Below are 61,359 nucleotides of genomic sequence, written 5' to 3'. Positions count from 1 at the left end.
GGCGGGGCCTCAGCGGCGGCGCGGCCCCAGGTGAGGCGGCGCCCGGGCCGGCCGGCAGCGCGCGAAGGCATGGAGTTAATTAATTAATTAATTATTTTGTCTATCTTTGAGCGCGCACGAGCGTGTAGTGTCGCTTTATTTATTTATTTACGAGCGTCCGTGAATCATTCGTTTATTTTACTTATTTGCTTATTTATTTTTTAGTTTATTTTCGAGTGCACCTGCGCTGTTCATTTATTTGCTTATTTGTTTCATTTGGAGCGTGCCAGGGGTGTGTTACTCAGTTTTGTGAGCAGCAAAACTCGTGACTCTTTAACCCCGTTGCGTTTCCCTTTCCTGTAAATTTAATCCGGTTTTATGTGTTTGTTTAAGACTTGAGCCGCTTCGTGGCTCGGAGCAGCACGTGCGGGGAGCTGCGCTCCGCTCACGCGGGCCGGACCGTCACGCTGTGCGGCTGGATCCAGTACCAGAGGTAAACGGAGCCCTGCCGGAATGGGAGCCCTCGCGTCAGCAGATCCGGTTCATCCCCCTGAGTCCGGTTCTGTGCACCTCGGGCACCTCTGGTGGTTCGCGGTGCCCTTGTCTCCCACCCTGTCCAGCTCTGAGGTGTCTGCATGAGATGCAATGGATACTCATGGCAGATCAATACTTAACATCTTGGGGTCTTATACAAACCTTAACTGATTCTCATCCCCCCCTGTAAAGCACTTAAACGTTGCTCCCCCCATTCTGTGAGGAGGAAACAACTGCTGTCGTGTTTACAGCAGTTTTGAGCAGCTGTGGGCAATTAATTTCTTGCATACCAGTCTCTTCCATACCATACTCCCATGACTTAAAGATATTCCTTGTTTTTTTTTTTTTCTTTCACCTAATGCATATTGAAAGCAACCGTATAACGTTTAAAAAGAGAGCGCAAAAGAAAGAAGCAGTACGTAGAGGGTGAAATATTAATCCCATGCCTTGCTATATGTGACGCGATGTAATCCCTCCAGACAGTTTTTATATTTCTATAAATCCAGAGTAAAGAGCGTCTCTGCGTATATCATGAGTGATACTCAGTTAATTGTGTTGATCCTGGCTGCGTGCTTATAAACTGGAAGTGGGTCCTGTGGTTTTGATGAAAATAATTTGCATCAAAAGCAGTTTCCTGTATTTTGCAGGCTAGGGAATCTGTTCTTTATCCACCAGGCTTCTATACAGTGATTTCTACAGATTTTTATTAACTGATCTGAGCCTTTCATCATGGAACAGCTGTGGGTGGAGTTACAGGGAGCAGATTTGTGGTTATCACCATGAGATCATTGCATAATGCAGAGAATATCTGGAAATTTCACAGGATCAGATTCCTTGTTTGCATGTTCAGATTCAAATGCCGCCTCTCTGGATTATTTGCACAATGTTGATACTTGGCTCAATAAAATCTGAAACATTGTTCAGATTAGATTTAAATTGGGAAAAATAAAAATYGTGCATATGCTGCTTTGGAAATGCTTGGAGGTATTAGTCCAAGATATAGAAATTAGCCTGTTGTTGTGCACTTGGTCTTAAAAAACAGAAAATGTCTGGATCCTCACAAAGACTTTTTTTTTTCTTTTGTTTTTCCTCGTGGATCAGGCAGGGCCTCTTYCTGGTTTTGAGGGATTTCCAGGGACTGACCCAGATCATCATTCCCCAGGATGAGGTAGGTGCTACCAAAAGATGAGTGCCAATTTTTAAATTTTCTTTTCTGCTGTGGTAGGTTGTGTCCAGGAGGCATCGAGTGCACAATGAGGAACATAGTTGGACTGAGGGCTCTGAGTCACAAGCAGACTTATCCTGCATGGTGATGAGAGCCCTGATGTGACATTGCATTAGAAATATGAATACTGTTCCCTTGGGTCTTTGAAGAATGATCGCTGATTCAGGGAGGCTGTTAGGATGAGAGGCCCTTGAGCGTGATGGAGCTTGATGCTGCGTTCTTTGGATTTCTCTGAGATTTTAACATCTCCTTTCAGGCACATTCCCATGTGAAGAAGCTSTTGTCCAGTGCTCCAGTGGAATCTGTCGTGCGAGTGACTGGGATTGTGTCCCTTCGACCCCCGGGGCAGGAGAACCCTGTGAGTATTTGGGGCTAGCTGTGAGTTTTTTGGCTGAGTGAGGCTTTGCTCGCGGAAAAGAGCACGGTGTGARGGATTACGTGGCTTGCGTGGGCAGCACAGCCCTGTTCCGAGGTGTGCGAAAGCCCGTCCTCAAATGGTGCGAGGCAGAAATACCTGCTGTGGCCTGTAACCTGGGAGAAGCTCAAGCACGTTACAGGCAAGTGGGCATTCTTGCCCAGACCAGATCTTGCTGTTCTCAAGGTATAGAAAGCAGAGGTTGAATATTTGCCTTTTTTCAAGTKTTGTATTTCTCAACTCTCTCTGTCACCAGCCAAATTGCGCATATCTGATCACTAGCAGAACTGGAAAGAGAATCCTGGATTTATGGCTATCTTTTTTTTCCACTCTGACTACTGTGAATAGCCACCAAGGATACTAACTTCCAGGCTCGCTTATTTCTTTTAATGTGTTATTTTTGTATTGGAAGTAATGTGCATTTTTGTATTTGTATTGAATTGGATGTACTTTCTCCTAGTAAGTAGAAATAATTATGTAGCACTGAATGAACTTCACTATAGCATAGTGTGAAGTGGGGGAAACTCTCTGTTGTCGTTCGGTATTTAAGAAAATGATGTCTCTTTTTCAGATTTGGTGCCATAAAGGTATTGTCCTTCCTAAAATGTTGCCTTTTTTTCACTTTTAATAAAAGTTGCTCATATACTAGCATTTATACTGTGCAGTTTCATTGAAACTAATGAAACTCTTCTGCCCAAATGCTTGTGCGTTAACAGGCTCTGGGCCTGACTTCTGTGCGCAGCATGTCTTGCAAAGCAAGGGCAAAGTAAAAGCTATTTTATTTCATGTAGTGATGGGAATGGTATTAGAAATGAATACTCCACCTACAGTGCAATGACTTGCCTTCTGTGGGAACAAAAGAAAAAGCTAGGGGAGATCTGTCCTTAAAAGAAGTTCTCCGAGTGGTGCTGTATTAGAGGGCAAGGAGGATAATCACATGGATTCTCTTTTTTTTCCTGCAAATATTGAAAGGCTTTGTGCCCAATAGCTTTCCCTAAGCCTTGAATCTAATTTATTTCACCTTTTTTTTTTTTTTTTCCCTCTGCAGAAAATGCCAACAGGGGACATTGAAGTGAAGGTGGAGACTGCAGAGCTCCTAAACTCCTGCAAGAAGCTACCTTTTGAAATCAAGGATTTTGTCAAGGTTACTGCATTTTTCTCACTTAGCAAAGCAGTGACTTTACAATAAGTTTTGAATTTGCCTAGAAGGGGCAGCAAACCATGTGAGAGAGCTTCAGCTGGTTCTCCTCACTTCTGCCTCAGGGCAAGAGTGGTATTTTACCACAGGATGTGCTGCTTGTTGGCTCTCAGGGTGTATTTCTAGTTAGAGTGAAGTAGAAACCAAGGCTTGAATGATTCCAGTACGCAGGGTTTTAAAGTATCACTGTAAGAACCAATAGTAAAGAAAAGAGTGGAAGAAATGTAGAATATGCTAGCGTTTCTGAGAGGGGGGAAAAACAYGTCACTGCACTTTTTTTAAAGCAAGGGAACTTAATCACGTCTGACAGAAGATCTTCAATTAAAAATACTACTGATATATAGATGTTGCAGTCGGGGCACTGGGTCTTGTGCCTTCCCAGCACCTGGTTACCCCTGTGCACAATAAGGGTGCGTCAGCATTTGGTCATTCCTTTGGATCTAAGCATGATGTTACTCCTTGTTCCTCTTGAGGAGGAATCCTGTGCTCTGTTCAGTGGACTGAGAACAAGGAGAGCTGAAATCTAGAGCTATTTTGAGGCAATCCTAGCCAGAGAATTGTTTTCTTCAAAGACTTGTCTTTTGCCCTTCTTTAAAATAATTGCACCAATATGATCTGAGCGGCTGTTGCTTCTTCATAGTGATGGGTGGGTCATGGGAAAAGCTTTAAAAAAAAAAAAAAAAAAAAAAACTTTTTTAGGTTCCTGCTTTCCTCCTGCAGCTTTAGGAGCAGCCTCATTAGTCTTGCAATTAGAATTTTGTCTCTTCATCCTAATTGCTTCTTATCTGCAGAAGTCAGAGGCCTTGCGCATGCAGTATCGCTACTTGGACTTGCGCAGCTTTCAGCTGCAGTACAACCTGAGGCTGAGATCACAGATAGTGATGAAGATGCGAGAATACCTCTGTTACCTCCATGGTAAGGCAAGCCCCTGAACCAGGGTGCAGCARACAACATTTTAGTCCTCCTTTCTTCTGTTTCCCATTCCTGGGAGAGGTTGCCAACCAACCTGCTACTCCAGACTGGTCCCAGTTAGTAAGAATGTGCTTGCTTGCTTTGGCAACTTGAGAGGGGTGTTAGCAGGCCTGAAGGACAAGTGTGGTGGGATCCCAGAGCATTCCACAGGCCAGTTGTTTTAAATGAGAAATATAATAGAAGCAGAGGCTTTTTGCAGATACTTTCCCCCTTCTGGTCACCCAGCTCAAAGCATCTTAAGGYATTATTCATAGGGTTTGTCTAATCTTAAAATGAAGGAGTGTGTTTTTTTGTTTTGTTTCGTGTTTTTTCCTCCTCTCCTCCCCCTTCTAACCTGCCGTGTAGTTTAAAACAATGAATCAAGTTTCCCAGCCTATATGGAATGTACCATTATCAACAATTCTGGCATGTCTTTGGGTGAGCTTAGACCCCTTTAAGTCTGTCACTGCACAAAATAGGCTTAGAAACGGGTAAGTTCCTTGGAGAACTCTCATGTGCCTCAGTTTGAAGAGGAGAAGTTAAATTACTTCTTGATCTGACTAACCCCACTGCAGCCTCCTCTTGTGATACTTGTTCTCCGCTCTCGTCTTACCCTGTCTGAAGCATGTGTTTGTTYCTCAGGATTTGTGGATGTAGAAACTCCAACGCTCTTTAAGAGAACTCCAGGGGTACGTATGCTGTCAGAAATAAATGCATTTTAGACACCTGAAATTATACAGGCCCTTAATTATTGAACTGTCTTTGTTTGCCACAATGTTTTCATTGCTGCGTTCCCACTAATTAAGAGCTCACTTGCAATTGCTGACGTGATATATTGATGCTTTTGATAGTAGAGAGGGTGAATGGGAAAAAGTGGCATCTTCTGTCTCAACTTTGAAWACAAAAGAATAAAGTTTCTGTTTGTAAAGTGCAGGGTGAGTGTGAGAGAGACATTTGGAGAGCCAGGCCAAGATTTTCCTTAAAACACAGTTTCCTTAGGATTTCTTTCCTAGAGTGCCTCCAGCCTAGAGTGGAGGGAAAGACTGCATTGTGACCTCATGTTATCAAACGCAGAAGAATCTGGGAGGGAAAATGTCACAAAATGCTCCATTTGGAGCAGTCCTATCAGTTGCCATGCAAGGTGATTGTAGGAAATGGCTCTTTTAGTTCATGTGTTCACTGAACTTCTTGCTTTAAAATACATTTCTTCATGAACTTGACGCTTTTGTCTTTCTGAGGGAGAAAAGGCAGGCCAAGAGAAAGAGTTGAATATTCTGAAAGAGCTGGGGGTAAGGGGAAAACAGCCTAAAATCCAGTCAGTTTCCTGAAGTAGCAGATCTTCTGTCCTAGGTCTACTCAAGTCACCAGTACTGTAAGAAGAGGTGTCGTTTTACTAACTGCTGATAGTCATCAGATCATCTGTTTAATTTCAAGGTTTTTTTCTCCTCTTTGTGATGCCAGGGGGCAAAAGAATTCCTTGTGCCCTCGAGGGAACCAGGGAAGTTCTACTCTCTGCCACAGAGTCCTCAGCAGTTCAAGCAGCTCCTCATGGTTGGAGGTCTGGACAGGTAAGGATTTCTGGGAATTGCCCAAGAACTTCTCAGATGTTTTCTGAATTTAAAACAGGTTCCTTAAACACTTTGCAGCCAAGTCAGGTTCTTTAGCATAATAATATGCTAAAAAATGCTTCCTGTTAAGGGGAATTGTATGCCTTTTTTTGATGGTTGAAATTTTGATTTTTTGTTTTAAATGAAAAACTAATCTTAGCCGGAGACGTAGGAAGAAGACATAATACAGAGCTTCTAATTGGGCTTATTTCCCCCAATAAAATTGAAGCTGACCAGAGTTTATGCAGTGAACTGCAGTCTGGGTCCCCACTATGTGTGATTTCTGTGTGGTCCTTACTAAAGTCCAGGGCTAGAGCAGTTGTTGAAAAAGAAGGTTGTTCATTGCGCAGCTCAYCTGCTAGGCAAGAGTATCCTTGGTGGATATGGCTGGAGAGGGATACAGTTGCTTCCGCTGTAGTTTTCCTGCTTTTTTGAGGGCATGGGAACAGTCAGGGCTGTGACCACTCGCGTGTTCATGCTTCCCTGCTGCCCTTAATYAGTTTTACAGTTTAATTTAGGCTACTTCAAATTCCTATCTAAATAAAAGTAYTATTGCAGGTACTTCCAGGTTGCTCGCTGCTATCGAGATGAGGGTTCCAGGCCTGACAGACAACCTGAATTCACTCAGGTAACCAGCTTACACCATCCTTGCTCCCAATAACCTGGAGTTTTCTCTTATGAGTGATCAGGTTTGTTTAGCTGTGATGCTGCTTGGGGGAGCAAATGATTCTGCTGAGTGTTTCACAGTGTAGCCCTGTGGTTTCTTCTCACAGCATAGCCATAGGCTCCGTTTGGCTCACTGCAATCCCAGGTGCCCGGCAGTAGCTGTGGGGACTGTGTTGAGCACTGGCTGTGCCAGATGATGTGAATCTGTGCCTGTCCYGCTGAGCTGGGCTTCCCATTCCTCAGTGTTGAGTTCCCAGACAGAGCGAGCTCAGCCTGTTCAAGGTTTTTCCCGCTGTCCTTGTCATCGTTGCCTCATTGAGGGTTCTGAGGAGGTTGCCAACATCACGAGGCTGCGGGGAGATAACAAACAAACCCTCAGTATAAAAGTCATGCTCTTATTTGGTGTAGTGTTATTTCCTTTTATGTTTCCTTTATAAGCAAGTTCCTGCAAGCAGCTGCACAGAAGCAAAAGCTCTTAACTAATGTGGAATGCCCTCTTTTTATATTTTAAGCTAGATGTAGAGATGTCATTTGTGGATCAAGATGGGATCCAGAGACTAATAGAGGGCCTCCTGCAATATTGCTGGCCTGAGGAGAAAGGCCCCATTACCACTCCCTTCCCCTCCATGACATATGAGGAGGCACTGGCCGACTATGGGACTGATAAACCAGACACTCGCTTTGGCATGAAGGTGAGGGATTAAACAGTGCAAATTGGCAGCTTTTCCCCTTTTTTTTTTTTTTTTCTGTTGCTATTTCTGAATATTCTCTAAGTCATGTCCGTGTGCTGTTGTCAGCTGGGGTTCTTACTGCTACAACGTACCCAGCCTGTTTTCCCATCACTGCTGCTTTGTGCAGGTGTTCTTAGAAAACAGAGGGTTTGATGTAGGGCTGTTGGAAAATGGATCTTAGAACACTTTCTTTTTAAAGGTAATTTAGTGTTAGGAAGCGAATCATTGTTACTGTGCTAGGAAAAGAAGGCCCCACAGCCTTATATATACTATATATGGTATATATGCGTTTTTATACATTTATTTATACATTTTTGCCCCCAGACATGCTGCTCCAAGGGAACATACTTTGAGCAGGTTCTCTGAGCTAACCAGTGCTCTGTGTTAGTGTGCACATACATGTAGAAGTATGACATAGAAATACTGAYAGAAGTATTAAGAGGAGCAGTGCTGAAGAGCATCTTAAATCTCCCTAGGAATTAATTTGGGAGTTTTCTTTTTATGTATATGACTCCCTCGGTTATGTCTTCACATTTCTCTTGTTTCTTCCAGCTTCTCTTGCATTTTTTTTGTCTCTGTATCATTTGGGCTTCTAAGGGTTATTCCAACTTGGCCCCATTCCTTATTTCTGTGCATCCTTTGATTTCTTTGAGCAAGGTAATACTGTCCCAAGCAGTGGCGCTGAAGGAGTTGCAAGACGCAGATGCAGGATTGTGTGTTGTGTTCCTGTCACTACTGTGGTTTTCTTTTCCGCCGCTCAGATAATGGATGTCAGTGATTTCTCACGAAGTTTGGGCATTCCTTTTGTGCAGAATGCACTCGGCTATCTGCATGGCACTGTCAAAACCATTTGTATCCCTCAGGGAATGGTAAGTGATATTTTTACTTTTGGTTATGATTTATGTGGAAAAAAATTAAAATACCAATTTATGATTCTTGATATGGAAGTGTCCGTTGCTGTCAATTGTGATTGAGCTCAGGTTTGGCTGAGGTGCATTAGGAGAGGGGAATGGGGAAGATTGGGTGGTGGAAAGAATATTTTTGTCCTCTAAAAGGCCAGCAAGAGGACAGAGCTGCAAGGTCCTTGGAACACAGGGAGGCCTCTCTGGCTTCAGCTTGCTTTAGTCGGAGCTGGCTTCTGTCTTGCATCTGAAAAATAAATTGTGCCCCRTGGCAAGAGATTAGCAAAGTGCCCAGTGTGGCACAGCTTGTTTCTGGACTAGTGAGAGGGAGATGAGCTGCTTGTGTGCCAGTCATCTGCTTTTGTCATTTTTGTGGACACGACTTGGGTCTTGTAATGAGAATGTCAGAGAGCAAATGCAAGGCTGAGAGCCGTGATAGATCCAGAAGCTTATTTGGCAACATYCATGTATTCTGGCAGGGAAGCAGATGTGATTCTGGCTCAAGACACCTTTGCAGCATGTGTAGTGTGGAGCAAAGATTCCACTGAGCCCTCTGCTTTATTCCACAGCCCTCTGAGTCCAGCCTGGGGTAGGACTTGTCTGGCTGTGGTTTCTCTCCGATTGCTGCAATTTGGCAAAGCGCACGTTTGGGCTTGCCACGAGAGGGCACTAAGCTGTGCTTTTGAGCAAAGCAAAAGGGAGCTGTAGATACTGTAGTCACGATCTTGGTGCAGGACCTCAAACCTACTGCAATTCTGTGCATGTGAGGGCCAGCTCAGGTATTTTCTTTTCTCTTGAAAGCCTCAAGGCCTCCCTGAGCCTTTCCCTGCACCTCTCCAGTGTATTTGTCCTGCTCTGTAACCTGCACGTGGGAGACAGCTARTTGGCATGATCTAACTCTGCTGACCAGCTATGTTGGATCTGTGAGCAAGGGAAAAACAGTCTGTATTTGATGTGCTGCCTCCCAAAAGGGCCTCTTGCTGAAAGCCTTTAGAGAAGACACTTGGCTGCAGTCTAGTGCTGCAGCCCTTTCTGTTCTGTAGCCCTCTTGGGTTGGAAACAGAGCTTTAGGGGGTTGGAAACAGCTGAGTCAGTAGAATGGAATCGTAGCCTGGCTTTTCACAGACTTTGCTGATGTTTAACGTCTCTTCTCTTGCTCTTTCCCCAGAGATATCTTAAAAATAAAGATATTGAATCATTAAAGGAGACTGCAAGATCCCAATTTAACCAGGTGAGACAGGAACACTGCGGAAGCATTGGAAAGGGAAGGACAGGCTATGTAAAGTGTTATGCAATTGCAGGCAGAGGAAGACAGAAGGAGCAGTTTTTAATGATGCTCCTCTGTTGAGCACCAGTGCCTGAGCTTGCACTGCTTCAAAACAAGAGAGGGCAGCACTGAACTGTGTTGCTTGTCTTTACTGGTTTCCTGCTTTAGGAAATTGTGGACGTTGTCTGCAAGCCTGATGGAAGCTTGAAGTCTCTACTTACAAGGTTTATTGGCCAGGAGCAGCAGTCAGAGCTCATCCAAGTGCTGAAGATGCAGGTGGACGACGTGGTCCTGCTGGCAGCTGGAGAACACAAGCAAGTGGTAGGATCTGCTTCTGGGGGACTGAGAGCTGAATGTTGCTCATGGGGACTTTGATGTTATCTCTGCTTACTAATTCTTTTAAGTATTAAGAAAGGTCGGTAGAAATTCCACATTACTCTGGATCTGTATAGRCATAAAGTGTAGATGTTGCTTCTACCTCTCTTGGTCAAATTGTGGAAAGAAATAATAGGTGAAACAAAGGCTGAGTTGTAAAACATGATCACATCAGCGCCTCATTTTCTCTCATTTCATTTATTTAAACCCCACTAACAAAGATCAGAAAGCAAAGTCAACTAGACAGCTTTCTCTCCTACAAGCAGAAGCTCTTATCTTAGCAGTGAGATCAATGTAAGAGATCTGTTAAGATGAAAATTTGAGGGGGATTTTCTAGCTCCCTGCTTGGTCTTTCTTTGTGGGGCTTTAATCATCTGTCCAAACTCTGGACCTCCTGCTGTCTCGGTGGGAAGGCACTACATCTAATGTTATCCTGATGCTGATGCTGTCCTGATGCTGATGAAGAGTCTCCTTCCCTGGCCTGTTTGACTTGCTGGCATTTCTGGCATTAAAATAGACCCTTCTTGTTCTCTTCCCTTCTCTTTGCAGTGTTCTGCTTTAGGAAGCTTGAGGTTGGAGAGCGCCAACCTCCTGGAGGCAGCTGGCCTGGTGCTCCGTGATCCAACGGCTTTTCACTTTCTCTGGGTGGTGGATTTCCCACTTTTCCTCCCCAAGGAAGAGAATCCCACTGAATTGGAATCTGCTCATCATCCTTTCACTGCCCCCCATCCTTCAGACATGGGCCTCCTCTATTCTGATCCCGCGAAGGTAACGGAACCTCCTGCCTGGTCCTGAATTCAGCCTGGGTGCAATTTTCTCTTCAGATTGTAAAGCCCAAGCTATAATGGGCTATGGAGGATGTCCCCCCCTGATTTCTTACGTATTTGTGCCTTGGTGAATATTTCAGAGCTGCGGCTCTGCTGGGGCGGGATGTTCTCAATTCTGGACGTTGTCAGGGTTTGGATGCTACAGGACACGAGGATAGTAAYGTTTGGGGAGATTTAGTGAAATTTGTCACCCCTAGTGGAATACAGTAAAAAGTTTTCTCATCTTCAGTGCTTTAAATTTCTTAACAAATTTCTTTGAATTCAAAAGGCCTCATTAAGAAACCTGCGTTGTTGTGTGCCAGGTTCCAAAACTTCTTTGCTTTCTGCGTGCAGATTGGAGTTAAGTGTAGCCGTGTCTTGCCCYGTGTTTTGCTAAGGTGCCCCCTCCTTTCTTTCCTCAGGTCCGTAGCCAGCACTATGACCTTGTGCTGAATGGAAATGAAATTGGAGGTGGCTCCATCCGGATTCATAATGCGGAACTACAGCGCTTTGTGCTCGAGAAGGTGCTGAAGGTAACAGCCTAGAAAAATTCATACACTTGCAGATGTAAAAGACATATTAAATAGTCATTTAAAGTCCTGTAAGAAACATAGGTGTTCTGCTCAGATAAAGAAACGTAGCCATGAGAGATGGATGGCTTCACTGTATCTTCATTTTACAGTGCTAGCAGGAGAAGCGATGTTTTTCCGATGACACTTTTTATGTGACTTTGCAGGAGGATTCTGAAGTGCTTTCCCACCTGCTTGAGGCTTTGGAGTTTGGAGCTCCTCCTCATGGAGGAATTGCCTTAGGTAGGTGCTGCGTAGCTCTGCAGAATGCAGCTGTCTYCTGGCTTTCTTTTGATGTAACAGACCTCAGCAAAAACCTTGTGTTCGGTAGCAAGAACCTTGTCCCCTCCTGACAGAGGATTGTTCTGGKGTGCTCTTTGTCCTGACCAACCTGGTTAGACTAAACTGGAGCTGAACTGGCAGGAACAACTCCTGCCAGGGAAAGACTGTTTTTTCTGATGGGTTAGCCCCCTTATCGGGCTCCATGTGGGCCTGAGGAATACCTGGGCCAACACCATGGGGAGRTAGACCTCATAGTCAACGGGACAGGGAAAAGACAGCAGTGTTGGTTTAGGCTGTTGTGGCATCCTCTGAAGTCACAGCAYTACATTAATATTGTATTTTTCTCTTGGAATCTTGCAAATTTCTGTTTTGCTTTGTTTTTTAAAGGTAGTCTTTTAACTTACAATCATTCTGGGTCATCTAGTCATGCGGCGGCTCTTGTGTTTCCTAATTTTCTCCTCATTGTTGTAACTCTTTTTAGCCAAGAACTTCTTTTGACCAGTTCAACACAGCCCTGGAGATGCTCCTTCCGTTTGCTTGCCCTCCGCATCGTTCTTGTCTCTGGGAAGGAATTGTCTGTCTTTGGTGTTTCACCAGTTTTCTTGTAACAGTGAAAAGCTATTATTTTGCTAGGCATTGCTGCTCCTTAGGAAGTCTGTTTCTCTACTTACTGTTCGAGATGAGCTTTTCCCCTCAACTGCTTCTCTTTCAATGTTCAAGCCCAGTAATACCATTTACTTTCATCTTCCAATTTGGGGAATGGAAGGGAGTAATATAAGGCTTTTACTCGAGTGTTTTACGGATTTGTTGTCTGCTTCCAGGACTTGATAGGCTGATCTCTCTCATCATTGGTGCTCCAAGTATCCGAGACGTCATYGCTTTTCCCAAATCCTTCAGAGGACGGGACCTGATGGGCAATGCTCCAGACTACGTCACTCCAGAAGAGCTAGAGCCGTATCACATCCAGGTTTCCTGGCCTGCTGCAGAAGCGGAGGCGAAGAAAAACTGACCTAAAGCAAGTGGTGTGAGGTGGTTTGTGTAACTAGTGATGGGTTTGGCTGCTGAATTCTAGGATTTAGTTCAGAAGACACCAGCTGATATTGGAGAGTACAACCTCACTACACCATGGAAACTTCCAAATTGAATGAGATATGAAGCCCTAATGGGAATTCACCTAATCTCTAGGTAATGGGAAGAAGTAACGAAACAAAGTAAAACCACCTCATTTTAGCATAGGCTATTGAGAGAATTTGCTTTCGGCTCCTATATTGGAGCGGAAGTGGAATTTTTGTTATTTTTTACCTACCCTTTGTAAAATATCCTCCTATCTATAGGAGGTGGTGTCAGCTTCTCTGGGAAAGAAGRTACTTTCTTCTGATAATCATCAGATCCCCCTAAGGTGAGGAGAGTTTGAACACATCAGTGCTGTGCCAGGCCAAGAGCTTAACAACCCATCGGTGCAGACAGTAACTTTTTTTCTTGCTGGAAGGGTACAAGATTATCTTAAACTTGTTGCAGGGAATCGGTATTTTCAAGTGTGATCCCTAATCCAATGTGGGGGAGGGAGCATGCAAAGCACTTGTTCATGTAATGCTCGTCGAACAGGGGGTGACCTGTCTTTGGGGCCTGTGGTCCCGTTTTCAGAACGCTAGTTCTGAAGTTKGTATGCTTGTAAATAAAACTCCTTTGGCAACATGATTTTGACTGAGGTTGGTTTGGGCTCTACTCTTTCTACCAGTTCTTTGTGACCCTGACCGGTCAAGGAAGTGACAAGAAGTGAGTGGCAGCGTAGCAGGATTGGTCATTTTGTGTGAATTCTGCCTTCTCCAGCAAATAGCAGCTACAGCAGAGAGTGATGCAGCAGCAAGTCCCTTGCAAACAACAGTCTGCTCTGTCCYGCAGAGGTGCAGTGCGGAGCGGATGGTGGGCTTTAATAAAAAGTGCTGCCCATTCCCATCTGTTCTGAACCTGTGTTGCTTGTAGGTGAGCAGAGAACTGAAAGGGACAGAGGAAGGCAAAGCAGGTGAGGAGGAGCGAAGCAGGACATCACCTGAATAAGCTAGGAAGATGAAACGAGGACAGAGAAGGCGTGAGCCACTGTGTGGTAGGAAGGACAAGGGCAACAGGAGGCCTTAGAAAACGTTTTCAAACACAGGTTGAAATTACCATCCATAGGYAACTGTAGCACCTTGCTGTATCTCCTCTTTAGGTACGAAGACACCTCATCTCATGATCAGTCACAGAACATGGCTAAATTCTGTTTAACAACAGCAAAGGCAGAACTGGAAAATACCCTCTAGATCTGTGGGGTTTTTTTATATATTTATTTCTAGTCAAGCACTGTTACCTCTGTGAATTCTATATTCTTTTTTTCCTTTTATGAGATACTATAATTTTACTGTTAACTCACCTTTATGGCTTTTTTCTCTTTTCCCCTGAGTAAAAGGTGTCAGTAGGGGAGTGAGTGTCAGTTTTCAGTGACAAGCKAAGTTTGCTGCCTCTCCTTCCAGCACTCAAAGGTGAACACGAGGTTCTGTGTGGAAATAGCTGAAATGCCAGCTACTGTGACCAGTGCTGCCTCAGGAAGTCTAGTGATGTGACCTAGATGCCTAAGCAGGTCCACACCAAAAAATGCTTTAGAAAAATGAAAATAAATTTTAGAAAATTTAGTTTCTTAGAAATTAAAATATTTAGAAAATTTTAGAAAATTATTTTCAGTTTTCTAAAGCAACTAAATTTTAGATGAGACGCTGTCTGGTATCTAGCACTGAAGCTGTATTGATGCTGATGTACTAGAGCCACTTCTAGAGTGTGAGTGATTAAGGGTAGTTTGCAAAAAATGATCTGGTAACAGGCAAAACACTCTTGGATATTATCTACATAAGTTTTGTAAAACAAGTATTTTTTTGATTGAAGAGCAAACTGTTTATAAATGGCAACAAATTGGTAACGTGTGGGTTTCAACAAAATGTTTGGATGCTTTTTGTTAGTATTATACCAGAAACTTCACCAGAAACTTGTTCTGCAAATGATAAAACAGAGTGAAGTCAGAAAAATGGTTTATTATATTCAAGCTGTTTTTTTAGAGGAGGGTAGACTCACTTAGATCCTTACTGGTAGCAAGAAAAAAATGTAAGTGGAACTTGCTTGAGGGTGATTTTTTGTTTCTTTTTTTTCCTCTTTTCTAAGACAGGGATATCGGAGCCTTCTTTTAAGGAGACAAAAACACAGAAAACCACTGTTCTGAAAACAGACAAGTCTTTGCTCCCCCAGATTATTATTTATAGTAACTGTAAACAGAGTGTGTGCAACTTTTTTGTTGTGACATAAGGGATACTGCATCATTTGGTAAGCAGTTGTTTACAAAGGCAAATTCTGTTTACATCTGGAAAGTGCCAGTTTCTTAGAATTATTATCAGGTGTTAAAYGGGTAACTGCTGCTGTGAAGCTAAGAGGCTTTGATGGAAATGTAACAGTGCCTGGAATGTTCTGGTCAAGGGCACTTGTTGTAGTGTGCGAGCAGGCTGACTCACACACACGCATCCTTCTCGTGCAAGCTGTTTTCTGTGATATTTGTTTACCTGCTGCTATATTAAGGACTCATTGCCATTATGTGACACAACTACCATTAACTACAACATAAAAATACATCTGAACCTGCCATCTGAACTCACACAGTTCTGCCACAATTGGGTCAGTGGAAAAGCTGAGTCTAAAATTCGTGCAAGTGATGAGGACTGGGGTTTGTGGATGAAGACAGWTGACAGGTCCTGTGTGCAGCGTAGCCACAAGCTTTCACAGGGCCCCTTGTGCTCCTACCCTTTCTTTCCACTCTAAGCCTTCCAGGCAAAACTGGAGAGACTTGCTGCTCTCAGGTATGCTAGAGGATACAAAGTCCTGCACTCACCTGTTAAGGGTTAATCTTTAACAGATCTTTCTGTTAGAAGTGCAGTATGGAAGAAAAGATGGTGAATCTATATTGCTGCCTGGTCTGGACACTTGGGGTTTTCTTCTTCCTTCCTTTTTTAACCCCATGCAGTAGCAGTTTCCAGGCTCAGGCAAACTAGCAGTGTCCGTCTGTTTAGCAAGCTTGGGAAGCCAAAATATTTAAGGGTTATTTTATATGTGTGTGTGTGTATATATGTGTGCACATATACACAATTAGCGTGCACCGCTCTCCTTTTCCTTCTTCAGCACGTTTCAGTAAGTTTGCCTGGAAATCCTTATACTAAGTACACACCACCCTTCCCTTGTGACATTGGAGGTGAGTTTGCAATGTGATTTAGTGTCTTTTCCAGAGCAGTAACGTGGCACCTTGGGGCTATTCTCAGCAGGCAAGGTGTGCTCTTTGCTGAAAAGCTTCCAAGCCTCTCCAGAGCATTTCAGAGACAAGCAAAGCTGGGAAGCTTTTGATTTCACGTGGCTCAGGTATGTCCTTGTGCTGAGAGCAGCAGGAAAGGGACTGACAGCTGGCAGCCTACCGGATGGAGTGCCCCGTGTAAGCTTTTTATGAATTAACTCTGAATGTTTGGGCATGGTATTTTAGGTTTGTGTTCTAGCTTGTCATTTTTCCAAAGCATTGTTTTATGTAATTAAAGATGTTGCTTACATGCAGTCACCAGCTGTGCTGGCGYCGTTCACAGCAAGCAGAACTCTGTGGCAGATTTACTCGGCCTTGATGGGTCGCCTTTGCTGCTAATAATACCATCGTGTTCCAGCTTTTTGTCATGTTTTGATGGCCTTCGTGTTTAGTGTAACGCTGAGAATACTACTGAAAAACGTGTGTTGTGGACTGTTCTCTTATGCATTTGACTATATGTCATATGATAATTTAACTAGGTAATTTCMTGTGTATCTTATTTGAAGGAATAAGCTACTGCTTTATTTTCTATCTTACTCATCACTTCACAAACTCACATACTGGGTTTTCCAGTCATGTCCATCCTAAACTGCAGAATTTTAGGCTGTTCTCTCTCTCTCTCCTCCTATGGAAATCACTGCATAATTCCTGCCTTAACATCAGTGACTTTCTGTATACACATCTACATCTGAAGTAGTCAAAAATGCAGGTTATTTTGGGTTGTTTGGAATATTTTTTTCTCATACTGCCACCTTGCATTATTTATCCCTTATTATTTACTGCACTACTGCATAAGTGTACTGGATAACTTCATTTTTGGTGCAACAACTATTATTAACCACGCTGTACTTCAGTTGCTATTTGGAAGACAGCAATTAGATGATAAATAGTCTTTCTGTGGATTATATCTTACACTATTTAAAAAGAAACCAGAACATGATCCCCCAAAAGCAGTGGGTGTGCTAATTCTCATAAACTCTATGCAGATGCAGCAACCCATGATGTGTACCCAAGTTGCAGGTGTGCGCCAACAAAGTAAATGATATAAAAGCATTTCTAGGAACAGTGAGTACAAGGGCCATACAATTGCAATTTTCCTTGGATCAACACACGCTTTTTACCTTTTTTTTTTTTTTTCATATTATCCTCCATTTAGAGAGTGATAGGTATTTAAAATAAAAATACTCTCAGTCCTGGGAATGTTACTTGTTTGCTTAGCAGTTTGAAGAAAGTCGCAGGTGAAGCCTCCTGCTCTTTGGTGGCATCCCTTGAAAAGCAGCCTCCTCATTTGCCATCTATTCAGTTTTTCTTGGCATTAGATGTTTGCCCTTTGTGCATAAAGGAAAAGACATCCAGTACTGTTTAGTAAAAGAAAAGCCTTAAATGCAGAATAAGCCTAAGCAGAATTAATTTGACAGCAATTACGGCAACAGGGCTTGGAGTTGCATGTGCCATGGGACTCTAATCATGTTTTTTTTTCCAGTTTCTGAAGCGTCACTTCTCTTTCGGTGGCAGAGCAGCGGTGCTGGGAGCGAAGGGGACGGACGTTTCTCCTCGGTAGCACAAATCCTGGGAATTGCGGGCCACCCTTGTTCAAGGTGCTGTACAAACACATCGCAGAGCAAATAAGCCAGGGAGGCGGGTGATGGGTTGATTTATACCTCAAGGACACACAGTGTCTTGTCCCGGAGGTCACAGCCCAGCAATGTTGTGGCAGATTGGGTAGAAAGCTACTTCACTGCTAACCCCTGATATTGCCCTACAAGGAAAGAAGGCKGCAGTCTAAATAAAGGGTACTGTCACATACGGAGCAAAGCCTCTTAAAAACAATTTTAAAACCTGAGAGCTTGATTCAAATGTTTAAGATATCTTCTTGTAAAAAATAAAACCCAAGATGTTTTAAACTGGAGGGATATCAAGCTGTGAATTTGCATTTCATATTTTCACTGTTAATACAGTGTTAATGCAGCRAATCCCTTATGCTGGTTAAGACAGAGAGAGAGAAAAAAAATAAAAAGGATCCTTTCATTAAAAGGGTTTTAACTTAGCAGAGTTGCCACAGAAGTGGCCAATAGCCATCTCTGCCCACCATTAAATTTGGAGAGAGTTTACTGGTTTTCCTGTAGGGGAAAGAAAAGACCTGGCACGCTATTTTGCAGGGGCAAAGAAAAGACCTGGCACGCTATGTTATTGATTTTATTAGAGGAGGAGTAGCTAAATAACAATGAATATATAAACCCTTGAAGCCAGACCTGCCAGTTAAATAAGTGCATTGAGAAAGTAATGAATATAGAAGGAGGAACTCTGTAGTCAGGATGACCTTCAGCAGATGTGACACTTTCTGAAATGCCTTTTCCTAGGTTTTATCAACTTACATATTCCAACTGAACAAGATTCCGGTCAAACCCAAGCAGTGATTTTGCAGCTTCCTTGGCTCTGCTGACCAAAGTGTTTGAAGGCTGCACAGAGAACAACACTTCTTGTTTTGACTGGGATTGATCTTTGGATCCACCTTATTGCACTTCAAACACCTTATTGTCTTCAAACAAAAAAGTGGTATTCTCCACTCAGAATGGGTTGCCCTTTTTAAATAGAACCCTGCTGTTCACAGCAAGGGCAAGGTTCAGTGCATAGTCTTTCTAATATAATTTACAGATAAATCCACTAAAGCGCGTGCAGTTACTTCTGTGAGCAGAAGCAGGAGGGGTCTGTGAGTTCCCRCAGTTGGTTCCTGCTGCCATCTTGCGGCTCCTGCTTAGGGAATTGGAGCACACAGGAAAAAAAAAAGTCCAAATAATGAAAGCCCATCAAGCAATTAGAAAATGAGATGCTCTCTAAATAGCCAGTGACATAGCTAGAACAGTTCGATGTGTTTTCCTAGGCAATTGCTGTTCCCTTTGTAATCATAAAATGAGCTGCTGCTGTTCTCCTCCGCCTTTTCAGCATAATGTGAGCCAAGTGCTAGAGTGTGTTTATGTGTATCCTCCATGATGTTATAGATCCGACTGTGGTGGGCAGTAATATGCACGTAATCATGTAAYGTGCAATGAGGGAGGGTTTTTTTGTAGATTTTTAACAAATTCACGCCTAGAAATGACATTTAACGTGAAAATCTGTCTATAATGCACCTTAGTGAACTAGGTTGTTAAGCCTGTTGTATTATACCATTATACTATGCAGTAGCATTATAATTTTTACCTACTGAGTTGTTGTCATCCTTGAAGGATTACTAAAAGGGAGGATGAGTCCTCTCACCAGCCTGTGCCGAAGGCTGCGTCCAGCCCTGACGACATAGAAGAGGAGGAGGAGGGAGGTGAGTTGCTTAACTCTCCTCGCTTTCAACATTCAGGAGCTGAACATGACGCTGTTAAACAATAGGTTGTTTGCAACAGGGCTTAACACTTTCATGAAATCTTTGGCAGCGCCTGCGTTTCACTTGACCTTGCGTTTGAAATGCTGTATTTATTTTTTTCTGTTTTTTTTTCCCCCCTTTCTGGAGCTAGAATATCTCATGCTAGCGTCTCAGATTGCTTGGTGGACAACAAACCCTGATTCTCTTAGTCATCACAGTCCCAGGGACCGATTTCCTGGTAATTCCCTGGCTGTGTCTTTATCTTCTTTTAGGGAACAGCTTAATCACTAGTTATTGTAAGTCTGTCAGGCAAAGGCTTTCATGACTTCATTGAAAATGTCTTGCTRTTGTCCAGTTTGGAGACCTGTTTTGTAATAAAGTTCAGGTCAATATGTTAAGTGCACATATAGAAATATATATATGTAAATATATATACATTTAAAATACGTATATATATGTGTGTGTGTATAAAGACCTTTTCAAAGACTGTTGTTCTTAGAAAAAAATCAGATTTCCCTATCCAGTCCATGTTTTCCTTGCTTTTCAAGTGGCTTTTGGATGCTGCAGAAGCCTGCATTATAAACCAATTAATCTTGCTAGTGTTGTGTAACTAATCTTCCCACCTTCTAAATTTCTTCCCCTTTTTGTGTTATTAGTGCCTGGAGCTATTGTGGTTTCATCTCCTTTCAGACACAGGGTCTAGCCTGCTAGTTTAGCACTTGAAAATATCTGAGCCTGCACAAATTGGCATCACTTAGCTTTTGCTATTTGTCATTTACAGTGTTTGATGTAATCCCTGCTTCTCCACAGACTTGTCTTTATGTATTTTCCACTCGGGTCCCTATGCAAATCATGTGCTTAGGTTTGGAGGCTTTTTGCCTTGGCAGCGCCAGCGTCGTACGCCGCGTACTCATCCTTCCACTGCACCTTGAACACAATTTAGATAACAGATATTTTCTTTGATTTGCTGCTGGCTGAAGGCAGAGTTTCTGTTGCAAAGCATTGATTTTGAGAGATGCTTTTGAATCCTGTTTCTCTCTATTGATTTTTTCTAACAGTTATCAGTGGTTTTTTTAATTGTAATTTCTTTACTCCTTTGACAGGTGATGTGTTTGGACTGTGCTGCATAGCTTGCATTACCAAATATGTGGGTTTTTTTCCTTTTTTTTCCTCTTTCCTCAATCAACTAGRTGTCTATTCTATGGTTTGGCTTCTTCCAGGTCACCTAGGTCAGAACTTGACTCTTGAGAAACAGAGATGGACTTTTGATAACAGAGACCTGAAGTGCCCCTACCAGATGAATAACTGGATTTCTCCCTGTATAACCAGAGGATTAGTGTCTCTCTCAACCTGCAGGGCAAGTACTTTTTGSTTTGTCACAATCCCTTAATGTAAGACGTGCTTTTGATGACTGACAATCCATTCTTTCAGTTGTCCCAGTAAGCACCACAGATGAGCAGACCTGCCCTTTCCTGGTTTGCTTGGTCCTCCTCTTATTTCCGTAGTCCCTGTGGAATAATCATGGGAAAAGAAAGATTTATTGAAAAGACATCAAAAAGGTCCAACTGTTTATTTTTTCCACCACACTTTGTTATAAAGCTCAAGAGGAAAGAAGTGACTAGGACTGCTGGTGATAGTGAGAAAATAGTGAGATCTCTGCTTAGAATTGAGAAAGAGTATGTTCAAGAGTGTTCTTGGGAAATCAGGTGGTTTCAAACTGTCTAGGGGTTGGGAATTTTATTAAAGAAGCAGCAAAAATGGTTTCAGAATMATTTGTGGTTATTTTTCACAATTTGCAGTGGATAGGTGAGGTGCCCGGTGCTATAAAAGCCAGGCGATACCTGTCTCTAGAAGGGATAAAAATCAGGGCTGGATAAGAAAGATCAGTAAATTTTTCATTTACAGATCAAAACCAAAATCTGAAACAAAAGCAGCCTGGAAGAACTCAGACAGGGAACAAACCACGTGGATTTGCTAGTGAAAGTCATGTCAAGCCATAATAGTTATCATCCTGTGTCACGATAAAAAAAGGTCTTGTACTGGGGGAGAACGCAGTACCTGGCAGTATATTGAGTCTGTTTGGCATAGTCTGTGGCAACCTAATGATGAGATACTGAGACTTCTAGATTTAAAATGTTTGGATAACACTATTCAGAGAAGCATTGCCCCTGAAAGAGAGGGGCTATTTCCAGGTGCTTGTCCTGGGAGCATTCCCTTCAGCCTTGTTTGTGAATATGCAATTTACGTTTGTGCACTATTTATTTATAAAAGGTAAATACGGTAGCTGGGAGAATCTGCAGACTCTGAGGAGAGGAAAAGGGTGAGAATTCCTGCCCTGACAGATAACTGGTCTTGGAAAAACTCTGTGGTAAGTGTAAATGCAGGCTACCTGCCGCAAGCCGAGATGAAGATGGGCTGTTCTGCAGCAGAAACTACTGCTGTTTGTACACAAGTCAAAAAAGTCCTGTTGTGAAGAAGCAAACACCCTCAAAGAGCCGTGCAGTCTGCGAAATGTGTGTTGCTGTGTCTTTGTGGTGGTCTCGGCGACAGTACTTGATTCTGGGCTTGGAGCTGTGCCCTGGAGAGGCTGCGTGTGCTGTCGTCATTCCCAGATCCGTGCCTCTGCACGGGGGAAAACAGCACTGCTCGCTACCTCGCCTCTTGGAGATGAATGTTTCTCACTGAAACAGCAGGTCTGAGTCCCCCGTCTGAGATGAGTGACGAGGAAGGCTGATGTTAGAAAGTTGTCCCAAAAAGTTGGGTTCTCCTTTGGGTGTCGTGTTTGGTCCTCTTCTGAAGCTTCATTTCTGGTCCGTATAGAGTTGATAGAAGAGACCTGTTGTCYTGATGCACTTTGACGGTTAGTTTTATATTTGCCTGAATGTATCTAGTAGATGCTGATATTTTCCAAGAGGACTATTGAACGTGTTGCTTCAATGACAGATCCATTTTTTCCAAGAGGTGTGAACACCTACAGTGTTGCCAGCTGAACTGATGGAGAACTGTTGTCCATAAAGATTGTCTTTATAATGGCTGAAAGGAGGAGCAAGACAGACATTCAGGTAGCTATGACAGCCCCACGTGTGTGTGTGTGTGTATATAAATTGATCTTCTTGCAGATTTCACACACAGTGAAGGCAAGTAGCCTTTAACAAGCTCCTAGGCCRTGCGTTAGGATGCTTGCACCCTCCTCTCAGACATCTAAGCAATCTTTGCTGGGCTCTCTCCCTGCATGTTTTCTGTAGCACTGTCAATATTGATGTTTATCCTCTTGAATTTTTGAGCTCCTAACTTTCCCTGTCAAGAGGCCTCTCACTTTTTCTGTCTTATCATGAATGCCTCTATTTTGTGGTGTTTTTCCACAGCTTAGCATTGTCCTCTGCCAGTTTTAGGGAGCTGAGATGCCTTGAAGTGGGATGTTGCAACCTTGGACGCAGCTGAACCGCTCGAAGAGGAGGCGAGTGGTTACAGAGAGAGGATGGCACCAGCCCCAGGCTCGAGGCRCTTGTTGGTATCAGGCAGGTAATGGGTTAGGCTGTGTGGGGGAATTGCAGGGTGATTTAGAGCCAACCTCAAGAACCAGAGCCAGCCCCATCTCCCCATAGGTGTCCGTTTTGGGGGTTGCGCTGGCAGGTTTGTGGCCCCTGAGGTGACAGAGCTTCCTGATGACTCCTGTCTGCTTGGAAGGGACGTTCTGCTGCCTTGCAGTGGGGCTTGCCAGGCGGCCCTGCTGGAAATCCGAAGCAGGGATTAATCRGCAGACGCTTAGTTGAAGCTGGCATGCAGTTTTCCAAGAATGTAAGCCAGTTCACAGGGTCAGCTGGCTGGAGCGTGTTTGTGTATCCAAGCCACTGTCATSAGAGCATCTAAATACAACAGTCTGTGCACTGGAGCGAGATGACTGGGCTTTCTTTAGCAAAGAGTGCTCAGGTCACCTCATTTTCCGGAGAGCAGAAACACACGCACGTCTTCTCCAAGTGCAGCTTTCCTCCGAAAGCGCCGCAGCGGTTCCCCCAGGTATTAGCTCAGTAACACAGGGGCTAAGTAAACAGCAGCAGATGGCAAGYGCCCTGTTCGTGGGCACCACCAAGCTGGAGGATGACTCCGAAACGCGCCTTGCAGCAGAGCCGCTGCGCACAGCGGGCGAACGCGAGCGAGCAGCCAACTACAGCCGGAGGAAATGAGAGAGCAGCAGGAGCGTTGTCACATCCTCCTCAGACATGATTAGGAAGGGGTATTGGAGGATGATAACTTACCTCTAGGCCCTGTCCCTCGCTGCGTGAGCGAGGGTAAAGGTAGAATTAAGAGGGATTTTTGTTTTTGACATTTTCCCCAACAGCCCTTTACCAAGAGTGTTTTTCCTGGGGGTATTTACTTTAGAAGAGAGAGGTGATTTCAAGAGTCCTTTCCCAAAAGAGCTCGCTGTTGTGGGATGCTTTCCCAAGGAAGACTTTCTCCAGAGGCTTTTTCCCTCTGAAGATGGGTCTGTGCTGCAGAGCTGGCTTTGTCTGTGCTGCAAAGAYTCATTTCTGATTCTTTGTCAGAAAACAACACTTAAGCCTGGCTGTAGCCTCTGGTCTGTAGTTTCCTCTGTSACACGGTGTGTTCTGCTACTTCCCAGATTGGACTTTCAGCCACACAGACGTTATAAAGCCAACATTTCTAATTTATGCCTTGATTCAAAAYTGTCTCTGGTTTGAACTCTGCTTAAAGACRTTTAAAGCCCTGGGTCATCATCCTYTCTAAAAATCATCCTCCTCCTCTTTCAAACAGACGTCCAAGAACATCTATCAGTATCCATCAGTATCAGGGACTAGTGGAACTGGAGAACATGGAAGCAGCCACAATTGGGTGCTGTTTTTCTTGGTTATCCTGAGGGAGCAAAATTGCCAATTCTGCTATTTGCTAGCGCAGTTTAGCCAGGTAAAAGGTTTCACTGGAGTCCTAGGGTCATAAATTAAAACCTGGGCAAATACTGTATTTCCTGCCAGCATCGCCAGGTGATGGTATCTAGGGCTGAAAAACCTGGTGGAGGGCAGCGCATCCGAGAAATGTCTGAACAAGCCACTCTGTAGCTTGCGTTTCCGAGGCTGCAGTTGCTGAATTCCCACCCAATTTAAGCAGAGGAGCATGTGTGCATGAGGGAAGAGGAGCCCTACGAGGGGCTGTAGGTGGGTCTTGTGCAGGTGAAGCTTTGCYGGGACCGAGGTGTTGCGAGGTGAGATCCGAGCCGCCAGCCTCGGCTGTGCGGGAGCTGCTCATGGCAGCAACGCTGCCGCCTGGACTGAAAGGGGCCCTGGGTTTTCCTTAGACACCGGCAGCTCCGCGTTTTTGCCAGCACCCCGTCCACCACGGGCCCTGCTGCGTCCCGCATGGCTGCGAATGAATCCATCCTTTATCCAGCCCCCCGGCCCTGCGGAGCCGAGCGCTCCACGCCGCTCCCAGCTGCTCGGCCAGCTGAGCGTCCACGCGCCGCTGCCTCCAATCCCGCCCGAAACGGCCGCCGCGGACAGACAGACACAACGGGGCCTCTATTCTTAGCCCAGAGCCCTCCGAGCCGCTTCTGCGGGGCGCGGGGCTGTGAATCTGCAGTTACTGGAGCTCGAAACAAAGCGGAGTGAAGAGCAGCGTTCGGCCCTGAATGCGTGTTCCTCCTTCACTGCAGCTCTTCACAGTTACATAAATATGGCCTATTTTTCCTCTGAATTAACATTTCGCTTGCTAAGTTTAGGCTTTCATGCACATACCAAACGAGCCATCTGATTTTTCACGCGCAGCTGGAATCCTGGCTCAGCAGGGAAAAGCCAGCCCTGGAAGCAGCAGGACGGGGCGGCAGTGCCAGCGGGGCCCCTCTGCGTGCGTCCTGCAGAAAGCCTGACTGCTGCCTTGCGAGCACCCAGGTKCCTCGTCCTCTCCCACCGGGAAGGCTGGAGTCCAGCAGCGTGGATGTGAGGATGCAGGAGCTGCTGTTTTTCCCTGGCTGCATGGTTACACTTTCCAAGGAGCAGGAGAGCTTTCCTCTGTTCTGGGGATTGGAGAGCTGGMTGCATGCTTTGAGGCATAGAGCAGATGGTCTCTTACTCCCCAGAAGACACAAATCTGGGTATATTTTTTCCCCAAAGATATTTTTTTTCCTGCCTCGAAATGCACTGGAAGGCTGAGCTGCTGCAGTGTTTGGAGGACAAAGCAGCCCCATAAAAAGGATGTTATATGGAAGTCACCCACTCTTCGGGTGTAAGGAGGCAGACTTCMACCAGTGAACTTAGCACTTACTGAAATAAGTAACACAGAGGTACAAGGCTGTGAAGCCAATTCCTGCATGTATTGCTGCCTCCTTCAGCAGCCTAGGAGGAGCCAGCTCCAATACAGGAGACTGACAGGGTCACATCTCAGCTTCTTACTTACCTGTTGCAGAGGGAACACAGAAACCTGGGTGTAGGTCCTTGCAGCAKCTCCTAAATTTATCATCTCATGGGCCAGCAAATCTGCTGCCACAGCCAGAGAGCTCCTCCGTGACCTCGGGTTTATGGTGAGAGCTTTTTGACTCTTTTTCCAGGACAGTTTGCATGCAGCGCCTGAGATGCAGTCTGTATGTGATCCCAGGTGAGTCAGGCAGGTATATTCTTCATACACATATTTCAATATTCAATATGACATATTTCAATATTCTCATGTATTCACTGAGAGGGGCAGACGTGGCAGCGTGGTGTCCTCTCAGGTTAGCTGCTGTGGAGGGAGTTGAGTTGGAGGCTTCCTGTGCTCATAATGCAAGGCACCTCACCTATCGATTTTTATTAACAGCAGCCACGTGGCCAGATTTCCAGACTTCTCTGAAACCACTGGAGAAACCCTTTGAGCTGTGCTGAATGGGTGACCAGGGCTTTCGCCACGTATCAAAGACCTGCCTCAGTTCCGTGGAGCATCTGATATCTTTTGCTGTCATCCTTCTAACCACACGGAATGCTGCCGGTGAGAGCCAGCCTCTCTGAGCATGAAGGCACTGGGAGAAGAGGAAAGGGAGAAGAGGAAACAGCGTAGATTTTTTTCAAAATGCTGTTAAAGGCATTAGGTGCAAAATCTGCAATTTCTTCCACAGGGGCCTGTATTTCTAAGTGTGTGATGCCTTAGAAAAATGCTCCCCAGAAACTGTGAGGTAGGAAATTGGGAGGATTAGGCCAGGTGTCTGGATGCCGAACTCTTTGTGTCTGTGGTTATAGCAGCGGGCCCAGAGAGTGTGTCTTSACTGCTGACGCTCTGCCCATAGCTTCCTGTGCCACGTCCAACTGGGAGGTGCCTTTCCAGCCCCCCRACAGCCCTGCCATGCCTTAGACCAGCAGAGCATGACCAGGTAATGGGAATGCAAGGGGAAGCTGCGGTTCAGAAGATGCTGGTGTTTTCTGGCGGTCTCCATGCACTGCAGCTTTCAGTCCTGGGCCTGGGCAGCCCTACTCCACCTCTCCACAGCTGAGGAGAGCTGGGGCCTGGGGATTTGTTTATGCTCAGAGCAAAYGAGTCATCAAGGAAGAGCTGAATATCTGTGGGTCACCATAATCCTTTCCTCCTCGCTAGCATGGCCCTTTCTCTCTCAGGTAAAAGCCAACAAAGACAGCAAAAGCCAAGCTGGTGGTTTTCCTTGCTCCGCTGGTCCCTGTCTCCTCCTCCCGCCGGGTGCCCCGGGCAGCAGCAGGCGCTGGCGAGGCCTCCGCGGGCACAATGAGCAACGAGAGCCCGCGAGTGCCACCCTCTCGGAGCCCCTGCGCACTTTCCCAGCGCCCCGTCCTTGCCCTTCCCACGAGCTGCAGGGCTAAGGGGCCACGTCGTGCCGTTCCTCTAGGCACTGCAGCGCCGGGGCTGGCCCTTCGCCCTCCCCAACGCACCCGGAGAGCGCAGCCTGGCTTGCCACCCGGCTGCAAGACAGGTAAGGGCTGCGAGAGCTTGCTTGCTTCCYTGGAGGGCCTTGCAGGGTGATGAAGACCCCCAGGGGTCCTCTGCTAGAACACGAGCGCTCAGCAGTGCGGATTTCGCTGGCTCCAGCTCCGTTTCAATTGGATTAGTGGTGGGCCTTTGATGTTAGGAGAAAACATTACTTGATGCTGGTGCCTGTAGCACAGATCTTCACTGCATTTTGATTTTTTTCCCCCCTTTTGTTATTACTATCATTTTTAATAGTTGCATTTCCTTTGAATATTTGCATCGAGGTTATCTGTGACATTGCAGCTAGCGCCAGGGCCGAACGCTGGGGYTGAGTTAGTGAAAAATAAGATTAATTAGAGCAAGAGGAGAGTGTGTCGGAGGCGAGAGAACTGCACTGAGCACCGGCTGCAGTGCAAGCTTGCAGATGGCAGGAGTGTTTGCAGGTGGGGGAAGAGCTGAAGGAAAATCCAAGCGGGCTCCTTTTCCTGCAGCACTGACTAGCAGGCTGCTGTCGCTCCCGGAGGTCAAGGAATCTGCTGGAGAAGATTTCATTTATGTTTTAATTAAAAACTAGAGCAGCAGCTTCTGGAGATGAAAGAGAAGTCCCAGCTGAGCCAAGCAGTTAACTGTATTTGTATTTCATCACACAAGTCTCCACTCAGCAGCCCGTGTGTTTGAAGTTGAGCACGTGCTCAGGTGTTTCGCTGTGACCTTCCAGTGCCACACTGCGTTTCTGTGTAGTGGTGAAGGGCCCCAGCAAATCCTTCCTGCGTGTCCTGGAAGTCCAAAGCTTTGAAAAAGCAGCGGTGAGAACAAACAACCGCAGACTTTATCCCTCATAAATGGATTTGTGACTGCAACGCTGCGATCTCGGGGACGATTTCTAGCATTGGGGAAGCAATGAGTTCACAGAGCGTTCAGCGAGCAAAACCCTGGCTGCAGAATTAACCCTGTCTTTCAGCCAGCCTCCATCCCCGGCCCGAACCCAGCGTCAGATCTCGGCATGGACGAGGGCCGGAGCGTCTGCGGCGGAGGATTTTTGTGGAGCTCTGTCAGGACGGAKCAGTCTCGGCTTCGCAGCCGGCCGAGCTGCCGTTCAGACACTGCCATATTGACCGCGGCAGCRGTGCTGGAAGCTGGGAGGACTCCGAGGCTGCACGGAGCAGCTCCGTGTCAAGTCCAATCCTTTCTGCTTCCCTGCCTTGCACGTACCAGCGTCCTCCCCGAACGATGCGTGGAGGCACCCACGTGCTTCTTCACTTGGAACTGCTCCTGGACAGGAGAGCACAACTCCTAAGAGAATAATTATGAGATTATAACAACGTGCATTAAAGGGGAARCTGTTTCCCTGCGTTCCTGCTTGCACTCTGCCCTCTCCCACGTTGCTTAGCTGATGTTTTTATCCTGCCTGCCTGTAGGGTTTGACGGGAGAGCTGGGATCACCCAGGCTGGGGCCAGGAGGCATCTAACAGTTGGAGGCATCTGTTCTGCTGCAGCAGTCACAACACCCGAGAGCTGCAAACATGCCCAGGAGACACTTTTATCATTGATGGGGGGAGAATTTAAATAGCTGCCGTTCTCTTAAGCTAAACCAGAGACCGAATCGTGGATCACGTTTTATGTAACTCGTTTTTATTTTTGAACATGGTCTTTTATTTTCACGGGGAATTCAACTCAGTGGGTGTCTCCTAGCTCCTGCCCTGTCTCATTAGCACATGAGATGAGGCTTCTTTTATCATACCTCCCAACCAGCTGCATGATTTCCTCACTACCCCGAAACTCCAGCTCTCCTTGTTTCACCTCTCAGGACTTGCTGTGTACCTGAGAAAGGAAAGAGTCTGAGGTACAAGGCGAATAAAAGCCTCAACTCCTTTAAAAAGAGGGGGGGAAAAAAAAAAGTTTTGTGCTGCATTTGTGGGTGTTTAGTGGTGGCCCTGGAGCTCATTTTTAATAACGGGAGCTGTTTTCGTGGCTCTGTGTTTCATGGAGAGACACTCTAATTTGTTTTGCAGTGTAGGAACCCATCAGTGTTCCTTGTGCTGGACCAACCTTGTGCTGGACCAAGTGTATTTTACAGCAGACCCTCGCACGGACAGGCAGCCTGACACGGCGACCRGGACGCTGGATATTTGTTATCCACTAGTCACAACACTTTTATCTCTAACCATTTTCTTTCAAGCAGTAGTGGAGAAAAGCAAGGTCCRAAGACAAATTGATTACTAGTTTGAATAACCTTGGTCTTATGCATATATATGTTTATAAAGTCCAGCTTCTGGATAAATTCTCAGTGACAGTGTCAGGAGAACCAAAGGATGCTTTGGTTCAACAAAACAATGGAGTCCTGCAGAGGCRAGCAGAGCCTCAAGGAAGCAAAAGCAAGAGGCAGAAGATGGAGGGAAGTCTGCTTAAATGCTAAGGAGATGGAGATGATCTAAGGTAGCCACTGAGATATCAGAGATATCAGCCAAGAGATGAACTAGTTGGTGAAAACTCTCTCTGATGCGCAAGCTGGCTAAAGTGGGGTCTACTGTTGTCTTCAAGAAGGGTGGTCAGATATCAGCTGTAGGAGGAGCGTCTCCTTTGCTTTAGGTGCAAGGGGCCAGGATTGCCTTTCCTCAATTTTTATCCAGCAGTTTGGTAGTGGTAACTGGGACCTAGTGAAGCCAATTATGATGATTTGTCTGGAAGAATTTTTCAGATAAAAAACACTTGAATGACAGTACAAAATGAATGGAGTAGGCAGGAAAGCAGGGAAAATAATAGGGTGAGGGTGGTAGAGATAAAATAAATGTCCAGGCTGGCAAATTCCCTTCCAGGCTGTCCAGCCACAGCCGGCGATCCCAATGCTGTGCATATTCACTGCCTGTGCGTTTGCTATTCATRGGTCATGAGGAAATTGCTTTTAAGTATTTCTTAAAGAGATTTAAAATGTTGGGTGAGATCCAAACCTAATATCAAAATGGGTTATTTTATTAAATGCTTTTAAACAGAAATATAGAGTAGTCAGAAACATGAGGGTCTTTTTAGAAGGAATTTGCTATAAACCTCTTCTCCTACCTCAAAAGCTTTCTAAAATATTACCCTCTAAAACATAATTCTCTTTATCTGCAATTTAATTACATTTCTCCTAGTGCCCGTGTCAACACAATGTGCTTGCTTTGTTCCCAATTAGCTGAAACCTGACCAGGGAAAGTAAAAGAAGGAAATAATAATTTTCAGAGTCACTGTGGGCTGCTCCACAACCATTTTCTCACCCCAAGAAATGAGTGTACTAATTATTGGAGTAACAGGGACTGGAGTTTCCACCCAAATTAGTGATGACAATGAATTAGCAATGTATAAAACTGGGGTAAAAGCAGGAGAGATAGTGCTTATGTGCTTATTTTTTAAATGTTATTTATGCCGTCCAGAGTTAGAGATTTTGATTTCTTTCAGACTGAAACAAAGTCCAGTCAGACAAAAAAAATGACATATTAGAAGCTAAGCCCTCAATATCATTCTATTGAATTTGTCTTGGGGCAAGGGCTGAAGTTGACTGTTATTTAACTTGAACAAATTAGCCTGTTGTACCAGAGGCGTAAGATGAACCTCACTCTTTGACCTGGCCTTGGAGGGGGCTGTATCAGCCCTTGCTTTTCTTCAGTGCTCATCTTCTGACTACCAGAGATGCGATTAGTCCGAGCCAGGATGACCTGGGGGTTGTGATGGCAGAAGGAGAGCAAGGCAGGTAACTAGGTTGTGCAGGGCAGGAGAGGAGCCAGGCTGAAGAGCAGGGTCATTCCCTCGTGCAACCAATTTTGGTGTTTTATTGTTTTCTGTAGGGTTGGCTTTCCGCAGGGACCTTKCCAGATGATATTGTGCTTTCTCAAGGCACACTCCTCCTGAGTGGCACAGGGATAGCACCAGGCCTGCTGGAGTGAGAGAGAGACAGGTTGACTCCCGGCTTTGAGAAAACAGATGGGGAAAGAGGTGATAGAGAAATGATTTTTTAACTGCAAAAGACTTTTTTAACCTATTGTGGAGATCAGAGTTAAGCTACAGCGGGAGCTTGGAGGAAATGGGAGGCTTTGCAGGAGGGTCGTTGTGGCAAAAGGGTCACCAGCCCTCACCTGTAGCTGGGACACAGAGGTCCCCTGTCACATCTGGTGCCCAGCCAGGTGGGTCCTGGCTCCTGAGAGCAGTGATGGAGATCCCATGGCGTGGACCCTTAGCCACCTTCCAAGTCCCTGGTGCTTCTCTAGCCCCCAGTGAAATCCTTTGGTCACGCTGTGGATGGATGAGCCAAGGCCCAACTGCAGCCCTGCCATGGACGGGGGRTACACGGGAAGCCCCCCTGCATATTCTGCCAGTCCAGGAGAGAGGTCTGGGGCTGGAGAGGGAAGGGGATTGGAGCCTGTATTGCAGGTGAGCAAGCTAGGGATGGCTGCAGGGAGCTGCTGGGGGCAGGGAGCAAGCAGGGCTGCAAACAGCACGCGAGAGGCGGGCGGAAGGGGTCACTTGCTGTCCCGAACTCGCCAGGTGGAATTTTCTTTTATCCCATGTGCTGCAATGAGGTGCCTCCCTTGGCTGCTAATGGTTTTGTTTGGCCCTGCTGTCTCTGGGGCTCTTTAATGCAACGCCCCAGTCCTTTCCGCAACTCTCGATGATCTGTGATTTGAGGGCTGGAGCCTTCCTTAAACCTCAGAGGAGCTGATTAAAACGATGCAGGCTGCTGCTTTATTCCTGCATACCGAGAGCGCCGACAGCGAGAGCTTTTCCCGGCATCTCCCCCTCGCCCGCTCCTCGGCAGCCGCTGCCCGTGCGGAACCGGAGCCCATCCGGAGCGGGCAGAGCCGGGGCAGGATCCGCGAGCAGGTTTGCCCGGAGGTGGGTGCGGAGGGATGCAGCGATCAGGTGGGATCCCCGGGAGCCCAGCCCGCCGCGCGGGAGAGCGCTCGCTGGACGTGCCCGCGGAGAGGGGGGGACGGGAGGTGCGCTGAAGTGCCGCTCGCGCCCCGAGCCGGGGGTTGGCCCTCAGGAGGCTCTTCTGCTCTCGCCCCCAGAGCCTGCCCGGCTGCACTGCTGGCCAGGACGCGCCGGGAGAGAGGACAGGTCAAAGGCAGTGAGTATCTTCCCTCTGYGCGTGTCTGTCTGTCTGCAGTGCCTCTGCGTTCGGTTTATCTGCCTTTACTGCGTGCGAGTGGATGGTCTTTATCTCTTGAAGCCGCTTAGGTCTCCTGGGTTTTATACCGCTATTTTTTTTTTCTCTTGGGATGGCTGCTTTATCGTCGCTCAGGTGATTTCCTGGGGTGGTCGGAGAAGCTGAATGTCATAAGTGAAACATCCCCCTCCCTTTCCTTCTCCCAGGGAGAAATCCCCGAACACATCCATGATGAGACTGGCAATTCTCCTTGACTGGGGCCCTTTCTTTCGAGCAGGGAGGCAAGATGAAGGGTGAAGCAAAGCCCTCACTGCAGACCCTTGCTGAAATGCCTCTATTTTGCCATTATTATTATACCTTTTATTTTTGAAGTCGTAAGGGACTGGCTGTATTTGCAGCCCAAGGGTCACAGTGGGYAGACGAGCCCGCTGCTGTGTTTGCACCCACAAAGTTGGACGGACTTTGGGACCAGGGAGAAGTTCAGCGTTGCTCAAACGTACAGGGTTTTGTTGGGAGCAGCTGAGCAGTGAGGGGGTTCGTGACAGTTCCTGGAAGAGCAGCTGCTAGAGGGGACCACGAGGGCCCGGGAGCCCAGCAGGCACCTGGATCCGCTTCCCACGGGCAGGGTGGCGATGGGAAAGTGGAGCTGGGGGCTGCTGGGCTCCAGGAGATGGTGTGCTGTGGCCTTGCATGTGGTGGGGTTGTTAATGAGGAAATTTAAAGGGGCTTAAGGAATTACAAGGATTGATTTCAGTTAAAGCACAGCAAAGCAGCCGGTCAGGGTGGGGATTAGGGAAATGCACTCACTGGCAAGTAGTGCAATCCAGGGCCCATTAATTTAGTTGGGAAGAGGCTTTGTGCGTTTTTARTGTAATCAGGTTTTAAAACGGATGCCCCGTTGGGCAGCCCAAGCCTCGGGACCTTCCCAGGCCCAAGGAGAACCGCAAAGGTGACCTGACTTCCCTGCACATGGTCTCCTCTTGTGCCTGTTCCTTTGCCTCCTCTTCAGCCTTTCCTCTGGGCAAGAGGACATGGAGGTTGTCTGGAACGTACCTCTGTGCTGACAAGTAGGAAACGTTTGTGCTGTGGGCGCTATCCAAACGTCTCGGTCCTGCTCTTTGTCCCGTCGGCCTCCTGGCTAGCGGCCTTCGCCTTCGTTCTCCGATGTGAGATTAGTTCAACCAGCTGGCTGTGTGCCAAGGCCTTTGGGGACACCGACACCCCTTCTTCCTTTCCTCCACGCTTCCAGACAGTAAATCTCCTCTCTGGCTCCCCACAGACTCCCACCACCCAGAAGGAGAGGAAATGCTTTATTTATTTAAGTTATTTTGTGCGTGTGTGTGAGTGTTTGAGCCTGTAATGGTGAAAAGGACCGTCATCTGCAGACGCGTGAAGTCCTCCTGTTATTTTATTTGCAGTGCCAGCTTTTCCATGAGGCCTGGCCAGTAACATCAGCCATGACGTGGAGGGACAGGGACGAGAGGTAGTTTGGTCTTCTTAGCGAGGGCAGTCCGGAGCTTTGCCTCTTGAGGAGAGACCCGYAGAGGTGTTGGATGATGAGTACGATAATGTCAACTCCTGCTGCTCTCTGGTGAACCGTGACGCCCAAGTCAGATCACTTTAGACCTGCAGCTGGACTTAACTCACAGTCCTGGTCTTACAAGGAAATGCTCTCTCTCCTGTATGATCATCCCTCAACTTTGTACGCCTTCTGTTGAAAAAACGACCTTCTGCTCTAGGAGGAAAGGATCAAATGGGTTGAGAACAACTGGCCCTTCTTTTTTACAGAGGATTCTTTGATGTGTTTTTAAGTGCCGGGACATGAAACTGTAAACCCCTCCTTCCTGCACTCCTACCTTCTGCAAACAGCCCGGACTGCTGTCCAAGCCAGCCAGTTAAAGGGTTAACCATAACTGGATGCCTCAATGGCTGCCTTACTGATCCCGCGGAGGTAACTGAAAAGACATGATGCATTCCTCACCCCTGCCCATCCTGTTGTCATCTACCTTGTCCAGYGAGCCTTTTAGCTCGCTGCAGTGTCCTCCCTTCCCTCCCGCCCTTTCCTTGCCTCTCCACCTCCTGCAGACCCGGTTTCTTTTCCTTTCCTTCTCCCGTGTCCTGTCTTGGAAGTCACGACCTGGAGATCCGTGTTCCGTGAGAGACGAGCTCCTTTCTCATGCCGCAGCATCTCTGTCTCCCATAGCCTGCGATTCCCTGCTGCGCTCCCTTGATCTCAGGCATCAGAGAGAAATCTGAGCAGCACTGCGGTAATGCATGTCACACCTCTCGCTGAGAAATTTGTGAGCTTTCTTGCTGAGAAATTTGGGTGAACAAACGGTGCAGGGAGGATTAAGGGCTGGGGACACCAGGAAAGGTACCAGGAGGATCATGTAGTGCGAGGGTTGGAGTGGAGCAGACCCCGCTGGGAAGACAGCACTCTGCATGCAGTGTTCTGCACTGGTGTTTGAAGTTTATGTAGCGTTTCATGCAGAGACGGTCACGGCTCTGTGTTTTGAGGCTGTCCGACACTTTGTGTGACTAAAGATTTCAAGGTTTTGTGCCTTTTAAATGCTGTGAGCTTTCAGCACTGTACCAGGGAGACACTCATTGCATTTAATTAACATTCAATTTGCTCTAAGATTGCATGAAAATGTGCAATAATAGAAATTATCCGAAGGGGCGGGAGGAGAAGGGGGAAACAGGCGTGCCACAGATTGGCTCGGTGATTAGCACTGAAGTGTTCTGCAAGGATTAGATATGGAAAGGAAAAAAAACTCTGCTTCCCTCTGCAGTCACAGAAAGTGTTTGCTGTCTGTTTGGCACATAGGGATCAGCGAAGGGCTTCCTCCCGCTCACAAGTGGGCTCAGCAGTTGAAAAGTGCAGACGTGGTTATTAAACTCTCCTCCCATGGGCAGCAGAGTGTGGCCCTGTTCAGTGTTGGGGGCAGTTTAGTAGAAATGATGCCTTTAGGCTGGAGAGGACAGACCATGCCCTTCTTGCAGACACTATTTAAAGCCCTTAGCCAGCATCTGTGTGTTTTTGAGAGGAGGTCAGTCTAATGCATGTGTGTGTTACATTTCCCTCTTCTTTTGTGTTTCCTCTCTTTCCGAATCCTCCCAGCCTGACCGTTATGTAACGAGTGATGCTGTGGATGTGTTGTCCGTCCCAGGAAGGGGCTGGCAAGGACGTGCGGGGCCTGCAGAGGAGCAGAGGCTCTGGGACTGGTTTAAAATTTAGAGGAAAAAGAAATGAAGCCATTTTCTGCATGGGTAAACCTGTCATGGAAGAGACAATTCTGGTCTGCTTATGTAACCCTGAGCCTACAGAACCTGTCCAGGATCCCAGCTGGGCTCTCAGGGCTCTGTAGCTCAGGCTCTCATGTGCCGGTGCCTTGCTCCCTCTCCTCTTCCTCCAGCCCCTTCCTGTTCTCATGCACTGGTGTTTGTGCAGTTCTGGTGCTCCTGGATCACGGTGACTGATTTCTGGTATTTGCGGCCCTTTGCTATCCTCACAGCCCTCCCCAGAGCAGAGCTTTCCAAGAAACCAGCCCAAAGAGCAGCCGTGCCAATCTTGTCACTGGTTGGGCCACTTGAACGGCTGGTCTGGAGGAGCTTTTAGCTGCTCTGGGACTGTGTCTGCCCTCGGTGTCTATTTGGCCTCAGAGAGGTTTTAGGGTCCCCACCGGAGACCCAGGCTAGGTTAACTGCAGAGCCACCAGGGTCTGTTTTTTGTGACTCTGTCTAGATTTGTAATGATCATCTTCTTTGGTTTTCCCCTGCTCACACCCCTGCTCCCCCACATCGACCACAGGAACAGAGGGATGAGGACTCGCCTGGGCTGCCTGTCTCACAAATCAGACTCATATAATGATTTCACAGCTATTCTTCCGGACAAGCCCAACCGGGCTTTGAAGTGAGTATAGCTGCAGCATCCCACCCCATCTCTGTTTCTCTCCTTCACCTCCCACCTTCCTCCTCTACTTCTGTTACTTTGCATTTATTGTGCTTTGCATAGGCTTTGAAACCCAGTTCCCGTAGCCACGAGGAAGGAGAAAAACACAACAAAATGGATACAGCAGCATCTCTGTTTAGAAAGCACCCAGATTATTGATGTTATTTCATCCCGGAGACAAGGCTGTCTTCACTGCAGCACGCAGGGTGTCTGCACGTCTTTGAGGACAGTTATGCCTCTGTAACAGCAAATTAAAGTCTAAGCAACTCACTCTGTGCAAGAGGTGACCAGCATAAATTTCAGGTCATTGCCCTCCTTAGCCAAGTTTTTATTAGGTGCTACCAATATGTCCTGTATTCATTCACACATCGCTTAGGGAAGATACTTTCCAGAGTACTGATTTAAGAGGAAGTTTTGGATTCATTGATCACAAATTCAATGAAGCTGCTTTCATCTGAGCTCAACATCTAAACTTCCCCTTAAAGTCGAGAAATGGACACTTCTGCAGGGGTGGGTTTCATTTCACTTAACTTTTGACCTCTACAGTGTAAGTGTCTGTGTCTGAACTCATTCCCTGGGATGCTGTTTAGAATCAGTGAAGAAGAATTGGCCCCTCTTAAAGTGATTCATCTGGCCTATTTTATCCACCTACTCGAAGATGTGGTGAACCCTCCTCCTCACTGACTCTAAAAGAACCCCAGGGTGACATGTTTGCCTGGAGACCTCTACACCATAGACATCCAAGTTAGGTGAAAAGGATCCCAGTTTTGGTATCCCTGTGAAACAGCCCCAGAGAGAACTGACCGCTGTGGGAAGTCTTCAATTTGTGTCTTCCTTTCTTTCAGAAGACTATCAACAGAAGAGGCTACAAGATGGGCGGATTCCTTTGATGTCCTTTTGTCCCACAAATGTGAGTAGAGAGCAAATCCTACCTTTTGTTTTCCACAGCCCAAATACCGAGTGACTGCAGGGCAAGCAGACACGTCCCTTGGGACCCTCTGTCATCGCTGACTTCCCACTAGGCAGTGGTCAGTCCTTTGCAAGAAGATGTCCTGTGGTTAGAAGGTGAAGGAGAGCTTCTATGGCAGGCACTGCACTTGCTAAATCACCTTGTTTCTCAAGCCCTCTCCCTCCAGCTGCTCTTCTGGGTCGCTGTGCAACTGTTCACTGCTGCAGGGCAAGAGTCGACTGTAGGAAGCAGAGGAGAGTTTTCCCTGGGACACCCTCCATGGCACTCGTCATCCACTGACATTAAACTGATGGCCATTAGTATTTTACCTTTGCATTTGGAAAGGCTAAGCAAATTAAAAAAAAAAAAATCAAGCCAGTGCTGCAGCTGAAATTCTTAAAACCATCTAGTGAACCTGTCAGGCTGTTACTGTTAATTTTACTGGAAATCTAGTAGATAGTTCARTAACCTTGAGCAACTTGGTCTGTAGCAGTCCTCACCAGAGAAACAACACATGGTAGCACCCAGCAGGATATAATTTGCAGTTACCAATGCAAACCTGAAAGTTTCACATCCAGAAACCTAATGCAAACATATAATCAACACACTTTATTCCACTCAGTGCATCAGTTCTGTTAGAAAGTAGGATTTTGCTTTGCTAACATATTAATGCTGACAAAATATAAACAAGATAGCAAAGTTCACAGTGTAGATTCATTAATATATTCCTGGTAGAGAATAAAACAGGAGCGAGTCGAGGCTGGGGAGATGTCAGTGTGGGTGGTGAACTATTTTATTGCAATAAGGAACTGACTGACTTTTTTACCATTTTTTTCCTGCACTTATTTTAAAGTATAAGTGTTGAATTATATTAGTATTATTATTTTAAATAAAATGTAATTTTCCTGGATTTTTACTGAAACGACAGCAGTTTTGGCAGGAATTAACTGCCAACTTTAAACAGACTGGCTGTCCTAGGCTGAAAAAGCAGGATATAATTTTAGCTGCAGTATTTTGTTGAATTCATTGCTCTCACAGCCAGTATCTTCCTTCCTTTTTTTTTTTTTTTTTTTTTTTTCTTCAGGGTACAGTTGAGAAGGAGCATTTATTTTTTCAAAATTCAAAACAAGAAGGAAAAATGCACCAAAGTCACTAGGGTGCCTGGGGGGTGAGAAGTGACCCACCTCAGTCTTACAGTTCTCCCTCTAAACTTGAGCCTCTATTCCTCCACAGCACAAAAGTCAGTATTTTCCTTGTTTGTGACAGCAAAAGAGCTTCAGTGTTAAAAGCCAGGGAAGTTGTACAGCTAGATACTGAAACCATGCAGGTTGTTCCTCTCAGCTGACTGCTGTGAGTGATGTATCAAACCTTAGTGCAGTCACTTCACCCAACAGCCACCACCAGAATATTTGCTTTATTAGTAAATTAGCCTTAGAGAGTGATAGATGAATATCAATATTTTTTCTTGTCTCCAGAAAGCGAAGTAATTCTGATAACTCTGTGGCATCTGATGAAGAATACTTAGTTCCTAATAGCAACAGGGATGATTTTTAAAATTTAAATTAATCTTTTTTTAACGGCAGTCATGGTGATGGTAGCTGGTGATCCGTGGAAAAGCTTGTTGTTTAGCAAACTGCTTTCTACAGGAACACATCACATCTCCTCTGCACCTGAAGCTTCTGGAATTGCTGGGTTGACAGCCAAAGCCTGCATTTGGTAGTCGTGATGCACACGCAAACAGCTCTGTTCAAACAGATGATGTTATTTTAGTTAATTGGTTTAGAGGACATAAGAGGCTATATGTACATAAAAGGAATTACCTTGTAAAATTATCATATTATGTATACTTGCAATCCAAAGGCTGAGGAAGTGGCAAATCCCTGTTACATACCTAGGACAGGATAGGACGCTATCAGTGTAGTTTCTCTGTGACTGCACAGGTGAACAATATTAGCCAGGGAACACTGCAGTTCATGCTTGGGGGCACATGCTGAGCACCAGCTGGGCTTGGGGAGAATTTCCCCTGCGGCTGATCACATTAGCAGGTAGAAGTGTTGCTGTTTGACACATCTGTCATAAACTCCTTCTTCACTAGATGGACAGTTTTCATCTGTTTTGGAAGGCAGATTCCCAGTCTATGCTGCTATGCTGATTWCAGGGAGTTAAGAGTGTGGCACAGTCTGTCATCACTTTTCATTACTCTCTTTTTTTTCTCCATGAATCCATTATTTGGGGAAAAAAACAAAGTACAYAGGTAGGATTTGGGAGCTGGCTGTGGCAGCTGAAAATGAGGCAGTTGTGGTGGGGAGTAGTGCAAGGCATCAGACAGATGCAAAAAGAGAGCCCCAAGGAACAAAAACGTGGATGAGAGCTCCCGCAAAGACACTCCGTAGTGGCAATGTGTGCAGGCACAGAGGCTCATGCCGCTGCAGTGCTTTTTGAGAAAATCAAGCAACTTTTATTCTTCCAGTTCTTATTTTCATGAGTTTCCAAGACAACGCAAAAATGGACGTGATCTGATCAGATACTATACATTGTACCTATGCCATGGGGAGCATTAACTTGTTCATTTCTGTTAAATAAGTGCTGAAGTGTGGTGGCCCTGTGATCCTATTGCTCTAATGATGAGCACTATAGTAAGGTTTGATCCCAGCGTGCTGCTTTCTGGCAGCATCTTGAGAGGAGTAGTGAAAAACTCTGGGTTTTGAAGCAGCCTCAGAGATTATTAGGCTGGGCGGTACTTTGTGTGAAGAGTGGTCTAATTCAAGCTTTTTAGTATCCAGTTAATTGTCCTGTAGAGCAGACACCGTTCTTTCTTACCAGCACTGTGATTTCAGCATCCCTCAGTCTAGCCCACTAGAGTAATCCTGGGAGGCTGTGGTTCAGCTCAGCTTCATTGAGAGCCTCGGATTSGCAAGTCAATGCCAGGAGAACTTCTTTGCTTTTGCTAATAGAAGAAGCAAACCAACTTGAAGGGTCAGTTCTGCAGCAGGACCTTTGCCAGAGCTGCTTGTGAGAGGCACACCTCGGTGCAGCAATATTGCCTTGGGCCAGGACTTCCAAACRTGGTAGGCAGCAGGAGAAAGGAGTTTGATCCTACTTCACAGCMGGGGATGGAGAAAGCAAGAGGCAGAATTGTGTGTAGCATATTTTGCTGGGTGCTCAGGGAGCAAAAGTGGTGATTTTGACCTGCTAGCTTTTGGAATCCTTTCTGACTTTTTTTTTGCCAGTGCAGATTAGCAGTGGCTTCCAGGGCGCTGGAGCCCCATGTGCTCTGCAGTGTGTGTGCACATGCATGTGAGAAACAGAGGAGTAATCCCCCTTCTCTACCCGTGCCCAGGAGGGGCAGTCTGGTCAGCCAGATGGAGATGCCTTTTGACAGGTTGCTAGAGGGAAATACAGGCAATGGCATGTCTCGTTGTGCATCCCTCGCGGGGCTGGACACATGGCTTGTCATTTGTCCAGAATCCAGCAGGACAGTCTGTCCTCAGCCCTTAGTTTTCAGTGAAGCATCCGATGCAGAAAACCTTTGCACTGGATCTCTGYTTCCATCTCAAGGGCTAGTTTTCCTCTCCGCTGTCTTTTGCACTCRCTGGACTCTTCTGCCCAAATTTTATTGTCCTCCTCTCTGTTGCCTACACACTGCTGCTCTGCCCACACAGCACAGGAATATCCCATCCTACCCCCAATTCTTTCCAAGCCAGAACAGCATTAGCATTAGCATTGTGCTAGTGACAGGCAGCTAGCACTCACCGAAGCAACGCTAAGCAGCAGCGAGGGCTTGTGCAGAGAACTGGGACCTTGTCTCTTCAGTTTTGAACCCAACATGCTCTCTACAGCTGATCCATTCATCTACCAGCCCTAAGGAGTCTGTATTTCCTCCATCAAGTGCTGATTGCCCTGATAGCATGAAATGTATATATTAAATAAATGTTTGTTCGTAGTTTTCTCATTCTGGTATTGGCTAGGTGCTTGGTTATTAAACTGTCTGCCTGAATGATTTAGCTAATCTCAACCCTTCCTTGTTTTGCTAAGGTCTGTCTTAGTTAAAATCTGTCGYGCTTGCCAGTTAAGTCCCTTCTTCCCCAGCCTTTCTTGCTGCAAAGGGTCAACTCTTCCTGGCCCAGATGACAACACTTGAACCGGATGTCAGGAGCATCTGAATGTTGATCGTTATGTAGTCACTTATCTGCTTGACAGTTTAGAAAACACAAATTCTACTATTTGTCTTATTCACAGGTGAGGTGTAGGGTTGTATGTGTACAGCACACTGGGATGGGGTTATCTAGAAATGCTTGTATAATCCTTCACCAGAATCATCTCTTGCTTATCCCCTTGGTCTGTTTGAATGGGCAGCAGGGCCTGGTCCTTTTGAGGCTTATATTTACACAGTAAAAGTAAAAGACAAATATCATCTGCTCCTCTAATTGCGCTCTCTCTCTCTCTCTCTCTCTCTCTCTCTCTCTGTGTGTGTGTATATATATATATATACACATATATATATATACACACACATATATACATGGGGTTTTTTTTGCCTTCCTCTGATCAGCTCCATCAATAGTGATTTACTCCTTTGACTTTAAGCAAGGTTCATGACTCTCTGGCTTCAAATTCCTGATTAAGTGAGCGATAGCTTTTTAAAGACAATGCTTCTAAAGCAGAACGTCTGTTTTCTCAAATAGCTGTGTCTTTAGGCTTGTGCTTTGGGGATTTCCTATGGTGCCTCATCTGAAGACTTCGAGTCCTGTTTTTCCTTTCTCTGTAACACATCCCTTTGGAATCACAGTTCTTGGGAGCTCCGTGCGTCTTCCAAGATATTTAAGGAGACTGACACAGCTGACGATGTCTTCTGTTCATATCGCATTGCAGCTGAGTGTTGGTTGCCTCACGTTGCACAAAAGCTGTCCTTTTGGGTGAGTGATCTTTGAAACACTGATCCTGATCGTTCATGATTGATGCTCCCTTGATAGCCACTATATCTATAAGGAGATTAAAGTCAATATGCAGGTCAAATTCCAGCTCAGGTGCTGTCACTTACCTGCCCTCCTGACCTCTCAGTGGGATTTGTTGTCGTTCTGCAATAAGCCGACGGGCAGCACAGCTCTGTGGCTCTGATTTACTGCCACACGGTCATCTGGTCTCCCTTCTCAGGCTGAGCTGTGGCTGCCCAGACACAGCTGTAAATGCTGGTAGGCAGCCAGAGGCCAAAGGAGAGCAAGGCAGCCTCGGGTCGAGAACGACCTCTCCTGTGTCCCAGGCCTTCCCTGCAAACTCCTCTCAGACCTGTCCTGGTCACCTCCAGCCCCCAKAGGCTCTGAGGAGGGCAGAACAGGGATGTATAAAGAAGTGGATAACAGCCAAATACTGTTATTTATCTATGCTCTATCTAAATTTACTTCAAAATAAAAAGCAGCCGATTGATGTGAGAGTGGGAGGCAGATCATGTGGAGACCTCCTGGCCTCAGCTGCTGTCACTTGCTCTGAGCTGCTCTCTGGGGCAGGGCAGAAGCAAAGGCTTTTCTCACCCCATCAATCATGAAGAAGTCCGTTTCATCTAGCAGATATTATTATTTTATGTAGTTACTATATTTGCCATGCAAAGCTGCTATTTCTGGCTCGTGTTCCTCTGTCAGAACCGAGGCTCGGGGGCTGCAATAGAGAATGGGGAGAAAAAGATCCAGACAGAGAAAGGGAGGCAGACCTCTGCAGCATGGGTTTTATGGTTAGTGTGTTGGGGTGCTGGAATAGGTAACATCAACCATCCTAGGAGCTGATCACGTAGAAAATGGCCCGCATCTTGGGGAATTGCTGGTGTTTTGTTTGTTTTTGGTTTGCCAGTTTCATACTTTTTCCTTCTGAAATCCGTCAGTGCAGAATGCCCCTCTCTCCTCCCTGTAGAGACTCCTGTTTTTTTTTTCTCTAGTCCTTCCCTTGCTCTTGTACAGGCTCTGTGACTCTCATAGGCATTAAATAGCGGAGGAAATGCAGGTTTTGCAATATCTTTGTGCTTCCTGGATTTTGGGAAGTGAGGCAGACCTAAATATTTTCCATGATATTTACGTACCCATGGAGATGCTCGAAAGAGCCAGGGACATCATGCTCCTGGTAGGTACTCTACTTCTTGAGGTGCTYGGCTGGCTTGTTCAGGGCTTGTAGCCCCAGTCCTAAATTTACAATTTACACCATTAATTTGCTGACTTTGTCCTGCCCCCAGCAGTAAGCAGAAACCCTGATTATCCCTCCTAGAGATGCATTAATTAYGTGTTAGGATGAGCTGATGTGATACAGCTCTCCCTTGTCCTCTGGGGGCTGGCAGGAAGAAGCAAGTGTAACCGATGTATAGCCCTRTGTCCTAAGAAATCATCAGAACCAAAAGAGGAGCGAGAATGAGATCAGGACATAGGTGGAAGAAGATATAGATATCTTATATGTTGGGGGGGGTGGCTATATATGCGCACACTGCTAGAGGACACAGTGCCCAGTGGTGCCTCCTGTGCTTTTCAGTGAGATGGTGAGTGTTTTTTCCCTCAAGGACTGCAGGAGCCTGAGCAGCTATATTGGTGGCTGAACTTCGTGTTGGTTGCACAGGAGCAGAGCAGATAGACCCCCGTTTGCTCTTCCGTCTGCCCACGTGGCAGTAACAGAGGTCTAAGGAGGAGCAATAGATCCCAAAAACGCAAGAACAAGTTTTCTCTGCTTAGCCCCCTGACATTCCAACCCCAGTGCAGGGGTTTCCTGAGGCTGGTGCTGCATCTGGACCAGCAGGTTCAAAAGCTGAGTGGAGACCTCTCCTCTTTGGATGTGGGACAGCCACGTCCTTGCAGCACTGCAGGAGGAATTGAGGTCCTCCTCGGTCTCTGTCCATCTCCACCCCACGCACAGGTGTGCACACTCGCTCCTCACATCTTCTTTGTGTGAGTGGTCTTGCTGAACAAATTCCCAATCTCRTAAGTATTTCCAAGTTAGTCTCTAAAAATAGCTACTGCTAACTCAGCAGGTTTCCATGTCATGGGCTACAAATACTTGGAAAAGTTAGAAACATGTTACTGGAAATAAATTAAGGGCTAAATTCATCCCTACAATAAGGGAGAAAGGGCATGTGTCACCTCTGCTTGTGCCATTCAGAGAAAGGAAATAAAAAACAATAGCCGTGTCCATAAATACCCTTAGGCTGAGGGTTAGGGACACATAGATTTCCTAGCAAATTTTCCATATTTCTAATCTGCCTGACTCAGATTACATTGCTGAAATGTCACAATTGCTACACATTAGCAAGTGATAAGAAGATTTTAACCACTAATCAGACAAGCAGTAATTATGCTGCGTCCCTTTTCCTTTCTCCTTTATTGTTGCTCTAAGAGTTACACTCTCCAAGATCCTTCCTGTGTATAAATAAGAACTAAAATTGTGTCACAAGGTAATAAAGCAAAGTGACAGAAAATTTAGGAGACAAGTCTACAGATGCTCTGTTTTATTAGAGTTTTCTCTTAATGACATATGGGTATTACAAAGTGGGGCATTAGTAAGCGCAAGATGGTATAGCAAAGAGAACATATTATTGAAGCTTGGCATTTTCAAGAGRAACTTTTCAGAGGGTAGATAACTCACTCCCAAAGGAACCCTTTTCCTACCTTAACTTGCAAAACACTGCTTTTAAAAATAATAGCAAATAATGTTTGATGCCTCTCCTTTGACTTCACGGCATGTCACAAGGCTCCAGACTGCGCTACATCTATTGAAGAGCTTGTGAGAAGAATCAAGTGGCCTTTGGTAGACAGAGCTGGACGGAAGGGTACTTCTCAAGTAGACTAGGTCYTGCCTGTCATCCCCCCTGTAACTATCCAGTGTCTCCCTTGCAGATGGGTTGGCTGCTTTCCGTGCTTTCCTGAAGACCGAGTTCAGCGAGGAGAACCTGGAGTTCTGGCTCGCCTGCGAGGACTTCAAGAAGACCCGCTCAGCGGCCAAACTGGCATCCAAGGCCCAGCGAATCTTTGAGGAGTTCATCGACGTGCAGGCTCCTCGAGAGGTGGGTACACAAGTGCCCCAGGGAAGCAGAGCATCCTTCTGGTGCAGCGAGCAGGCCCGTCCGCCCTTAGCTGGGACCTGTGCGTGTGTGTGGCAGCTCTGCCTTCCCTTCTAGGGGTGASGGTGAGAAGCCCTGAGGAGGAGAAYGTTTCCTGTTACTGGAATACTGCTCCTGTCTGCTGCAGCTGTGACTCATCCCCTAGTCAGGGCAACTACAGTGATGATATTTAGTTAGTCATAGCGAGTGAGTTGACTGGCGACTGCAGCCTACATCTCCTAACCTCCACCAACTTCATAGTAGTAGTTTACCTTGAAATACTACTTCTCATCTACTATCAGTACCCAAGCAGGCTACTGGGCTCATTTCTCACAGGACATTTTGTATGAGAACATCCCACGAATGACTAACTTGTTGACTCTCCAGGGAAGAGTGTTTATCTKCTGACTAACACTAAACTCAATTAAACCTCCTCAAAGATGCAAGCGGCAACTCAGAGCTGAGCAAAAAGTGCAGTCACAACTCGAAGCCTGGAATTGTTAAGTCCTCCTTAAAGCCTTGTCAGGCTGATGCTACAGGCAGATCCTGCGTTGTGACATAGGGTCGTGCTACCACGTTGGTAACAGGAGTGCTCTCGGTGGCTCTCCTCTGTACAGCTGCTCTCCCACGGTGATCGGCCAGCTAAACAGCCTGGGTGCTTGTAAGATCATTTTGGGGTTCAAGGGATCATTTTGGGGTTAGAACTAGCAAGGCTTCTGCAGGGCCAACACAAGCATCCTGATTTACACKCAATGCTGTGAGCACCTTGGGTCACAGTTTGCTCCCCAGAGTCCTTAGTGACCATCTTCCTGCTGTTATTTGTGAATTTGGGTGAGATATTTAAAACTGCAGGACAGAAACGGGAYTGGATTAGAAATGTGAGTGCTGCCTGGATGGGGTCTTTCCTAAGACTGTGACCTATTTTTGTGGGKTTTTTTTTTGCATGCTAAAGTGTGAAATGCCCTTAAGTGACTCAGAAAGTTAATCTATATTGCCATCATCTGAGTTAAGGCAAATAGCTTTGCTTGCTAGATTGCTTTAAATTTGGACGCTGGGTAATAATGACAAGTAACATCCTTTCAGTCAGGCTTTAAACAATAGCTGCAGCCAAACGCTGGCTGCTTGCTAGGGAAAGAAAATAGGAAAACTCATAGTGTTGGCTTTGCAAACAGACTGCAGTCATAACACAAGGGTGGTTTATTTTTTAATGTCCCTTTGTAAGTTATTGTAACATGAGGCTGTTATGGGAAAAATCAAACAATTTATTTTATACCAACATAGTTTAAAAACATCTAATAAGATTTTACTTATAGTTTAATCATAGCTAAAAGTTCGTTCACCCTGAAATTGGGCACACATTAAAAAAAAAAGAATAGAGGAATCTGAGGCAACAGCAGAAAGGTATGTTATGACATAGCYTTTTTAGAAGATTTGCTGCATAAATCCATGCTAAGAGCCTGACTAAAAGTAACCTGATTTCAGGAGTGCTCAGAGCAGATARATCTTGTTCAACTTTTGCCAATTTGGACCAGGATTTTTTTTAATCTGGAAGAGTAAGATGCAGAGTTTGGGCACTGTTTTACACACAGATTAATCAGTACCACGCTCTTCTGCTCTTTTCCCCAGGTGAACATAGACTTCCAGACAAGGGAGCTGACAAGAAGAAATATGCAGGAGCCTTCTCTCTCTTGCTTTGACCAAGCCCAGGGGAAAGTGCACAGCCTGATGGAGAAAGACTCTTACCCCAGGTTTCTGAGATCCAAAATTTACACAGACCTGCTATCTCAAACCCAGAGGAGGCTCAGTTAGAGCAGAACTGAGGTGGTGCCCTCAGAAACCATGTGCTTCCCACAACAGCACAACTCCATGTCTAAATGTGAAGCTTCATTGTTGTTAAAAGCAGTGGGATGAGAAGAGAGGGAGGAGCGGGGAAGTGGGTTCACAGAGCGTGATCCAAAAGCAAATGCTCTGAGTTTCTGCGCTTTTTTTTCTTTTTTTTTTTTTTTTTTTTTGTTAGTGGTTGCACCTTCTCTCTGGCCCAAAAAGCATATCATTGTAGTCATCTCTGGGCCATCTTTTGGGAAGGTAGGTTTACAGAAAAATTGCTACGTTTTGGTTTATGTGTAAATAATGCCACTTCACCCCTGTGTCCTTCCAGACATCTCACTGGCTCTCTCTACCCCCTATGTTGGAGGGGGCTGTAAGGGCAGTTCTGAGCCTTGTGTAGCTGAGTACAGTCTGAAGCACCATCGCTCACCCTGACTCCTGGGCTCTGGATCCTGCACTGTGAGGAGGAAGAGAAGGGAGGCCGAGAGAAAGCAAAGACAAATGATTCATGCTGCTCTCCAGGGTGGAGACCAGCAGTAGACTCAGCTCACCTTTCCATTTTGGTTGCACACCTGACAACACCAGCTGCTGCCCTCTCCCAGCCTCTCCGCGCCTCTGACAGGTTTCTATTCCAGGGATGGAGGCTAAATGTTACTTTTGTGACTGTCAAGGAGCTGAGATTTTTCTCTCGAGAAGGTAATCCTAAAAGCTCCAGCTAGACCTAGTCAGGCAAGTCTTCTGGTACAAATGATTGCTTTTCGTTAACRTTATTTATTTGTACTGTAGCTCAGCCTCAAGAGCTCATATAGATTGCAAAGGTTGGCTGTGCTAGGCACTGTACCAAACCATAACACAAAGAGGCTCCAGGCCACCAAAGACATTGCCAGGCTCACTGGCTTCTCGGGAAGAAGCAGCTAGTTATCAGCAAAGAGTTAAGAGAAGGAATGTCCTGTCTGTCCTGTGCTGAGATGTAAGAAGAGCACAAGACCAGTATGCTGTTTCAGAGACCATTTTTTTTCATATAGTACCTGAGCAGCACATGGCAGGGAAAGTGAAAATCACTATTATATTTTTATTATTCACCAATTATTGACTGTTGTTGCCTGCCGATTGCCCACTGTGTATGCAAAGCCGTGTAAAGAAATACTAAAGACTAAGACCCTGCTGCAGGCACTTGCTGAAAAACAGGACCCAGGAACTCATGCAGTGCACAGGATGGGGGGGCTGGGTGTGCAGTGGGATGCAAAGCATATGTTGGCCCTATTCCTATAGCCTGGATAATCTGGCTGCGGGAGAAGACTGTGTGCGGATATCAGCTGTGTGGCAGCACATCTGTGCTGGGCAATAATACTTTTTGTGGTCTGATTTCTATGGAATTGCTTCTCCAGCTTATCAGCTGCCAGATTCTTGCCATGAGGGAAACAGCCTATGCCCGAATTTAAGCCTACAGACCAGAGGTCTATTTACTTAGTCTTATGAAGGCCTGGGAAGTGATCCCATGGATTTTTTCCATCTTTCGTCTTGGTCATCTGTGGATCATAGTCGGTAAGACACTTGTAGTTTACAGTGGTGGGCTTGGTACACCAGAAAACTGGTGATAAAGTTCCAATGTAAAGYGATTAAAGCTGGGTAGACTGAGTACTAACACTAAATGACAATATACRAAAAGTCTGCATGTATGTTATAAGTTTGGAGTCCTGGCGAAAGGATGATGTGCAAGAAATTAGGACATATTTGGGCTTGGTGCTTGGGCTCAGTGGTGCCTTCTGAGACTACAGAGCTACATGAGGTCTACAGAATCTTGAGGATGTGTCCAGAAAGGCAAAACTCGATGTCTGAGCTTCACTGTGCACATGGGGCCAGCTGCTTGCAAGCTTCTTTGCTGCCTGTTTGAAAGTAGAGGAATGAGCAAAGTTCACAATGAAAGAGGATCACACAACACACCTGACAAACATGATCTGGAGGGGGGCAGTGGTCTGGGGATACCTGTGCAATGCCCTGGAAGAGAGCCCTGCAGAGAGGGCTAGACGATTTCTGCTTTCCAAGAAACCCTGCACTGACTAGGGCCATGGAGACAGGCAGACAAGTGACGGAACAGCGGAGGAAGATGGGTTTTGTGTAGAATGAGGACAAGAAATTCAGAAGTGAGAACAACTCCCGGGATTTCCTGATGGCTACAACAGTTGATCCTGTTCAAAATGTGACTCCAGAAGGCCCAGGTAACATCTCTGAGCGAGCATCTGCAGAATTGGTGCGGGTGTCCTTTCAGTCCTGGTCAGAATTCATCAAAAAACTTTGAAATAGCCAATACCCTGTAAAAAACAATCCCCCTGTTTCCTACATTGGCCTGGGRTGCTGCCTTGAGCAGACTCATTCACAGACAATATTGCTACAACTGCAACAGGAGCCATATTCATGCAGGCTGATTTTGGATAAAGGTTTTTCCTCTTATGTTGATGCTAGACTATATTCTTCATAAGAAACCTGCTAGAACACACAATGGAGCAAAATCTACTGTCTAAAGGATATGAGTCTATCAGTTATTTTTGTTGTTGCTCTTCAATTTTCTCTCTCCAACAGGGAAGCAGCCTAGTTACTTAAGGTATTTTATTTTAAAACAACAAATTGGCCCTAGCTGCTGCTTTTATGCCAAATGTCAGTCTGAGAGTTTTAAAATAGGCAACTTCCATCTCTTCCCCTTAAACCTGGGGCTGATTAAGGAAATAATGACTGAGCCGAACTTCGGAAAGCACTGTGTGATGACTAATCCTCATTGAGGACAAATATCCTTTGATTCATCTCTTACTGCTGCGAACGGGATCTTCTTAACTTACAAACCACATTTCTTCCTTCCACAAGTGCATACCTCCAAAAACTTGCTCCTGCTTCAAGTAATGTCAGAGTGTGTTAGCCCAGGAAGAGAGAAAAATCATTCCATTCAGCTCTTTTTCTTCTGCGTGTTTGCTGACATGAACCCAGTCAGCACTAAAGCCTCTTGACAGCAAAAGGGAAGATTTTACAGTTGCATTTTCCCAGTCCGTGAACTTCAGAACTTGTGAAGTCCAGAGGCAGACGCAGAACTTGAACCCGCTTTGAATTTCTTGCTCCTGCCTTGCCCTTTCCGTCACATCTGGGATTCTTTTCATCACTTTTATTGTRCTTGTTGATGTGGTGATGGGTCCCAGCTCTCCGTGCTGAGAAAGTGTGAAGGGCAAAGTCCTGCTCGTCTGAGCATGGGAGGGATGGGGGTGTGTGTGAGAGGGAGTGTGCATGGGAGCCTGTGTATGTGTTATTTAGTGTCTCCCGCTACAGAAGCTTTTCTGGGATATAGATTGCATGTTAGACTAGGAAAATTATGCATAAGTGGCATAAAAAGATATTAGCTAGTATTGTCTTTGCATTGTGTGTAGGTTTGGCTAGTAATAAGAGATGTAAAACTCTGCTAGGCTTCCAATTCCCCATAAGAGCACACGTATCAAACTGAACYGAATGTTCGCTGATAGACACAAATCCAAAATGTTTACATCATTCAGAGCAATAGGAAAGCATACCTCATGCCAGTGCTGGAGTGCCTCTCCTCACTGCAAACCCTGCCCTTGGGCATCTCACTTCTCCCTCCAAACCCTCCTCTCGCCGTCCTGTGCCGGTACAATCCCCTCCTCTTCCTTATCCTCACCTCCTTCAAGCCCTCCTGTCCATGCCGAACCTTCCTCTCTGCCAGCACCGCTTGTCCCTGTGCATCAGCCCTGGCCTCGCATCCTGACCTCTACCCCCAAACCCACTATCCTCGTCTATCCCTCCTCTCTCCATCTCTTTTCACCTTCCCGGACGCTTGTGTCTGGTCTTTCCATCCTACATACTCCCTACTCTTGCTATAATGCTCTTAGCAGCTATCCCTTGCCTATTATGTAAGAAGAAAATGCTCCGCATAATTTCTGCGTCATTTTTTCGTACCAGAGGCTGCTGCAGCCATCTCGATTCTCACTACTGTGTTTTCTCTGCCGCTGTATCCTAGAACTGGTATTAAACTCCATTTTGCTGCTAGTCCCCAATGCTTTTCTCCCGCTGTGCACCCCTTGGCTTGTCTCCGGTATCGTGTCTTTCTCCCCCGCTGGTGCTCCCCGTGCTTCGCGTGCTGGCAGGGTCTGCCTGGGTGAGACGGGGGCTGCGCTCCCCTTCACCGTTTTCTATTCTCGGGTGCGGAGCCAGTAGCTGCTTTGACAGGGTCACAGCTGTGCTTCCTTTTAGCCTTCTGATTAAAAAAATAGAGTGTAAATAAAGGTGTGTGCGTTGTATTTGCTTAGCAGAGGGAGTTGTTTTGCTCTGTGCCCCGCTTTTAGGTTTACAGGGGCTCGAGCTCCTGGGACTCCAGGAACCTAAGCTCACCTGGGTCTTGGTGCAGTGTGTGCACTGGCGGGAGGTAGCGAAATGAGACCAAAGAAGCCTTTTTGGCAAAAAGGTGAAAAGAAAAGGCAGAGCCTGCTGCCGGGGGGACTCGGCGTCTCGGCGAGGGCCGAGGATCATGGTGGGGATCGCTTGCTTAGTGGCCACCTACCTCACATTGGGAGCTCCACCTCGCCAGGATAGGCTCAGGTTGGATACCAGCACCTCCCAGCTGCTCCTGCTGTGATTTCCTTGTTATCCTGAGGCAGCAGCACGAGGGAATTGCTCTCAGCCTGGAGGCCCAGCTCCTATGGCTGTAGATACRGCACCTCCTTTCATCCTTTCATGTGCCGCGTCCCCGGGGAACACCTGAAACAGGACGTTAAACATAAACGTAAAAGAGTAGGTCAGGAGCAGCTCGGCTTTGCATTTGTGGCATAGTGCAGAGACATCTTTATGTTGCTGTGCCAGCGCAGGCAATCCCAGCTTAAAAGGGATGGGGGAAGGATGTGTTTCATGTTGTGATTGGTTATGCAAGAGAATTGGCCTCTGTGGGATTACCAATGATGAAAAGAAAGAGCAGGTAAGGAGTGCTCCCCAGGGGGTGGACTCCCCTTCCTTAAAAAACAAACAAACAAAAATTAAGTATCTCATCACTCTCTAACCTCTCTTCCCCTTCTACAAGCCAAACAAGTCAGGCCCATGGACTTSAGAATTTTCTTTTAAGGCCTATGGCATCTGCATGCGCCATGGGATGAAGGCATCCTACTGGGAGGAGGAGGTTTCAAGGACCCGAGTCAAGAGCCAAATGCAAGTCCTGACTGAGGTACAGTTGAAGATGTCTTCGCTCCTGGGGACACAGGGTTGTGGGTAGCCCGGAAAGGATTTAGGAGGTCACTGATGTGTGGAGCTAATCCAAAACTGAGCCACCAAGTACCTGGACAGAAGGACCAACCCTTAAGACCTTAGGAGAGCTTAGTACCTCTTAACACCCCATGCCATGTTTCTCTTTTAATWAAATCCTGAAGTAGAATAGCATCTACAGTGTGCAGGTGCTACTGATTTTGTTGGATCCGTAGCAGGAGCAGTTGGAACAGGACACAGGCTGTTCAGTYCCATTCCTTCCTATTCAGCACCAAGGGAAATCTCCACAGTTGTCTCGACCCCAGCACCACATGGGAGTGTGCATTGCTCAGCCTGCCCCGGACTGTGTCTTCCTTTAGCAAGAATGGTTAAATAGATCCCGTTTTCTTCTGGAAACACCACAGAGGAATTTCGTAGGCCCTCCCTTTTCTCTCTCCTTTCCTGCCCTAATTCTCTCCTCTGCTTTTATTGGTTTTCCTTTCCATTTACCGTTTTCTTCTCCCTAAGCCTGACTCGGAGCCAAGATGATTTGCATGCATCCAAGGGAAGAATCTCCCATTAGCACTGCTCTGTCTCCCCCTTTTTTATAAGATATATTTAGCAATTGCTTTTGGCTTTTCTTGTTTCTTGGGTTTCTTTTTTTTTTTTTTTTCCTGCTGCTCAGTTACTTTAACAGAGCAGGTGCTGGGAGCGGAAAGAGAAGATTAAAAATACCTGCTGTCAGATACCTCTGCCTCTGCAGATGCGCTCTGGTACTGCACAAAGAGAGCGCGTGAGCTGAGTGGATAACAGCTGCCCCTCGAAACCCTTATTTGTAATTCTAATTTTTATTTCCAATGATCTCTTTCTGCRCTGCTACAAATTTCCTGCGCAGCTCTTTCCTGCTGTGCTCCGTGCAGCACTCCCTGGTCAGCGATCAAGGAAGTTTTGGCAGAGGGCCCGGCCACTCGCAGCGCCGGCTGCAGCCCCTCTGTCTTTCTCCCTGGGCTCCCTCCGTGCGGCTCCCAGTGCCGGTCACCCGCCCTTGTTTCACGGCAGCTCTTCCTGCTCCTTGATGTCTCTGCAGGGAAAAGGTCTCCAAGGCAAAGCTGCCTCTTGAAGCATCCTGTACTAAAGGGCAGCTGGGCCAGTTTTTCTTCAATACTGGTGTGTTGTTGGTCCCTCCATAAATACCCATCTCTGCCACCCTGCAACGAGGCAGGTGTTGGTAACTGCAGGCAGGAGTATCCAAAGCTCAGCTGATGGTACCAGGAATGCTCTTCACCGGCTCACAGCTCTCAATGGCATTTTTGGGGTACATGCACAAAGGTGCTGTGCCTCTGTCCCCGGTCCCTCCYTCCTTCCTTCTCTCATATCTACTTGAGGTGCTGGGTGCTTCTTGTGTTCCAAAACAAGGGCTGATAACACGGGCAGCCGGGCTGGAGCTGCCGGGGGCTGGAGAGCTCAAAGACACAGGAAGCACGTAATCAAATCACATCCAGAACAGAATAAAGACATCGGAGTACGCAGATGTAGCGGGACTATTGCATAACCGTAACGAAGAGGAGGGTATTGTAAAACATTGCGTCCACTGTATTCCCTGCTGGAGAGCCACCTCCTTTTAAGCAAAATATCTCCTTGCTTGCTGGAAAAGGAGAGCAGGAAAGCTAAGACCCTAGGCCCTAGAGCTAACAATGCACATTCAGCCCCTATTGCTGTTGCAGTTTTTCCTGCTATATGCAAACAAGACACTTGAGCTGTTGCTTCCTACGTGCCGTGGCGGGTGAGGACAACGGGTCTTCCCGCTGCTCCCACGGAGCTGGCGCAGGGGTGAGGTTGCTCTGTACGCTGCAACCTCCCCGCCACGGCCTCTGCCATAATGCATGGGTGATTCCCTGCACGCGAGCGCGGGAAGTGCCTTCAGCTCATGAAAAACGTCGGTGCTGGCGGCTGAGTTAACCACAGCATGGGCAGAGAGGGGGATGCAGGAGGGAGGGAGGAAGGGAAGGAAGGAAGGAAGGAGGGAGGGAGGGAAGGAAGGAAGGAAAAGTCCCAGACCCCAGTAGCCTCCCTTTGGTCTGGCTTCCTTGGATTCCCATTATCACCCATCCTTATGGGGCGTTTTCCCTTGCTTTGCTTGGCCTTTCCTTGGCACATTTCTTCCCTCCTCCTCTTCCACCACAAACCTTGCAGAAAGTTTGCGGTGAAGCGCACCCCGCAGGTCGCTCCTGCCACCACGACAGCTCCATCGCTCCATTTGTTGGGGCTGCAGCCTGGCGATGTGACTGGGGCGGTGTGGGAATAACGCGCCCGTTCGCTCCTCTCAACCCCAGGAGCAGCMTCACCTGTGCCCGCTGTACCAGCCGCTCAGCCAGGGCAAAGCAGGCCCTTTGCAGCGCCAGGAGGACGAGGAGCCGTCACCTAGTGGGGTTTAGCAGTGGAATCGCTGCCCCTTTCCCATCCCCATTGCTGTCTGCCGCCTTTTCCTGGCTTGCTGGGAAGCGGTTGCGACTGCGGTGCTCAAGGACGAGCCCGGGCCTCCTGCCGCCTGCTCCGYGCTCCTTGGCGGCACCGGAGCGAGCTGCTGTGGCGCCGGCGCGGCTCGCCGTTGGCTGGAGGCCGGAGCGGCGCGGGGCTCCCGCGCGCAGCCCTCCCACTTCCCCGCGCTATAAAGCGCCGCTCTCCTCGCTCCCCCGGCAGCCGCAGGTGCCGCGCGGCCGGCCCTCAGCATGTGCCGCGGCTGGGCTGCCCTTCCCGGCGCTTGCCTGGAGAGGTAGGAGGCTCCTGCTCGGGAAGAGCGCGGCACGCGCCGCGGGGACGCTGCCGTAACCGGGCACCCCGAGGAAAAAGCTCCCTGCGGTTTCTCCTCAGGGACAGCCAGGGAGGGACGGGCGCTGTGCGAGCGGTTGCCAGGGAGCGGGAGGAGCAATTTGGCGGATCATTTACTTCATATCTCCAGGCACAAGGGAGCCGGGTGCCGGAGGCCCCGGCAGGGAGCAGATGTGAGGGCTGCCTCAGGGGCCCGGTCCCCGCGAGCTGGCCTGGCCCCTCACCCCATCACAGCGTGGGCACCGACATCCCTCCAGCKGCCCCACGGTCCCACCTCTCCCCTTCTTCCCTTGCAGAGCCAAGCATTTCAAGACCCGCCTGGGGATCCTGTTTCACAAACCGGAGCAGGGGCACAAGATGGGGAGCTCCAGCAAGCTGCAGCTGGGCGCCAGGCGGAGGTGAGCACCGCATGCCCGTGGTGGGGAGCCCCACACCGTGGCGACAGGGGCAGAGCGGCGGGATGCTCCCATGGAGACTGCGCTGTCCCGAGGGATGCTCCTGCCCGTCTGTGTGCGGAGCGCATCTCGCCAGCCCACGTCCCACCCAGCCCGTGCAGGAGGCGGGACGCTTCCAGCCCCACCGGGTATAAAGTCAGACTGGGGAGATGAGGCTATTGCACCAGGCGAGGAACCCGGAGCATTCCGGAGGGGTCACTATCCCTGCTGGAGGGAATTGTGGCAGAGGGGCTCTGCAGAGCTCCTGYGTGGTGCCAGGGGCTCCTCTGCCGGTCCCGTGCAGAAGAGGCACTGCCCACAACCACGCTATGGAGCTGAGGTCTCCTGATCCAGTGGGGAAGGCCACGGAGAGGGAAAAAGAGAAAGGGAAGAGGCCCCACAGGTAATGGGGACTGCAGCTGAGTTTCCTACCCAGAGGTGACACCTCTCTTCCTGCCCTGGCTTTTCCTACAGGGGACTGCTTGTAACAAAGCCTCTTTCCAGCCTTTGCTGTGGGGCAAGGAGACTATTTCTGTGGGGCAGCAAAGCTCACATCCTTCTGTCTTTTCCAGGGATTCCTCGAGAGAGGTGCTGGAGTGGCGAGAATCCTTCGACCAGCTCCTGAAGAGTAAAAGTGAGTAGGACTTTGTTTATTCTTGCTTGGAGCACGTAGGGCAAACGCTGCCTYGGTGAGCAAGGGCGCAATTGCATGTCTGGGGTCAGCGCACAAGGAAATCTCGTCTTCTCAAATCGGACATTTGAGAAGTTGGGAGAGGCTCCTTCCCACTCGGGAGGGCTGATAAGCTGGGTTACTGCCTCGCTTGGTCAGAGAGATCTGCACCGTTATACCTTTCCTCCGACCGGGTCCTCACTCTGGGGCACAGTCACTGTCTTGCCAAGAACACTGTCAGGATGACCTAGAGCCTATTGTATGGGAGCAGCAGTGGCACAGGCACAATGCAAAGAGCAGCAGCAACTTGACAAAACTCTCCCTTGGACCTTTAGTTCTTTTATTTTATTTTATTTTATTTTATTTTATTTTATTTTATTTTATTTTATTTTATTTTATTTTATTTTATTTTATTTTATTTTATCTGTCATTTCTTGATGCCTCCATTGCCCCTTTCTTGCAACCTCCTGTTCCTTTTCCTACCAGTTCATAAGCAACACAAGCACAAGCCTGCTTCTCCAGGCTTCCCTTTCTGCACACTCATAAAGCAGCAGCTCTATCTGTCTGTATCTTCCACTGCGCAGTAGCACAACCACCTTTATATTCATTTTTGTTCCTCGGAAGCCTGTGTTGCTGCCCTCTCTCTGTCTCACTGRTATGACTCTTATACAAAGAGAAAGAATTAAGCCGCTTTACCGAGCTATGTATGTCCATCTTCACATTCAAAATTTGCTACGTGTAATGTGGCGCACAAGATTTCCAGGCATTGCCTCCCTCTCCCATCTTCAGAGTGTCCCTCTGGACCTAAAGAGGAGACCTCTTTCCGAGGCCCACACATGATCCCTTTCCTATATTGGGCTTTACAGCAAGAACATCATGGCATAATGGTTAATGTAAACCTTGTAATCTACCTTAAAATTCACCCCACAGTAACAGATAGTCCTTCCGTGCTGGTAGTTCAGGCTGGGCATATATTTTTCCAGCCTTTGCTGTGTGCTGTGAAGGCCAGCAAGTGTCTCTSCCTTTGTAATTGAATCGATTCTCCGAGCCTGGAAGCAAAATTGTCACTGCAAGTACTCTCCCACCCTCTTCAGCATCTTCCCTCTAGCTCTCAGCCAAGAGGTAAAAATAAAGCCATTGTTGCTCAGTTCCTCCAGATGTACTAGTACCTAAATGGATTTCTCCTTAGGTAGAATTAGATCTTTTCCAAAGCTGTAAAGAATATACTCCAAAGACTCATTATAGAAAGGTCAGATAAATAAAGCCAGAGGAATACTTGTCTGTGGGAAAGGATTTCACTGGAGCCTAGAGGCCAATTAGCAGAATCTCAGAGGGTGGAATTTGTCCAGCGGGAAAGGAAATTTGCAGATGTCACGGTCTGAACTCCCAGGGAGAGGCTTGCTCAGCAGTGTCGCATTTGGCAGGCTTCCTCGCCTCCCAAGAAGGAGATGAGCACTCCTTTCTTCTCCTTCCCTTCTGTTCCATTACCCACTTTTCCCTTTTCTTCCCAGGTGGGGTGACTGCCTTCCACACCTTCCTGAAGACAGAGTTCAGTGAGGAGAACCTAGACTTTTGGCTAGCCTGTGAGGACTTCAAAAAGACCAGGTCAAAAACGAAGCTAGCATCCAAGGCCAACAGGATCTTTGAGGAGTTTGTTCAAAGCGAGGCACCCAGAGAGGTGAGAACAATTTCTGGTCCCTGTTCTGCAGCCTTGATAGTGAACAGAGGGGCTAAACGAATAAAACATCTTAGTGGTCTTTAATAAAGTCTTTCCTCAAATCAATGGGAGGATTTGTTTATTCCCATTCACAAAAGCATTCGTTTTCCATGTCATGCTGTGTTCCAGAATGAAGGAATATAGAGATTGGAAATGTCTTTACTCCCGTTTGGAGAAAGCACTTTCCTTTATGTTTACATCCCCTCCTTTCCTTGCAGGTGAATATCGACCACGAAACCAGGGAGATTACCCGGAAGAACCTCTCAGGTGCCACCTCCGCTTGCTTCAACGAAGCCCAGGCAAAAACACGCACCTTGATGGAGAAGGACTCCTACCCCAGGTTCCTGAAGTCCGCCTCCTACCAGGACATGACAAAGCAGGCCACCAGCCACTGCCTCAGCAAGCGCTCGCACACCTGACCCGCGGCAGCGCCCGCGCCGGGGCCCGGAGCTGCGGGACGGGGCAGAGGCACCGCAGCGGAGGCTCGAGTCTGAGGGGCGCTTTGGGAGGCCTGGGGACCATGCGGTGGGRTTTTGGCTGAAGTCCTGGGGTGTTGTCGCCCCATACATCGCCTGGACCAGCAGCACCCGTGTGCAACGGGAGACCCACATGCCGCAGAGGAAGGAAGGAAGGATGTCAGATGTGGGCTGCAAGCCCAGGGAGAAGGGAGCAGATTCCTCCGAGCGTTGAGCTGCGCCTAATGGGAGAGCCTCAACCTGCTCTTAGGACCCTGCCTCTAACCTGCATGAACGCCCGCAAGCCGTAGACAGCGCATGGGAGTTGCAGTTCCCACAGCCCCAGGGCGACAGCCCTGACTTGCCTGCAGTTTTTTTCCTATGAGAGAACGTGCAGGATAAAAGCCCAAAGGCTGCTTGGCATTTTCAGCTAGCAGGACCCTGCACTTGTCCTGATCGTGACGTTGTTATTCTGCTGTTYCCCATGCATGCGCTGCGTCAAAGCTTTACTTCTTCCAGTACAGCATAGAGATTTCATTGGAATTTTTATCCCTTTCTTAAGCTGTATGACCCTTAAATTGTGCCCAGTCTTAGGTCACATGAAGAACTTTTTATTGTTATTATTTATTGATAGTACTSTTTTAAAATGTGTATTTATAGATATGTACTGCTCAAAGCACGCACAAGTCTCTTGCTCTGAGGAGCTTGTAACTTAAATGATTTACATGTTGCAGCACTTAGCATGCCTTCCACATTTTCTATATACAAACCTAAGAGAGACAAATAGATCATATAACAGGACCATGGAGCAAAAGACAYGAATCACTGCGGTGGGAGCTCTAATCTGGCAGGGCTGCTAGCAGGGTCTGAGACAGAAGGTTTACCATGACCTTGAGGGATGGTAGCTGGTATTTTGGCATTTTGGCATTTTTATTGACAGCTTGTCCTAGATGGAGAATATTGATATGAAATGTGCACTTCGAGTGACCCTATTGGATTTTTTTTWAAAAAACAAATTCTCTTTAAATGTAACACTGTCCTCAGACAGGCCTCCCATACCAGAAAAGGAGTACTGTAGGATTCATGGAATGACRCGGATGGCTGTCCCTCCACATCAGGCTTGTGGAATTTGTATTCTTCATAGAGGATCTTAYGGAGAAAATAGTTCCTTTTAATGAGCTGTGGGAGAGAAAACCTGAAGCTTTCCCCTGGTCTGAAGGCGGCCCTGGTGCATCCGGCCTGCAGCTTCGAGGGAACGCGATGGGCCATCCACCAGCACGAGCCGCGGGCTGGGAATCCAGTGGGAGACAGGAAGAGCGTCTCTGTGGGGATGGCAAAGCGCTCCACAAGCGCAGACCTGCAGTGCAAGCCCTTTGGAAACCCTGCCGGGCTCCCAGAGCTTCCCTAGGCAGSCCAGGCTCAGCGCTGCAGCCACACYGGGGAGACCCGCTTTGGAGCAGGGGTGCTAGCAGCAGCTCTGGGGACTAGTGCAGAGCTGCCCTTGGTTTTGGGTGCTGGGGCAGGGAGYAGGTGCCTCAAGGGCACATCCGAGYGAGACAATGGCCTTCCATGGCCGTACGTTCTTCCCTAGATCRTCCCAAGACCAAACCTGGAGGTCCTTGTTCTGCTCTTACTCATTGCTTGCTGAGGGAAACTTCTTCTTGCCCTGCTCCAAGCACTTGCCTGGGTCAGAGCATGGGATTCCGGTTTTTCCTTCATGTTCCTAGCACTGTCCTCCTTTGTATATTATGAAGCAGGAACTCCCAAGGCTTAGATGCTCAGCCACACTGATGCAATTTGCAGTGCTGGAATAAACCAGCACGGCCTGGTGTGTTATGACTGTTTGAGTAGAGCAAGAGAGAATCTCAAGAATCAGCACGGGGACACCGGTGGGAGTCCCTATCCCAGTTCTACCTCCGGGTCTCAGGGGGTTCGAGCTGCATTTGCAGGGAGATTCTAGCTGCTGTATTATTTATTGTTTGTTTTAACAACTGGAACCACCTTCGTAGCGTTACTGAAGTGAACAACGCACAACGGTCTGTTTTTATTGCTACATAATATCATTATTATGTCATTATTAAATGTAAGAGGGGTGTATTGTGACACCATGGGTTTTTATTTTGTTGCAGGCTTCTAATTTACTTCTACATTCTAATTTTGCATTACTGTRTTACAAAGCATAGAGTGTTGCAAGGTTTGCAGGACATTTAGAGTTGCTTTAAAAGTCACAATACCAGAAACAGATAGAAAAAGAAGGGGAAGATTTTTGTAAAAGGAAAAGCTCGTGTGATATTTGGCTTATTAAAGAGACGCAAACAATTGACTGAAACAGTGAGAGCTGAGATGCCCGAGCACAGCACAGAGATGCTGTACGGAGAGGATGTGAATGCACCAAATAAAAACCAAGGCAGACATGTCTCCTGAGCTGCCGTCTTGTTATTTATTGCTTGGTTTTGAAGCCAAGACTAACTGCCCTGCCTCAGCAGAGGAGAACATGAGGGGACTGCCAAGGAGGAGCTGCCATCAGAGGTAGCAGGAGTTTAGGGGTCTGGAGGCAGTGCCTTCCTTTAAAAAGACCTTTACCAGCAGCTGCTGCTGTAACATGGTGTTTCCAGAGCCTTTTGTCTCTTTTAATGCAGACATACAGAGTCCAGGAATCATTATTCATTCTAAAAATACACCAACTCKTCTCATTTTCTCTTCCCTGCCGTTGCTATCCACCTAATTAAATCTCCTGTCCTCTCATTCCCTGTTTTGTTGTGCGGCCTTCCTTGACAGGTTGGACAGTCTAGGATTACTGCAATTTGCATTGCGCGTGAGAAAGAAGCAGTGAAATGAAAATTATTCAGGTAATACTTAAATTATCCAGCAAGAAAGACTCAGTGAGATTAGCAAAAGAGCCCTGAAGAACATGAACACAAACTCATGTTTTTGTTGTTGCTGGAAGATCTCTCCTCTCCTC

General features: G+C 46.9%; 3 protein-coding genes across 10 annotated transcripts; all 3 read left to right on the top strand.

The window, feature by feature from the left end:
• Positions 1-5: 5 nt before the first annotated feature.
• On the top strand, positions 6-13,166 carry DARS2 (aspartyl-tRNA synthetase 2, mitochondrial; the record flags this gene model as incomplete). The annotated part of the gene is made up of 17 exons (XM_026042939.1): positions 6-30; positions 373-472; positions 1,615-1,681; positions 1,995-2,096; positions 3,202-3,297; positions 4,143-4,266; positions 4,945-4,991; positions 5,764-5,870; positions 6,468-6,537; positions 7,088-7,267; positions 8,068-8,175; positions 9,377-9,439; positions 9,644-9,796; positions 10,400-10,618; positions 11,079-11,189; positions 11,393-11,468; positions 12,329-13,166. Coding segments are annotated over 17 exons (1,836 nt in total), but the record flags the coding sequence as incomplete, so codon positions are not given.
• Positions 13,167-31,708: 18,542 nt separating this feature from the next.
• Positions 31,709-51,060, top strand: LOC112950396 (regulator of G-protein signaling 8). Of its 8 annotated transcripts, none has more exons than XM_026042915.1 (6): positions 31,709-31,987; positions 32,176-32,234; positions 36,085-36,186; positions 37,071-37,135; positions 45,037-45,203; positions 46,866-51,060. In XM_026042915.1, the coding sequence occupies exons 1-6, from the start codon at positions 31,835-31,837 to the stop codon at positions 47,046-47,048; spliced, it is 729 nt and encodes a 242-aa protein (XP_025898700.1). In that variant the 5' UTR covers positions 31,709-31,834; the 3' UTR covers positions 47,049-51,060. The 8 variants fall into 8 exon arrangements, with proteins under 8 accessions (XP_025898700.1, XP_025898699.1, XP_025898698.1 ...); XM_026042914.1 differs by having other exon boundaries at positions 31,709-31,999; positions 37,074-37,135; XM_026042913.1 differs by having other exon boundaries at positions 31,709-31,999.
• Positions 51,061-51,494: 434 nt separating this feature from the next.
• Positions 51,495-58,370, top strand: RGS16 (regulator of G protein signaling 16). The gene is made up of 6 exons (XM_026042938.1): positions 51,495-51,591; positions 54,993-55,065; positions 55,418-55,519; positions 56,128-56,189; positions 57,737-57,903; positions 58,161-58,370. The coding sequence occupies exons 1-6, from the start codon at positions 51,495-51,497 to the stop codon at positions 58,359-58,361; spliced, it is 702 nt and encodes a 233-aa protein (XP_025898723.1). The 3' UTR covers positions 58,362-58,370.
• The last annotated feature ends 2,989 nt before the right edge of the window (positions 58,371-61,359 follow it).

The sequence above is a fragment of the Nothoprocta perdicaria genome, unplaced genomic scaffold, assembly GCF_003342845.1.
Source record: "Nothoprocta perdicaria isolate Ctin4 unplaced genomic scaffold, notPer1 scaffold_318, whole genome shotgun sequence".
NCBI lineage: Eukaryota > Metazoa > Chordata > Aves > Tinamiformes > Tinamidae > Nothoprocta > Nothoprocta perdicaria.
Note: the sequence above shows the minus strand (reverse complement) of the source record. Positions and strands in the feature narration are given on the sequence as shown.

What these genes read in the sequence shown, in the direction of transcription:
- RGS16 (XM_026042938.1), top strand. Translation starts at nt 51,495, where the DNA reads ATGAGACCAAAGAAGCCTTTTTGGCAAAAAGGTGAAAAGAAAAGGCAG. An exon ending in CAGCTGGGCGCCAGGCGGAG is followed by an intron (nt 55,520 to 56,127) that starts GTGAGCACCGCA and finishes TGTCTTTTCCAG; the next exon opens with GGATTCCTCGAGAGAGGTGC. An exon ending in CCAGCTCCTGAAGAGTAAAA is followed by an intron (nt 56,190 to 57,736) that starts GTGAGTAGGACT and finishes TTTTCTTCCCAG; the next exon opens with GTGGGGTGACTGCCTTCCAC.
- LOC112950396 (XM_026042913.1), top strand. Translation starts at nt 31,835, where the DNA reads ATGCAGGCTGCTGCTTTATTCCTGCATACCGAGAGCGCCGACAGCGAG. An exon ending in GAGAGGACAGGTCAAAGGCA is followed by an intron (nt 32,235 to 36,084) that starts GTGAGTATCTTC and finishes CATCGACCACAG; the next exon opens with GAACAGAGGGATGAGGACTC. An exon ending in ACGTGCAGGCTCCTCGAGAG is followed by an intron (nt 45,204 to 46,865) that starts GTGGGTACACAA and finishes TCTTTTCCCCAG; the next exon opens with GTGAACATAGACTTCCAGAC.